This window comes from Lactuca saligna, chromosome 3 (genome assembly GCF_052625555.1).
Source record: "Lactuca saligna cultivar CGN05327 chromosome 3, ASM5262555v1, whole genome shotgun sequence".
Taxonomy (NCBI): Eukaryota; Viridiplantae; Streptophyta; class Magnoliopsida; order Asterales; family Asteraceae; genus Lactuca; species Lactuca saligna.
In genome coordinates, this window is record NC_136419.1 from 78,896,208 (window position 1) to 78,968,296 (window position 72,089).

The following is a 72,089-nucleotide window of genomic DNA, read 5'->3' on the forward strand; positions in this document are numbered from 1 at the left end:
ATCATTGCATGTCTTTCATTGTCATTGTCTATATCCATAGAGGTCTTGAAGGCAGATTCACTAATCAACTTTGCTTTTCTATTACGCCAAACCATTGTTGATTCAACAGCAATAAGCATGTAGGTGAGATCTATGAGTGTCACGTCGTGGTTCATCATATAGTACTTTCTTACGAACTCACTATACGAGTTAGGAAGTGACTGAAGAACCCAATCAACAGCCATCGCTTCACCGACAACGGATCCTATCATTCTTAATCTATCAATGTGTGACTTCATCCCTAAGACGTGTGCACACACCGACTTGCCCTCTTTATGTTCACTTGCCAAAAGGGCTTGAGTGATATTGAACCTTTCAATTTTACAATCTTGTGGGTTAGGGAGAATAATTGGAGGAGGAGGAGGAAGTGAAACATGATTTCTTGTTCCTCGATCTAATCGTGGAATATCATCTTCATGTGGAATGCTTGTTCCACGGGACTTGAGAAGACCATAGTTGTCGAACTTTGACATCGGGAGAAAAACGAATTCAAGTTAGTTGATTGATTGAGTACTTGGTAAATCACCCAAATGAAATTCCAAGGCTAGGACCCAACACAATATCCTACAACTCGGGAGAGGGATGCCGTAACCCAAATCGCAGAACATTTGAAGGTAAGTGAATGACGATTCACTAATTTCCACCATGAAAAATGAAAAAGAAATTTAAGTTTTAAATCTATGAAAACTCCTAGATCCTTTGAGATTCATTGAACATTTCAATGGCATGTTTAAATCTCGATATGCCCCTCTTGTTTGTGACTGGGATGCCGAGGATCACAAAGCGGGTGTGAATAACCATGCAAACTACATGGTGCCCTCACATGTTACAATCACCTATTCGATGTGCTGGTAAACCACACACGCTCCACCGAACTATGAAAAACATTGAGTCACCCTTTGCTACCTTTGCTTAGAACCATTTAGTGTGCCGGTAAACCACACACGCTCCACTAACGTCTTCGCAAGGGCACAAAGTGTAATTTCATGGAATTGCATCTATTCACTTTTGCCTAAGTAACTAAGATTGGGAATTTGAAAATTATTTAGTTACTTGGTATTTCATTATACTTATAATGGAAGGTTTCGTCCTATCCTACCCGTTCGGCTAACGACCCTCCACTAGTCAAGAGTGCGGTGGGTAAGAGTGGATACCCATTCAATCGCCATTTTATAGGCAATTTCCTTAAACACCCCTTATAGACCAGTTTCGTGAATGAGGCCTACTAACGGTAAGACTGACTTTTACTCATACATATATATAATGTTAGACTTTTAATGTTATATATAGTATAGAGTGTATTTTATACTTTTAAAATACTATATGGTTAACTTTAACAATTACACTTTTAATTCAATTAAAAGGTTAACCTAAACTTTTATGGATTTATTAAACCTCTTTTAATTATACTCCTTAATTAATTAATAAAACCATAAGGGTGTGATTTGAACTTTTCAAAACATTACTAGAGTTTTAGAATTTAACATTTCTAATTAAACCTTTAATCAACTTTTAAATTCCAAAACTTGAGGGAAAGTTTTGAAACCTTTTTCAAAACATTAGGGTTTTTAACTATTTAAATTTCAAAACTCCAAAACTTTTGGGTTCAAATTTAAACTATAAAACCTAAAGGGGAAAATATGAAACTTTTCATAACAACAAGGATCAAATAACAAATAATCTAAACTAACATTTAGTTACATAATTATCCATATTTGATTTGTTTAATGATTTCTTGCAAAACAATTTATCAATTTACTCAAAATAATTAATCAATTATCTTATAAGGAAACAATTATCTTGTTAATTGATAATTATCTTTAATTAGATCAAGAATATAGTCATATATCTCATAAAATCGGATTTATATTGATCTAACATGATAAGGTAACTATCCATATGCAAAAACAGCAAGAAATCCCGAGATAAGCATTATCTGACGCTCGAACTCGCCGAGTACTGCACTGTACTTGCCGAGTTGAGGTCTACTCGCCGAGTACCTCAGCTATAAAGCCCAAAAAACGATTTTCCAGTTATACAATGCATCAATACAATTGAAACCAAGCTAGGCTCTGATACCACTGATGGGTTTTGGTCATAAGACATCCTATGTGCTCATACAAACCCTAATGCTTGGATCTTGGTTTCTCTATTGTACATGCTTTGAATCCAAGACTATAAACCCTAATTCTAACATATGGAAATTGAAATTAACATATAATTAGGTTTAAGAACATACCTTGATTGTTATGTAGCAATAAAAATCCTAAATCTCCTTGTATTGACTTTAGAATGCTTAGAGTCACAAGTGTCACTCCTCTAATGGCTCACAAACACCATAAGCAAGAGGATGAAGAGGAGAGAGGATGGAGGCTGCCAAAAACGTGTGTAAACCCTTACAAGAAGCTTAGCCACGTTTTTGAGCCTTAAGGGGTCTTTATATAGTTGGGCTATTAGGGTTATCTAACAAGGAAACCCTAATTTGGATGCTTAAGCCCTAAGCAACCCATAGACTCCTTTAATTAAGCCCATGGACGATTTCCTTATGGGTTTCCCATTAGAATTCGTCCATCCCTTAATACAAGGCAATCCATGGCCCAAATTGCAATTATCTTATAATTACAATTCCAGTCCCTTAAGTTTAATTAATCTCTTTTAGTCACAAAACTAATTACCAATTAATTATTGACTAATATTAATTAAACAATATGATTTCTCCTTTAATATATTATTCCCATAATATATTAATAAATCATATTTAATCCTTTCTCTCCATAATTCATCCTATCAAGTTGCTTTGGTGAAGGCAACCCAAAAGGACCATGCACCATCGGGTCAAGTACATACCAAAATAGTTATGAACTTAGACACTAATCCAACAGAAAGACCTAGAGGTTTTCAGATCTGGAACCATATCCTCATGACAAGTCTAAATCCGAGTATGACACCATTTTTGCACCAAATGTGACCATATTCTTCCATAAGATGAGATCTAAGCAAATAGAGAGCAAGTTAGAAACCTTTTACCTCCAAATGGATGCTAACAACATGTAGATGCCAGATCCAAAGCCCTCTTCTCGCTTCAATCTATTCAACCTTCAAGTTTCCTTTTAAAAAGTACAAGATCCACTCCCTAAGGTTCACATACACTCAGGAAAGCACCAAAACGTGGCTAGGGTTTCTCTCTCGATAGATAGGACGATGAGGGAGGCCATAAATGATCCATAAGTTCCTTAAATATGGTACAAATCTCTGAAAATTATGGTTTTCCTTTACCGTGTCTACTCGTCGAGTAGGTTCTAAGTCCCGCATCCTCAGAAATGATCTCTTCTCGAAGATTTGGAGCTCCCCAACTCATCGAGTTCTAGTCTAAAACCCTAAATTACTTAGAAATTAAATGCTATCTGGAACAAGCGTTACACGTACTAGTTACTATTGATAGTTCCTGGATTTCATTCCTTGTTTTGATCACTAATGCTCTGACTTGAGTTTTACCTCTTGGTTCTTTAATTGTGGGAAGTTTCTCTCAGATGCCTAGTTTCACCATTTTATAACAATCTTTTCCTTCACTAGTGCATGTCTAAGCAGTTATCGCGGTCGAAATTTCAATAGCGGTCACATGCTGCTATTTGAAATCGCGGTTATCGCGGTGGTATAGCAGTGGTATAGCGGGCTTTTAATATTATGTATAATTTATATTATATATTTACACAAAATTTATATATTAGATTATTAATACTGTATAAAATTAGTATCATAAAAATCATATAAAAACATAACATAATCTATATATAATATTCTAATATAGTAATATGGAAACTAAAAAGTATCAAATGTCATCGCAACTCAAGTTGTTCGTGGTTTCTAAGTACTGAAATAGATGAGAAAGGGAAGTTTTCGTTTGTGGCTTTGTAGCTTGTAATTAATTATATGTATTATTTGGACTTAGAATGACAAAGAGTGTAGTAAAGTAGTTTAAAAAGTAAAGATATAATATAGAAAAAACACACAATCGTTTTTTCTTTGTCAATGTAGCCCTATATGTATAAAATTGTAAAAGCCATTATAGTGTTGCTATAGCACTGATGAGGTTCGTGGTAAACAGCGATTAATAGCACCGCTAATAGCACCATCGCTAGTTGAAAATGCTATTTCAAAATAGCGGTTCAGTAACACCGCAAAACGCTATAGCACCGCTATAGCGCGCTATTGATTCCATAGATGCCTGTTCTAATTTATGTATATTATCTATTGGTTGTATACTTCTGTAAGCTTCAACTTTAGTGCTTCTCAAGTGTTCTCATAGGCATAATCCATTGCCTATGCTTTTGTATAGTAGTTTCACCATGTAAGGTCTATGTCCTTAAAAGTGTAGGTGGCAAACCTAAACATGACAATTTTCTATAGACGAACAAACATGGAATATTGATTCCATCATTTCAATCCACAGTACCAACCTTATAACTCCTTCATTGTCATAGAAGGAGCTAGGTTGGTGCTTCATGAATTCTCCGTGTGTTCATGTCCTCAGGACATAACTATTATTTGTATGGTTGTTGCTTCCAAGTCTACTTTTCTCATAGGTGTTTTGATTTGTAAGTGGTCCAAAAGCTAGCCAATTGTTGTTTGATCATTATCTCGATCATAGTTACATCGGGCGGTTGTGTTGGTGTTGGAAGATGGATGCTCATATGTTGATCTCTTGTAAGACATTGCTTTGTCTCATTATAATTGGTTCAAGGATGAATAAGTTGCATGAAAATATCTTTATAGATATAAGCGATAGTATAAAATTTATGCCAAACGTGTAGAATTGACGTGAATTTTCCCGAGATTGACTCTATTATTAGTATTATATGTAGCAAACTTTTACATTACTACCAAGGGTGAAATTTTATACTGGTAATGAGTGAAAAGAAACTATCAAGTATTGGGAAAAGTGGTACAAATTCATGAAGAAGATGTTACAAAGAGACTGGACTTCTACTCGACGTTTTGATCCTACCTCAAGTATTGAAGTTCCGATTCATTTGAATCAAGATATTTTGGAATCTAGGCAAGATTCCTAAAAAAAAAAATTATGTTTCATGTTTTTATCATGTATGCTTTATTCTCCTTTAAAAAGGATCACAAAAGATGAAGGGTAGGCATAGGTGTCATTATTTAGAACTTGGATGGTTCAATCATAAGTCGGACGATTCACAACAAAACAAAATGAACTTATTAAATACCTAGGCCAAATTCGAAATGATTCACAAATGTGCGTATATTTTTTAAGGTATTACTACGAGGTCTAACAGATGCATTCGTAGGGTATCATAGTTGAGTAATTAGTATTCAGAGATAAACTTAAGACATGATTTATGTCTATGATACTTATATTTTCATGAGCATTTTAGGTAATTTTTTGCCAAATATTCATAGGTGTTCACTCAAAATTTCAAGAGTTCTTAAGCGTTTTGAACTGTGATTTTCTTTAAATATCATGGATTCAAACAGTTTTAGTCTATAAACAACTAAATCCAAGCTTGATTGTGCATCGGTCTAACCATAATCAAACATAGGTGATCATCTGCGTCTAGTCGTGGTTCGGCCCATGTACAACCAACTTAAGTAAAGTGTTTGACCTAAAATCTTGCATTGTATTAGCATTTGAGGGTTCGAGTTTATATAACTCTATATTTGTGGGTTAAGGAATATATGTAACCTAAGAGAGTAAGCCCAAGTTCGCTATATATATGGTAACAAGACACCTATGTGCTCAATATATAACTAGTATAAGTGAATAAAAACCTTGTATAAACCTAGTATTGATTCTATACGGTAACAAGATAAATCGGATATCTATAATGAGCTCATAACCGAACCACACCAAACACCTATGCACCAGAACAAAAAGGAGCATGCTAAAAGTTCCACACCACTAACATGGGCATGCTAAAAATTCTTCATCAATGCTTTATCAACGGCGTGGAGTAAATAGTGTTGGAGTGTCAAGGCCAAACTCGTCTCATAAGGCGATGGTTGTAGCTAGCAACATGTAAGCAGGATGTCAACCCATATAGATCAGTGTCGTCGATCCATACCTGACGTTCCACATTCCATAGAGATTTATGTTTATAACGAAGAGGACTAGTGATTTTGACGCATAGTCTTAGTATGGTTACAAACATAGCCAATGCATCTTACGAAATGATCCTAACTCATAAAGCTTTTAGAAGAAAATGTCGCTCATATAGAACGTCCCGTAGGTGTGATGGATCTTAATAATATGTCTAGGCATCCTAATCCAAAACCCTTTGATATAAGACTTTTGAATACTTATAATTCTTTGATGCTTAGGAAAGATTTTGATTTAAGTCTTTTAGTATTGAGATACACAAGACATAATATATTTCCAAATTTCTCTTGCCTGTTATAACGAAATTCGACAGCATGACGACTGCTTTTACAAAATTTTGTAGGTTTCAACCAACTTGAAACCAACAATTTTCATAATATTTATAATTTACGTGATTAATAAAATATAATATTTCGTAAATACGACTCAAAAGTTCTGAAATCGATCATGTTATTCATTGCAATAAAAATCCGTAACTTAGTAAATCGAGTTATATTTTTATAATTAATACAAAAATATATTTATAAATTCTCGATTCATTTTTACATTACCTTATGTTTGTTAAAAGTTAAATTTGATAATTTTAACTGATAATTATATAATTTCATAAACTCAGTCTTTCCATCAAATATGACAATATACTTCGTTTTATAAACGAATAATATTTTTGGTCATTTTTATATCTTTACGTTATTCCATGAGATACTTTAACTTATACGTATACAATCATCATTTTTGTGACTTATAATATCAACTTGTGTTATTAAAGCAATCTACTTATAATCTTGTGATTTTTCTTAATAATTATGTTCATATTTCGAGAATTTATAATATATCATATTTTTAACAATCTACTTTAACTTAATATAATTTATGGTGATTTATCAAATTTCTAAATTGCTATTTCATAAACTTCTTAAAAATAATAAAGTATGATGCTATTTTGTATATAAAATTTGAAAATCATCAAACTTACTAGATACACATATATTCTCCCCCAAATATTTAAAACCATAAAAGAGGGGCCATAGTAACTGACATTCGATGCGTGATCTCGATCTACGCTCGACTTTGGTGAAGCTTCATACGAGAAACTGCATCTTGATGTCTTTTCGAGTTACAATGAAGCTTATGACTATTCTTGTAATATTTTAACTAAAGGGATTGTATTTGTTAAAATATCTAAACAATGGCGGTTTTTGATCTATTAATAAAATCGAGGGGTTGTTTTGGTTAAATAATTCAAATAAGGGATGTTTTGATTTAAAAACTACTACTCTAGGGACTGATTTGTAATACTTATCCAAGGACGGGCTAGTTTCTCATATTAACACCATAATCATTTTTTTGGTCGATCAGTAAAGGTGAGGGGCTTGTTTTTCCAAGCCCATCAAATGAACAAAAGTTTCAAGTTTTCTAATAGATTGGGAAAGGGAAAGGATCGAACGTAACCCTAGGGGTGGGTCGATGCTGGCTATAATATAGCGAAGGGTGCGAGAGTCACCATTTTCCAGCAACCCATTTTTGGTTTTTTGCCTATTGCCGACGGCAGCAACCGGAAGGAAAAATAGATGGCAACTAATTTTGTGTTAAAAGGATGGTTTGGATCTGCTACAAATAGAGGAAGGAGAAGAATGAAGCATAACTGGCTGAAAAAAAATCCAACACCTTGAAGAACTAAACAACGTTGATGTAACAATTGCGACTTTTAGCACAGGTCGTTATTAAAGAAAAATGGTCAACGTCAAGTTTAAAAGGCTTAATATGTTATATATATCAACATATGATAAAAATATAAAGTTCTTATTAAGATAAATAGTAAAAATAAACTTAATCATCCTTAAGTCGTAAAAATTAGTGCGCAAAAACATATGTATATTATTATATATTTTGAAAGTACCCGTCTTCATGATCCTGAAAATATAAATTTTGCAAAAATCCTAGTTCATATGAAGGAGATATCAACTTTATAAGATATAAAAACCAGTCAGTTGGGTTTAAAATATGGTTTATACTTTTCTTTTCTAGGCATTTGTAGTTTTCAGTCCAAGCTAAAAACAATCTTGGGTTTATTTGTAACTTGGACCGAAAACTCATGTGTTTTCAATCTAGCCTTTGAATCGTGGGCTTGGGTTTTTGGTCCATTTGTATATATAATCATTAGAGGAGTGTTTAGTGAGTGATACTAGAGTATTAGAGAGAAAGGGTTGTTCTTAGAGGATAATCATTGTCATATCTTGAATTCCTAGAGAGAGAAACTAGAGAGAAGAAGTGGGTGTGTGAATCTTGTGTAACCGGGAACAACATTCAAATCATTGAATACATTGAAGATTCATCTTGTTGTTCTTCTTCTTCTCCATTTGATCTTACATCATCCACTTGATTGAGATTCCGCACCATCAAGTGGATCGGATTGATACGTCAAGCGAATTTAGGGACTTACAGTTGATATTAAAGTTTGGATCATATCAATTAAATTGGAAAGATCTTGAGCGTTTTTGGATTTTTTTTTCTTGAAGGATTTAGAATTTTTGATAAGTTTTTGAAGAAATATTAGGAGTTTGTTCTTCGTGTTCTTCATAAAAATGGTTTTTTGATCGAGTTTCGGAGCTAAAAAGGTGAAAATCGTGTTTTTTGGTTGTAATCAGCGAGTTCGGGCGGCCATTTTCGCACAACAACTTGTTTTTTCAGAGGGTTTGCGGTTAGAAGCTTGTTTACGGTCGAGAGAGAGATTTTGGTGGAGCGTCTCGGATTTTCGGTGGTGCGAGGTTTGCAGTGGAGCGGGCGTCAGATGTTTTCGACCGAGATCGGTTTTAGGGTTCTTAAGCTTTTCGGTCCTCACGAGTGTTCGGTCAGCAACCTTTTTTGGTCAGCGGCTCATTCTCGGTCAGTATCTTGTTTTCAGTCAACAGTGAGTCTTCCAGGTTTGGATCCAAGCGGCTTCGCATTTTCGGATTTTTGACATTTTTGGCCCAAAAATCAAAATTTCGAGTTTTGAAGTTTCGTTTTCTGCCCTAAGCTTTGACTTTTGATTTTTTACTATCATTTTTTACTTTTGACCTTAAAATTTGACTTGACTTTCAATTTTCACATTTGACTTTAAACTTTGACTTTCTCGTTTAACTTTCAAGTTTTCACAATTGGCTTTTCGGTTTGACTTTTCAAGTTTGACTATTAAGTTTGACTTTTAAGGTTGAATTTCAAGGTTTCAAGTCAAAGGGAAATTTTTGATAAACAATGAGTTCTTCAAACACCAAGGTCGATGAAACTCCATGTTCTCAATCTTGTGAAGCTACTATTAAGTTTCTCCGTGATCAAATCGATTTATTAAAAAGAGAAAATGAGGACCTTAAATATGAAGGCTATACCCTTAGTAAATGTTGAAAACCCTTACAAGAACAACTAGAGGCCAATACCAAGGACTTTATAAAACTTCAAGAAGAATATATCAACAAATGTGTGAATTACAAATATGTTAAGGAACAACTTGCTAACTTGATTGCCGAACTTGATGTATTAAAAGCTAAATATAAAGATGATGAATTCTACTTTAAGAAATTTGATGTGTTAAGTGAGGCAGTTGCATCCATGTGTTAAGTGAGGCAGTTGCATCCATGATAGTGTTCCTAATGCTTTCAATGACAACTATAACCCACCTTTTGAAACAAATGAGGAAGAAATACCAGCTCAATATGGCTAAAACTCACGTACCAACTTCAGTTAAGACTGAACAATCAAGGCCAACTAAGGGTGTTGAGATGAAAGATACTAATGATTCTACTTCCTGTACAGGTAAAGCAGTGGAAGATGAGAACAAAGAGAACATAATTAATTCTAGTTTTGTTGACTCTATTGATTGTCAAAAAATAACTCCTTGAACTCTGAATTTGTTGCTTATAATAAACACGTTGTTGGTAAATACAGGCCACCAAAGCAAGCGAAAACAGACTGCTTGTTGTATGTGTGTTTATTGGAACAATCAGAGATAAGGCAGGGGCATGCTTCCAGGGACAGGCAGAAACGACTTCTAAGTGAAAAAAACAAACTTTTCACTATGGAACACCTAGACACATTGCAAAAAATTGTCCAAATCACGCATATGTTCCATAATATGCACAAGGATGGCAGAATACGACAAGAGGGAGATTTTCCAAAGGAAACCCTTCGAGGTCACAATCGCGCAATGGTGACTGGAATGCCAAAAAGGCCAAGAATCAAACTCCGAAGAACAAGAAGGGAATGTCTACCAAAAAGTCCAATTCAAGAGATGCTCGATTGAAACCAATATCGGTTAGGTCAAAGTCATCTCGGGGATCGGTTTCAAATTCAAAAGCAAGTGATAAGGCATCCATCCGATCGAACAAGAAATGGGTTAAACCTGACTATAGATGGGTAGCAAAATTTTATACTCCTAAATCATCAAATGATTATAACATTTCTTCATCTTCTGTTTGTGATAAACAGGATATGTCATGGGAGAGAGAGTACCTTGCGTAAATGATAACGGTCAACCCAGTTTCAAAATGGACTGGGTTCTAAAGTCCAACTAATCCTGCACTTTGTGCTAGAGCAACTTTGGAGTAATATCATTAGCGTTCGGTTTGTTGATAGTGGCTGTTCCAAGCACATGATAAGGGACATCTCTCAACTATACATCACTCAGTTACTTAATTGAGGGTATGTGTTCTTGGCGGGAAAGGAAGATATAAGAGGATCACAAATGGGGATTGTACTTAACGATGCGAATAATTTTCGGATTTGTTCCGAGATTGAAATATACGTGTTGTTCTCAGATCATCTGGATGTAAATTCAATTGGTGAATTACGGTCTGAGTTTTCTTTTCGATACTCTTGAGTCTTCTTAAAATGATTAGTTTCAAAGACAATTTTTTTAATTTTGCGCATTTATTTTATTTCTTCCTTATGCCCAATTAAGGGGGAGAAATCAAATAAAAATTAAGAAAAATCAAAAATTAAATATATGTCTTTCTTTGGTAGGTGTTATTGGGAAGTGATATGAAGCTTAGTGTTAAAGGGTAATCTAAAAGTCGTGTAATTCACTAAAGTTGAATTGTTTAGACTCTGTGTTCAATGTGCTGGTAGGCACGAAGGATTCAAAAGGACTAGACATAGTTGACAATGAAAGGACTTGACAGTATGGACTTAGATAGTTTTATTTGGACTGACAGTACGATGCTTGGATAGATTGAGCAATGAGATAAACATGGGAACCTGCGGGGTACATTAAAGTCATATGTATCTTGAATTGTGGTTCAACATTTCCTTGATGTACAGACTTATGTGCTTTATTTCGGTTCTGATAGGGCGACCGGGGGGGGGGGGGGGGGGGTCTGATAAAGTAGGTCTATGGGAAATTATTTTCTTGCTTTCTATACGCCAGTCATATGTTGCCTCCTTTATGCGATTGGAACATATCTAGCCTCGAATGCAACATATGCAACTCTATATCTATGCATCTCCTTATATATGAAATTCTTTCTATCTGTTAGTCATATGTTGTCCCCTCTATGTGATCGGAAGATCCGAACTGGGACACAATATATGCACGCTGCTATCTCTCTAACCCTCTATCTATGTTAGTCATATGTTGTTCCCTCTACGTGATTGGAAAACATTCGACCTGGGATACAACATATGCATTTCTATTTCTGACTTCTTTCTTAATGATTAAATACTCACCTAAAGTAAGGTATTCTTTGGAAGTTCTTGATTACCGGCGTATGTCGAGAAGTGGGGAACATGTTCTAGTACATATAAAATTGAATCGTTTAATAGCTTGTGTGTAGATCTCACTGCTGAATTTATATGGACAACAATATCCTTGGTCTTCATCAACTAAATGGTCCATTTAGGAATATAGGCGCAATGTTTGGTCACTTATAATCTGTCAAATTTGTCCATATCCTTTATGTTTAACTGGACCCCAATACATGTGATTGACCAGATCTAAACATACATGTGTGTGCTGATAAACGATATTGAATTGTTCGACAACTTTGATCCCAAATGTCTGAAATTTAGACATTATTTTCGTTTTTTTGTTAAATTTGTTCATAGCTTTCCTCTATACACAAATTTAAGGGGGAGAATTAAAAAAAATCAAAAAAATCAAAAAAATCAAAAAAATCAAAAAATTAAAAATACAAAAATAGTGTTATTTCTATTTTATTTCTTTTTCAGAAAAATCAAAATTGCAAAAATATTTTTGTTACTGTTTTATTTTTTTTTTTCAGAAAATATGAAAAATTCAAAAATATTTTGTGCTAAGTTTGTTTTTAGTTTTTTTTATCTCAAAATTTTCCTTCTCTTGAAAAGTGAATTCAGATGTACATGAGAGTCATGGAGACTGTATCGAGATTTTCTAAGCCAAGGCTTCAACCGTGATTGTCGAAGAATATTCATTCGAAGAAACAAGAAATGAAGATTATTCTTTCAACATACAATCTTTCAACCCCATATGCAAGGTGAAGTTGTACTTGAAGATTATGTGACAGATTGCATTAAAGCATCCTCAATCAATTTGTTGCTATCTATGAACCTGCTGATGTGATCTAGAAGAATTGGTCTCTCTATCGTTCTCTCTGAATATTCTAAACTAAAAGTGCTAATTTTCAAGAATCTTTACAAGAAGCCTCCTCATTCAATGTGCATTCAGAGTCAGATATTGAAGAAAAGCCCAACTATTAAAGAAGAAGTCAGTTATTGAAGATTCATATGTTCATCATGATGTTGTAAAGAAAATCGAAGATAAACGCTGGAGCCAAGCTCAAAGCGAAGATTGAAAAGAAAATCAAGCTACAAACCTAGGGGGAGTTTGTTAGATCAAAAGAAAATAAAGTTATAAACCAAGGGGGAGATTGTTGGGTCTAAAATATAGTTTATACTTTGCATTTCTAGCCATTTGTAGTTTTTGGTCTAGGGCTGAAAACAATCTTGGGTTTATTTGTAGCTTGGAACAAAAACTCACGTGTTTTCGGTCTAGCCTTTGAGTTGTGGGCTTAAGTTTTCAGTCCATATGTATAGATAATCATTAAGAGAGTGTTTAGTGAGTGACACTAGAGTATTAGAGAGAAAAGGGTGTTCTTAGAGGATAATCATCACCATATCTTGAAGTCCTAGAGAGAGAAACTAGAGAGAAGATTCATCTTGTTCTTGTTCTTGTTCTTGTTCTTGTTCTTGTTCTTGTTCTTCTTGTTCTTGTTCTTGTTCTTCATCTTCTTCTTATTCTTATTCTTCTTCTTCTCCATTTGATCTTCCATCATCCACTTGATTGAGATTCCGCACCATCAAGTGGATCAAATTGATACGTCAAGCGAATTCATGGACTTACATAGTCATATAGTTGAAATTAATTACATCAAAATGGTACTTATAGATTGGCTGAGTATTGACGAAAAGTGCAAAAAGAAGTTGCATAGTATACCTCGAGATATAAACTTTAGGAAAAATTTGGTCGAAAACGGGATCCATATGAGTAAGTTATCATTTTTATAAAATCATTAATTCTTACCCCTGTTGGGCTCGAAAATGAAAGTCAAAATTGGCCAAAAAACCAAAAGGAAAGTTGTAGTACCCTTTGAGAGCTACACATGGATATAAAAACGTCGAAAACTAAACTTGTATGTAGGAGATGTGGATTTTTGAAGTTTTTGTGACAAGCACCCAGAGTAAAAGGTACGATGTACCAGCAACATTCAGACACATGTCTAAATGTGGATGGAGCCCCGAGGCCCTCCAGTATAAAATGAAGTCTGTTGCCCCTCATTTCGTCCAACACATTCAAATTCTCTTTTCTCTCCTCCTTACTATGAAAAATTCTCATATGAAGCCTAGGACACTTCATCAGTTATACATTTTAGCTATTAGTAAGTATACTCTCAAGTATGGTCAATCCCAATGCGATCATCAAGTCCTGAGTCCCGATTCTACCCTACTTCAATAGTTTCACACTTTACAAGTGCGTTCATGACCCCTTTTTCTACAATTTTATAAAGTATATGGGAAATACATGCTTATCAAATGGTTTTATAAAAATATTTATGTTATAAATATCAAATCATTTTATAAAGCTAGATGTCTTAGGATAACGTAGCTATAAATACTATACCTAGTTGCAACCTATGATATTGTGCCTAAGAATTATAATAGTGTAAGAATATATAATACCTAGATGCTATAAGTAAAATTCTTTAAGATAGTATAACTGTAGATACTATGCCTAGATTTAAGTTATGAGTTGTGTCTAAGAGATATGATGTCCAATAATCTAAGAGTAGGTAACACCTAGATGTTATAATGGCCAAATCCCTAGGAAACTTTAAGTATCTAAGAGTTATACTAGACAAGATTTAGGATATACATTGTCCTTAATTGTTGCGTTACCCAAATATCCTATTAAAATAACTATAAGGGAATATGACTTATCAAGGTAATTAACTTTTCGGTATGTTCACATCTGGGTAACTATCTTTTTTTTTGTACATATGTAAGTAACAAACTTTTTGGAAGTGTTCACATATGACCATTATGACCTGCTATAGCAGGTTAAATCCTAGATGTGAACGCTTTCAACAAGTTTGTTACCTAGATGTGTACAAAAAAAAATAGTTACCCAAATATGAACAAAACTAAAATTAAAATCTAAATTACATGAATGGTCCCTGTGGTTTGGGGGAATTGATGGTTTTGGTCGCTAACTTATTTTTTTTTACTTAAATGGTCTCTATTGTTTATTTTTGTTGCGCGTTTGGTCTCCGTCTTACCTAAAAATACTATTGTACCGTTATTAATTAATTTTTTTAATTAATTTTCTTATCTATGTATTTCTTTTTTGCATATTTAAAAAAATTAATAGAACACACATATTTGTATCTCCTCGGATGAACTCTACTGTTTTTTTAATTAATTTATTTTTTTTAACTCAGATGATCCCTACTATTTATTTTTGTTACGTGTTTGGTCTCTGTCTTATCTAAAAATACTATTTTTTCCTTATTAATTTTTTTTAATTAATTTTCTTATTTATGTATTTGTTTTTTATAAAAAAAATTAATATACCCCACATATATGTATCTTATCACCGTAAACCTGAAACCACATTTGAGAAATTTAATTTGAGTCTTACAATTCACCATCTCATCTCTAATCTTTCCCATCTTCTATTTCTTTTTTATCTTTAGTAACATCGACGTCTTCACCGTCCTTCTTTTTTTTGGTACTTCAACTCTGGCGAACCAACACCATAACCTACTGTCTCTTCATCTTTAGTGGGTTGTGGTGTTGATTCGACGGAGTTGAAGGACCGAAAAAAAAGATGTGATGATGAAAACGTCGATATCACTAAAGATGAAAAATAAATAGAAGTTGAGAATGATGAAAGATGGGATGGTGATGAGATACAAATATGTGAGGTCTATTAATTTTTCTTAAATATATAATGCATAAGTACATAAACAAGAAAATTAATTAAAAAAATTAATAAGGGCACAATAGTCTTTTTAGGTAAGACAGAGACCAAGTTTGTAACAAAATTAAATAGTAGGGACCATCCGAGTTAAAACATTAAATTAATTAAAAAATAAATAGTAGTGATCATCCGAGATACAAATATATATGGTCTATTAATTTTTTTTAATATGTAAAAAATAAATATATAGATAAGAAAATTAATTAAAAAAATAAATTAATAAGGGCACAATAGTATTTTTAGGTAAGACGGGGACCAAAAGCGCTACAAAAATAAAGAGTAGGGACCATTTAAGTTAAAAAAATAAGTTAGCGACCAAAACCACAAATTCCTCCAAACCACAGGGACCATTCATGTAATTTAATTTTTACTTTTCATTTTGTTCATATTTGGGTAACTATTTTTTTTGTACACATCTAGGTAACAAACTTGTTGAAAGTGTTCACATCTAGGATTTAACCTGCTATAGCAGGTCATAATGGTCATATGTGAACAATTCCAAAAAGTTTGTTACCTACATATATACAAAAAAAAGATAGTTACCCAGATGTGAACATACCGAAAAGTTAATTACCTTGATAAGTCATATTCCCTAACTATAATTAGAGTGTGTATAAATATATATATATATATATATATATATATATATATATATATATATATATATATATATATATATATATATATATATATATATACATACCTAGTTGCAACCTATGATATTGTGCCTAAGAATTATAATAGTGTAAGAATATATAATACCTAGATACTATAAGTAAATTTCTTTAAGATAGTATAACTGTAGATACTATGCCTAGATTTAAGCTATGAGTTGTGTCTAAGAGATATGATGTTCAATAATCTAAGAGTAGGTAACACCTAAATGTTATAATGACCAAATCCCTAGGAAACTTTAAGTATCTAAGAGTTATACTAGACAAGATTTAGGATATACACTGTCCTTAATTGTTGCGTTACCCAAATATCCTATTAAAATAACTATAATTAGAGTGTGTATAATATATATATATATATATATATATATATATATATATATATATATATATATATATATATACACACACACACACACACATACAGACAAACACATATGGGATAGTTCAAATAAAAATTGTAAATAGTGTGAGAACATAAAAACATTATTTTTATATTATTATTTGGCAATGAATTTTGTATCTACAACTTTATGTCATTATTCAGCAAAGAATAAATGAATAGATACATGTTAAAACTAAAGTTAGAATTTACTATAAAATGCACATACATATAATAGAATAATAAAATTTTAATAAATATATAAATAATCAAACGTTAATAGTCATATTAGAATTACTTTAACAATACACATATACAATATTCATTACAGAATAATAATATAAATATAGTGTTTTTAAGTTATCATATTATTTACTATTTTTATTTGAACTGATTTTTTTTTCTCTCTCTCTCTCTCTCTCTCTCTCTCTCTCTCTATATATATATATATATATATATATATATATATATATATATATATATATATATATATATATAACATGTTCTACTTTATTATAGTTAACTAAAAAGATTGTATTATTTTTAATGTTTAAAAATATAATAACTAGATAAAATATATCTTTTCGGTTGCTCCAACAAATGTAGAGAGCGTTTTTTTGGAATGAAATATGTCACACAACAAATGTAGAGAGCGTTTTTTTGGAATGAAATATGTCACAAATAAGTTGTGGAATAATAAGTAGCATCAAATTTTAAGTAATTGATTAGTCATTTCATTGAAAATAATATTTTTCTACAATTTCTTTTGCGATATTATTAATTGATTTGAAGACATGACTTCTTAAATTATATATAGATTTTTTTCAATTTACGACTTCAAGTATTATGAAATTCTTTCGTTGCTATTTTGAATATTAACAATCTTTGTAACTCTTAAAATACTTTTAGACTTGGCCATTGGCCCATGAGGGAGGGCAACTTGGGCGATCGCCCCGGGCCTCGCCAAATCTTGAGGCCCCCAATAACTATTGTTTATATATATATATATATATGGTTTTAGTATGTATGAAATATAAGTTGCAAAATGTAAAGAAAAGGCACCTGTAGATGATATGGCTGAGGCGCATTAATAGAAGAAGAGGATGCATGATTGCGTGAGTTCGAACTTCTTCAACTACGTTAAATTTTTTATCACTTATCTTTTTATATAAAAAAAAAACCAAGGCCTCATTGCGTGAGTTTGAAACTCTTCAACTATATGTATTTTTTTATCACTTATTTTTTTATATCTGAAACATTCATATGGATATTTTTTTATTACTTTTTTTTCACGCATGATTTATGTTTGTTGAACTTTTTCTCTTTCATAGAGGATATTTATTTTATCTTATGTTCTTATATCCAAAAAGATACTCATCCGTATTTTTTATTTAACATAATGATTGTTAACTAATTGATCTGTTTTAGTTTTCTTATGACAGAAAATAGGATTAGGGTTATATCACTGATATCAAATATTTATTTCTTTTTTAATTTAAGGATTGCTAACTTAACGACTGATCTATGTTTATTCATATGTTTTGGTATAACATTGAATCGGTGGAAATTTCTAACGTTATTTTACAATTAGCCTGATAGTCCTTTAGTAGTAGTTGTTTGATATCTTGATGAAAAATGTCAAAGTGGAATTTCCTTTTGAGACAGTGGAAAAAGGTTGTTGTTATTGTTTGCTTATATATGGAGCTAATATTCACAAAATAGTATTGTTCACAAAGACTTTAATATTTTCTATCAAATGGGCTTGAATTATGTCTCTTTCCAAGATTAAATTTTTCATTGCCACTGTGTTTTGGATTGCATTATTTCATTTTAGGCTATTGTTGCTTAATGTGTTTTTTTTTCTTCAGGATCTGATAATAAGATTTAAAGCCTAAAGTTTATAGAAAGTTATGATGTTTTTTCTAATAATTTGCCTTCAATCCTAGGAGAACATTCTTATTTTTTTAATTTGTATTTGCGAACTTCCTGCCTGTCGTTTAATATAAAAAATATCTTGCCGTTCAAAAACAATAATTATCTAAATTTTAAAGGGCCTCAACTTTTGCTTTTGCCCGGGGCCATAAATCTAATTGATTTGAAGACATGACTTCTTAAATTATAGACAAAATTGCAAAAATGGTCCCTGTGGTATGCAAATTTTTTGAGTTTTAGTCAAAACCTCGAGTTTTTTGGATTCATGGTCCTTTTGAAGTGGTTTGTATGTGAAAATAGTCCCTCTGAAAATTGAAATGACTATAATACCCTTGGGGTATTTATTTTTCATTTTTCTTTCATTTTTTTTAAATTTATTATTTATTTATTCATTTTAACAATTAAAAAATAACACATGACCCACCTCCCTCCCCCCCCCCCCTCTCTCTCTTTCTCTCTCTCTCTCTCTCTCTCTTTCTATCTCTCTCTCTCTCTCTCTCTCTCTCTCTCTCTCTCTCTCCACATGGTAATACACTCACACACACCTATTCTCAATCTCTCCAGATTTTTTTGGTTTTTAAATCTAAACACACATTGCTAAGAACAAGTGCTCAAGAACACACAGTGCTCAAGTATAAACACAATGCTCAAAAATCGATTTGTATGTGTATGTTTTCATTTTCAAATCGATATATGTGTGTTTGAATCTGAAATCCACCATTGTCTCTTTCCTCCTCTCTATCTACTCCAATTACTTAACATCCGCCCACCGCCTCAGGTGGATTACGTTCTCAGAGATAACCCTATATGGGAGGCTGCATTAGGGTTTTTGCAAAGAATGTCGTCGGAGAAGGAAGGAGAGGAAGTCGTCGTGGGTGTTATGTGGTGGTTCAATGATGACGATTTTGCTCACGGAGGTTCCATATGCTCCCACTACCCCAACACAAACAACATCGACCCTCCTCTACCGCTGCCATCTTCATTGTGGTCTTCAGCCTCCTCTACTGCTACCATCTTCAATGTCTAAAAAGCCCCTTCGATACCCCCCAAGCATCTTCCATTGATAGAGATTTAGATTAAGTGAATGCTGGAAGTGATCGATCTGAAAATTGGGTCTACTTCAGCGGGTTTTGTAAGTTGAATCAAATCGATTCAGCCAACTGGAGGATAACTGTAAACCTATGGTGATTACTTACACACTTTTGATCGAGGCCACCATTTTTAACGGTGGGATTACTGAAGCAATGAATGTGATTTAGGGATTTTTTATATGAATGTGATTTAAGGATTTTTTGAATGTGATTTAGGAATTTTGATCGAGGTCACGATCTTCAACCCGATATAAATGTGATTTAGGGATTTTTGAAGTGATTTGGCTATGAAGGCGATATGAAGGCGATAGGATTCTTGGTCGTAAATGAAGAAGGATGAGGGGGTGGAGTTTAGAGAGAGAGAGAGAGAGAGGTGGGCCCTCTTATTTTTTTAATAATTAAAATGAATAAATAATTATTAAATTAGAAAAAAATGAATTTAAAAATGGAAAATAAATACCCCAAGGGTATTATAGTCATTTCACTATTTACAGGGACTAAAAACGTAACGAAACTAGCTCAAAAGAACCACCAATCCAAAAAAATCGTGGTTTGGACTAAAACCCCAAAAAAATGCATACCACAGGGACCATTTTTGCAGTTTTGTCTAAATTATATATAGATTTTTTTAAATTTACGACTTCAAGTATTATGAAATTCTTTCGTTGCCATTTTGAATATTAACAATCTTTGTAACTCTTAAAATACTTTTAGACTTGACCATTGCCATTGGTTGTGATGTTCTTTGTGTTTATCACCAAAGGGCATGATCCATCAATTTTTTTCCTTCTCTTTTCCTGTCTATTTTTCTTCATTCCTTTCTCTTGGTTACACGTACGACATAGAAGAAAATGGTAGTAAGATGTGGAGAAACTTGCTTGTCCTCATAACCATGGCCTAATGCTATGGTATAAACCTTGATTTTTATCTTAACATTAATTGGTATGTTGCTCCATTTATGAAGTTTGTACGGAAACGTGAATTGTTATCATTTATTTCTGAAATCACAATAATCCGTATGACTTGACATCATATCCATTCAAATACTGACACTACACGACATGTCTCTTAACTCTATTAATTTCAAAAGTTATTTTTTTTAAAACAATTAATTTATGATTTTCCTGTTTTCAAAAACATAACTTAGAAATAAACTTGAGTATTACCAAGCATACTAGTTATGAACCTTCGCCAAGTTTTAAGTAGAAAGCAGACATGATTTGATAAGTTATAAGTCGAACGACTTCTATCTTTTTTTTTTTAATTCCCTTTGATCAGCTTTTAATATCTTTATTAATTTTTTTCTATCGAATATTATATTATTAAAATAAATGGACACAACAGTAAAGCTACATACGCTTTCGATTATTACAGTTTGATTAAGTTGAATCAAACCATTTAAAATAAATGCATTAAATGATATTCATGGAGGGAAAATTCACCACACTCCGACCAACATTCAAATAGTTGTCACCGGGTCCACCCTTATAAAAACAAGCCCTCTTGCCATTTCAAGAACATTAACACCTTCGTTTCTTTTCTCCCATGGCAATGGAAACTCAATCTTCTTTAAATTCTCAAACAAAACAAGATCAAAACTTCAAAGAAGTAGGTGTCAAAGCCCGAATGATAAGCCGTGACAACACAATCTCCAGACGCTTCTCGTCTTCACGGATCACAAGCTTCAGGGAGGATGCATGCAAGTCGTTCCGTTCCAATTTCACCATCTCCAGCACTGCATCCTCCCCTGGCTACACCCTCAAAGGTATAACCTGATCAATCTTTTAACTTGAATCAACATCCGGTAGTAATTTTAATTACAACCGCTTGTTGATTCAATCTACCTGGCTGTAACAGACATTGTTACAGCCAGGTAGGATATTTATCATATTTTTTTTACTAAACGAGTGAATTATTATCCACAGAGGAGATAGACCCGTCTACTTACTCGTTCACTAATGCGCTCAAAGGTGAATGTTTTACCATTTTTCATTTAAAATTACTCGGTTTCTTGAAATAAAATTGGACTAATTTGTTTTAAAAACTTGTAGCATTACAATTGAGGTCAATAAACACATGGGAGTACTTATCACCAGAAGGGTTTGCTCTAAACTCGAAATGGAATGAAGCAGAAAGATATATATGTAATCCGCTTTCTGGTGAAGTCCCGGTTGAGTGTTTATCTTCAAAAACACTCATGAATGGACGATCTTTTAGAAACATAGCTAATAGAATGACCATGTCTGCACCTTTAATCCACCATTCTTCAAGAATCTTGCCTCATAAACTTGCAAATATTCACCCGATTCAAGGTTCTACAACATCCGTTTTGTTAACTTTATTTGTTTCTTTTATTTCTTTTTGTTGATAACATTTTAATGATTAAAAACAGACGAAAATGAGGCTAAAGACAATAAGATCGAAGAGAGGTTGATGATGTTGATGAAACGTGATGTTGGAATTCAAAGTAATCTAATTGAGAGTAGTACTGTGAGCCCGACTTCTACTCTATCGATTCAAGAGAGGTCGATGAAATTTAATTTGAACTTAGATTCGTCGAATTCAAGCTCAAAGTCAGAATCAGAATCCAAATCCAATTCAAATTCCAATTTCAAATTCAAGGTAAATTTCTTATCTACATACTTTGTTTATTTGTGTATATAAATATAAATGCTAGTTTACAATAATGTGTTTTGATTTTCAAAAATTTGAAAGTTGGCGATATTTTTATGAAAATTATGGCTGTCTTTTTAAACATATATGGGTTTGATAGGAACGTATAGTATTTCAAATTTTGTATCGGGTTGTTTTTTAGATATTTTTAGAATCTTTTCAAGATATGGACAATATAAAAGTTTTAACCGATTGAGATAGCTGTAAGTGTTAGGTCTATATGCTGATCAAAGATTTGTTATTTTGTTTCTTTTTTTGGATGGTGGAATCTTCATTTAATTATTTGGATATTATCCTTTCAAAATAGATAAAATGATATTATTATTATGATAATCGTGAAAATGAAATCAGAATTGGAAGAAAATAACCCATGAGGATTGAAATTACAAATTATGTACAATATTTTGAAAATAAAATCTTAAAAAAAGATGAAATAACCAGAGAAAACAAAATAAAAATTTCGTGGGACCATTTTATTTGAAAGGAAGAGGGTAAACAGAAGGAAGTCGTGCATAGTAGGGTACTTTACCCATTCACATTCTGCAGAGCCAGCTTTCACCTGGGGTATATTCAACACTTGCTAAACTCAAATGTGTATTCAAGTACAATCATTACATGCATATCCAACGATTAAAACAAACATAATCTTTTCTAATGTTTTTTCTTTTGTATAAACACTAGGGTATGTTATATTAAAAGAAATTGTTAGTTTATTTGTGTTTCTTGATCTATATGATGAAAAATTTAAAGATCGTTTTAATACCATAAAACTACATCATTTTAATGAATTATCAAGTTTGTTTTCTTTGCTAATAATTAAAAAATTGGTGATCCATATACAAGAGTTTATCTCTAAACATGTGTTTTAAAATGTTTTATATTTTGTGTATGGGCCACTTCCCATTAGACAAAAATACCTAAAAGACGAGATGAAGTTTCACAAATTAGTTATAATAGTTTTTTTTTATTTTTTTTTTTTATTTTTTATTTTTATATAATAAAATCTTTTAAGAATTCTATCAAATAAATATTGGTGGGATAAAAAATAGTTGGGTTCGTCCATGCTAGTTGGCATACTCCTACTAATTCCACGATCCACACTCTTAAACAATATATTAACCTATGCACATAAGTTATAAGTTATGAACTTATTTAAAAATTATCAACCAAGTTGAATGTTTTTATTAACCTATGCACATAAGTTATAAGTTATGAACTTATATAACAACATACAAACATTTTATCATATTACATAATAATTTGAACAGTTTTATCAATTTATGGGTGACTAATTAAATCTGTAACAAAAACAAGATATGTAACTACATACATTAATAAAAATATATGGTTGGTTACATATACTAGTCAAGACAATATAAGTTTGTTTCATAAACGTTTATCTTAGAAACAGAATAAAAGAAGAAGATTGCTTTATTATAAAGATGAAAGCAGCTTTTCCAAAACGACACCTAGACATGACATATTTTTGGGAAGAAGAACCAACATATGAAACAAAAAGGGTTCAATCAACAACCAGAAGATATTTGAAAATAATGGCATCTTTTCTTCCCTCTTTTCACCATCGTTTATCGATTTCCAGTTTTATGTCTTCTCTTAATCATTGCCCTTTTTCTCCTTATATATCAAATTTACCATTTTCTTCGTATTTCTTATACATATGCACACACAAACATACACACGTACGCATTTTTTTTATAATATATTACAATATTTATGTACATTTTTTTACATACATTACAATCACATGAGTTTATCACGAAAATGGTGCATTGCTCCACTATCCACATCTTTTTACATTGAAAAGATACACATTATTACAAGAAAAGTCAAAAAAATGTTAAAAGTTATATGATTCAATATTCTTTAAATGGCAAAAAATATAATTTTAACTATTTGTATATAAAGACAAAAAGAACACTTAAAATGATCATAAAAAGTTAATTCAACATCTTGGTAGAAACAAATATTATCCATTTTTACTGATCACATGGCATGACTTAGACAAGTCATAGAGACTTTTTGTTGAAGAAAGCCTCTGTTACTGATAAAAAGAGTCGTAATTTTAGAAATTTTAAAATAAACATTACGTAATATTGGTGTAATAAGTTGTTCTTTAGATATTAGATATTCAAATTTTGGTGAAATGAAAAGCATGCATGTGACAATAACGTGAGTTGTAACTATCATGCACAGGAGGAAGATGTGGGGGGAAAAGAAGAAACAAAAGAGGATGATGAGGATGAAGTGAAGAGATATGGTTGCATGTGCAAGCGAACGAGTGGGTGTTTCTCCTTCAAGAATGTGTGGCCAACAAGAAAACAATTAAATTAATTTATTACTGTAGTAATTACAAGAGTAATTAGTAGTTTAAATTAAAAATAAAAATGATTAATGTATGAAATATGGTATGGATTAAGGTTTGATCCAAGTCTTTCGATTTTGCAAGGATGAAATCAATATAAGTAATTAGTTTAAAGGCCTTTTTTTAATGTTTGTGTGGGTGTATTACTTGCATATTTGTTTTTATTTCGTGAAGTTTGTAATATTCATTAAATATTTACTAGTTCTAATAATTATTTATTTATATTATGCAAATGTGATAATTCAGTCCAGGTTAATATCCATATAAAGTACTAGCCGTCTACCCGCGCAAAGCGGCGGGGCACGTGAGTTCTTTCGGTGATATGTTTCCATTACAAAATTGTTATGTTAAAAAAAAGTACATGTTGAAGACAATATAATCAAACTATGGTGTTATTTGTTACATCATGCATCAAATAACCAATAAAAAGCAACCAGTCAAGACAATACAAAATATTAATCGTGCAATACTTCTTTATACACCACATTTGCTGTATAAACCCCATCACCTTTTGAATTTTCGTTAGGCTGTACTAATACTTTTGTATTGCAACGTGAAACCCCTCTGGACAATGCAACATAAAGTTGTCCATGCGAGAATACTGGTTCTGGAAGATAGATACCTACATATGGAATTGTTTGTCCCTGAGCTTTATTGATTGTCATTGCAAAGCACAATCGAATAGGAAACTGTTTCCTCTTTAGCTTGAATGGGAACATATCATCATCAGATGGACATAAAGGAATCTTAGGCAAAAATATCCTTGTTCCTGCATGTTGACCAACAGCTATTTCTGCATCAATAACATTTTGCTGAAAGCTTCTACATATCAATCGGGTGCCATTACACAACCCATTTGCTGGGTCAATATTCCGTAACAGTATTATCGGACATCCAACTTTTAATCGAAGGTAATGCGGAGGTAAACCACTAACACTGATCGAGTTTAAGAATTCCAACGGATAGAAGCCATTTTTATCATCTATGGCTTCATCGACACTATAGTAAATTCTCTCTTCTCCTTGAAATCGATCGATCATGTAATCGTTAATCGCATCGACACTATCATTTTTTGTAGATAATATTGCCCGCGATATGATATAATCTGATTCAGACCTATTAAATTCCAATGAGGGAAACACTGCATCAATCAAAGAATCTAATGATTTTTCTTTATCAGTGTATGGAATGACCATATCATCAGGGATGTGAATAAAACTTCCGTCCACTGTTTCTTCAACTCCATCACCAACCCGTAATAGAAAGTTTGAGAACCATGGATCAGTAAGTGCTCTCATATTTATTGTTAACCGCAACTTTATAATCGAAGACCAAAGAGGCGACATTCGTAGGCTAGAGTCTACAATTTGTGCTCGTGTCCCACGTCTTACGACTGGCAATACTTGTCTAAAATCGCCTCCCAGAACCATTATCTTTCCACCAAAAGGGAGTGCCACCCCAGTGATATCTTGCATTGTCCGATCAAACGCCTCCACCACCTGTCGCTTTGCCATCGATGCCTCATCCCATATGATTATTTTTGCAAGCCGAAGTAGTTGAGCGGTACCGCTTTGTTTTTGGATTCTACAGAATGAGTTATTATCTGGAGTTAGAGGAAGTTTGAAACGCGAGTGAGCTGTTCTCCCCCCAGGCATGTTATTAGCCGCAACACCCGATGAAGCTGTGGCGAGTGCAATATGACCAAGTTTGCGTATATTAGCAAGTAAAGCTTTGTACAGATATGTTTTTCCTGTTCCGCCAGGACCATCTATGAAGAACACTCCTGTACAATCAGTACACACATGCCTCATGATCTCATCATATGCATATTTTTGTTCAGGATTGAGAAACTCTTTGGCACGCAAATGGTCATCTTCCACAATTATAGAGCATTCTTCTTGTACCTCTCGAAAAACTCCAGACTGAAAATTCAAATCGGTGTTTACAGTCGGGAGATCAAAGTTATCAAGCTTGTTACCCATAGACTGTAGGAATACGCTTATGTCTGTAAGGACCATATTTTGTACTCGATTGACATTATCGTATTGTCTACTATAATCTTCGGAGAGAGAATTGTAGTGGGAATTCCATATCTTGCGAACATCTCCAGGATCACAAAAAACTAATATCGTTGCAAACAACCTTCTGAGAGCATTTGGAAACTGAAACAAGGAGGCCTCTACAAGACACTGCGATAAACTATCATCTGTCTCTATTAACCCTCTTTCAAGAGCCGCTTTTCGAAATGTGGGATGTCTTACGTTATTGACTGTGTACAGATCTTCAAAACATGTAGGACCCCTAACATGACATAATAACACACGTAGATAGTATCGCTCACCTTCAGCAGGATTTGCAGAAACCAAACGACCAACTGCTCGTGATACTTTTCGAGGATTCCATAGACGCGATTCTTTATTCCATGTGAAGTGTTTGGGAAAATCTTTGTATAAATATTCTCTTGCATTAACGTTATCTTTATTCATCTTGAAAAATGCAGTCAACATTGATCTCTTATCTTTCTCCCTCTCAACAACTGATTTCATTGCATCATCATCAGTGAACCTAACCAACTGTTGGTTTGGAAGATGCAATTGCAAAGTGATCACATTAGGGTGGATTTGATTAAGAGAAAAGCTAAAAATTCGCCATACTGCTTCTGGAGCGGAGACGTATCGTGCATCCTGAAAACATTTTATCTCATTGATAACAACAGGTTGTGCATCTGGATCAATATGGATAACTTGCTTGTCATGACCCTTGTAAATATACTTAAAGATGTATTTCACTGATGTTATACTCGAGCAAACCTCAACATTTAGATGGCAGTTGAACATCATCAACAACTTTGGGTTATATGGGACAACCCATCTATTATCCATCATAATACCTTGTTTATTCACAGCAATTCCATTATCTCTCCTTCGATAAACCGGATATGTGTCCTTTCCTTGTGTTGTGGCTTCGTTGAATTGTCGAGGGTATCTAAAACGACAGGTTGGTGGATCACCTTGCATACAAGAACATTTTTTGTTTAATGTACCACAAGGACCATGTATCATGTGTGATTTGACCAGATCGTGTAGTATAGGATACTTTGTCGGGTTTGGAATTTTGGCACACACATACTTGTCATAATGGTCTGTATTGGTGAGCTTCCATTCAGGTTTCATTATTAAGAGAAAATGAGCATGTGGTAAACCACGTTTTTGGAACTCTATTACATAAACATATGCACTCACCACACCAAGGACGTGCCTCTTCAAGAGTTGTTCCTTAAGGTCATGTAACTTAGCACGAAAAACTCTTGCAACCAGATCTGGTCTATCTTGTGCTGTTTGAAAATGAAGTAACTCATTTTGGATTTCAGGCCAATTCGGATTGCACGTTATTGTAAGGAATATATCAGGTTTCCCTCCATCTTGAACTAAAGCCATAGCATCGAGAAATCGTCGTCGCATGTCACGAGGACCTCCGATGAAACTTGCTGGCAAAACAACACGTTGCCCAATCATACTTGCTTGTACCTCACCGGCATTGACACAATCCACAACACCTTGGTATAACTCCGCTCTTATTGTAGATTGGTTTTTTCTACAAAATTCCAAACGCGAAGTCTCAATCTTGATGTAGATATCTACCACAAATTGTTGTAATAATCTCCCTCCTAACATAATTACGTTCAAGTTTGATCGAATCTGCAACTTGTAACAGTAGTACTCCCGCATAGTTACAGTTTTCCTACCCGTTCTTATATCAGTCTCTACATAATGATTAAATTGAATAAATTATATCAATTTTTACATTTGTAAAATTTAACAATATTAAAATTGTGGCTATGCGTACCTTCTAGATCTTCATCGAAGATTTGGTCGTCATTAACCATCTCATTGAATGAAACCCCTTGCCTTAGTATGTTAGAATGCCATCCAGGCTCACCATTTGGAAAGAATAAAGGATAACACAATGGGTCATAACATCCCCAATAAGATTGAATTGTTTTTGGTTTGTCGGACCTTCCATATACTATAATACTTCTTTTATATGCGGTTATGTTGTCATTGCCTTCAATCCAAATACCAGCAACCTGTGAAATTATACAATAGAAAAAATATGATTAAAACTGGTACGTAATTTGCATAGTTATATTTAATACATGAAACATCTTTTTTCTCAAAAACATATGTACATAATTAATTTCAAACCTCGGATGTGGTTGGCCGGTTGTACACCCTTTGGTCTAGTTCTACTGATGCATTTAAAGTGACTCTGTAATTGTCGAGCGGTCCTAGATCAGCAAGGCTACGAAATATTGCAACGTATGGGTTTGTAGCAAGAACGCGAGTCAAAATTTCAACAATTGGTTTAGCAAGATTCTTCCATTCGAGTCTATTTGACATCTCAGCTTCAACATCGTAAAAATACAATTGTAAGAACTTAGGTTCATCCTTTTTCCTTGGAACTAACTGATCGATTCTATGGTATATCCCTCCATTCACACAAAAAGTGTATACCCCAGATGTCATATTGGCCATCGATTCATCCACTTCTACGCCCATTGATGCAAATGAATAGTTGGTGTTGTATGCACGTATATTCTTTCTAAACAATTTGCCTAATTTTGTTTCTGAGGTGAAAAGATTGTGTAATTCGTCAGGAATAGATGAGTCTGCCAACTTTGTCTTTCCACTCATGCAACAAAAGCCAGCAGATTCAAATTGTAGTCGTTTTGCCCCACAATAACTACATATATCATTGAACTTCACCACACGATGTTTTTTACGGATACCGGCGAAAACAAAACTATATGGATCATCCGAGATGCTACCATTTTGTACTGATGGAGTGACATTGCCATGGATACAACCTTGTGGATCTGTAGACATTTTATTCATTAGTTAAATGTAATATAAATAAAATTAAAATAATTACACATAATTATTAGCCAATATATATGATATTTTTCGGTAAAAATCAAATACTGACCTATTGATGTTGAAATTTGAGTTATCAATTCATCGCGTGGAGGTAGTATTACGTCAGGCTGACTTTGAATACCTACGTATAAACAAAAATTTCTCATTAAGAATGTAAATTATGAAAGATTATGGTTAAATGTAATGTTGTACTACTTAGATTGTAATATGATAACTTCAGACATAGTTACCTGGTTTTGTTATGGTTGGTTCCGTCTGACGTTGATAAGGGTTTCTATTATAAATCAACTTTTTTTGACCAAAATCCATTACACATGTAGGAGATGCATTGGTAATATCCACCAGATTCCTATTTACTGTTGGCACATTTGACAAAAATGTTGCGTTTTGACTATTTCCTTCCCCATTAGCTATTCGTCTCATTTTGTTTTTCTCCTTTCGTCGTTCGTAACATGCCTTATTATATGCTTTTCGTTTTTCTGCAATATTTTTTTAAATGAATAATGTATAACGATGATATACTAATAATGATTGTAAATATGTGATATACCTTTTGTATTTTCTGCATCAATTTGGATAACATTATTATGTTTATTTTCTTTACCGTCAAACCTCATTGCAAACTGTAAAACACACAAAAAAATGTATACTTTATTTTATACATAACAAATCAAAAAGTATGATTATTCAAATACGAAATTTATTACCATTTGTTTTTGTTATAATAGTTTAGATCAAAACCAGATTTTATTTATGTGTTTCTGGTAATGTGAATGGTCTATAAGGAGATGATGCTTGAGTTGCCGACATATATTGGTTTGATGATACTTCTTTTCTTAGGTGAAGCTAGTTACTTTGAAACACGTTGCATCTAACTAAAAAAATACTATAAATAGTAGACTTTTTCATCATATAGTACTTGAATAAGAGATAATTTAAAGTTAAATACACATACCTGTTTGATTTTGATGAATCCGATAGAGCAGATGGTTTTTGTGAAGCCGATAGAATATATGTAGTTTATGCATGTACAAAGGAACACAAAGTGAGTGTGAATGGTGTATAATCGAGAAAGTAAAAATCGTAAATAGTAAACATACGCAGTAGCAGACTGTAGAACCGATGAAGCCTTCTTATATGTTAAATTATAATTATAGAATATGTTTGCAATTGGCGCCTATGGTTCATCTACTACGCAAATATCTCTCTCTCTCTCTCTCTCTCTATATATATATATATATATATATATATATATATATATAGGTTAAAAGTTTGTTATGAAAGGATTACATATAGTTCATACTTATGTGTATATTTATAATAAAATTTGAAAATTCGTAATCCATTTTGATTTACTTTTATCTTATTAGTTGAAAAGTATTCAAAATTATACCGGGAAACAAAATAAGATTTTTTGTTTTGAATTGGTTTTACATGTAATTCAATTTTAATTATTATTTTTGTAGATTCTTATAAAAAAAAAATAGGAATTGCATGAATTGAGTTCGCATTTGGTTTTGTGGGTCAAAACAGTTCGCATAAGAAGTTCACGATTTGTTTGAGGTTAATTGATTTTGATTTCGCAAGCTTGGAGTCGGAGATCTGGATTGTGTTCGCATCTATGGAATGCGAGGAGAATTTAATGGTGATATTCAGTTCGCATTTGGTGACACAAGTACGTGGTTGATGATTTTTGGTTGGTTCGCATTTGAAATCAGTGGGTTTCGCATTTGGGTTCGTATCTGGGTTTCTCAAACAACTGAAATGCGAATATGAGACAACTGATTAATTTCTCAGTTAATGCGATGAAATGCGAATGAACTCAAAGACGGATGGATGCAAGATGCGAAGAACTTGAATGAAAATGCGAAGTTTTTAATGTATAAATGCGAATTGGGAAAGAAAGCTAAGAGTTTCGCATTTGGCCCCTGATCTTTTCAAGAAATAATATAAGTGGTCCAACTACAGGGATGCGAAATGAAAATTCTGCACTTGTCTTTTTATGACCCCATTTTGCGAAGTTGGACCACTTATATTATTTCTTGAAAAGATCAGGTGCCAAATGCGAAACTCTAACTTTCTTCCCCAATTCGCATTTATACATTAAAAACTTCGCATTTTCATTCAAATTCTTCGCATCTTGCATCCATCCGTCTTTGAGTTCATTCGCATTTCATCGCATTAACTGAGAAATTAATCAGTTGTCTCATATTCGCATTTCAGTTGTTTGAGAAACCCAGATACGAACCCAAATGCGAAACCCACTGATTTCAAATGCGAACCAACCAAAAATCATCAACCACATACTTGTGTCACCAAATGCGAACTGAATATCACCATTAAATTCTCCTCGCATTCCATAGATGCGAACACAATCCAGATCTCCGACTCCAAGCTTGCGAAATCAAAATCAATTAACCTCAAACAAATCGTGAACTTCTTATGCGAACTGTTTTGACCCACAAAACCAAATGCGAACTCAATTGATGTCATATGCGAACTGATTTCATATATGCGAACACAATTGATTTCATATGCGAATCCACATCCATCGATATGAAACCAATACCAGTTACAAGCAATTATATATATATATATATATATATATATATATATATATATATATATATATATATAGTAAGTCAAAAAGAAAATAAAAACACCACATTCACGAATGAAAAGTTAACAAATTAACAAAACCAATAATAAAACTTAAAACTGATAAAAGATATAATGTGGTAAAACCATATGTGTTAAAAGTTCCACAACTGAATTGAAAACACGGGAATTAAAAAAGTTTTCAAGAAAATCTTTTTCTAATACTCTCATCAATATCTAGCTCTAATCCTATCAGCTTCATACATTTGTGGTTCAACATCAAAGTCGGTTAAAACAGTAGAAACCAATAAATTACCTGCAAAAACATGAAACATGTGGCATAAAATTTAATAATATGTATTTACAATTTGGAATATGTTGATATTAATATAAATTATATACTGATCATATTTTTTAACTGACCCAAATTGTTGTGGACCAGCTTCATGCAAGAAACATAGAGTATGGATTTGTTGTATGTTGCAACAATAACCTTAATCATAAGGTTTGCTGGTACGTTATACAACAATAACTTTGTTACGTTCCCCCTATTAAAAGGTAATGCTGTTTAAACTCTTATAATGAATGATAATAAATTTAATAAAAAACTATGTTGTTTTAAGTGTTTTTTGAATACATATATACTTACGTCTCATCTTGGAGAATTAACTCAAATGATCGCAGCTATCTGATTCGATTTCCCCATACTATTCTTCCAACCACATCTAAAAAACATATTTTCTTGTTAAATTTATAGTAGATGATATAAATATACCAACAAGCCTTCTTTTATTTGTATGATCTTGTGCAACAGTTGTGACAGTAGACACAATTGGATAAAGTGGATATCCACTGGCAAAATCGCTTGCTAACCGAGTAAAAGTTGTGGCATGGTTTATCATTATCGCCTTATCACTGGTGCAGATTTTGTACTGTTGGTACATTGGATTGTCCAAATGGTATTCATCAACTTGGAAATGTTGCATAGAGAATACATTTCCTTTCAGATTCATGTTTCGATATCCGGGCACTAAATGGCGAGGTATGATTGCTAATATTTTTTCTCTCTGGTGTAAATAACAAAATGGTAATGGTATTATTTACAAAATTAAACTTTTAATAGAAGTTGAATATTTTAATTGGAAAAAAACCTTACCTGGCGATCTATCATCCACAAGAGCATCCTGTTGTTTTCCATGTCCTCCCAAACATACAATACTCTAACACTTGTAATGTTCCACCATTCATATATTTGCCCCAAAGCAGAAAATTCATTAACAGTAGTATGATAAATATCCATTTCAACTGAAAAACACTTCAGTTAATAATTGCTATATTTGATGGTTTTTCTAATACATATTGCTTGTACTATGAAATAAAGTAAAAGTTCAATACCTGTTTGATTCTGATATAGCATATAGAACAGATGGTTTTATGAAATCAATGGAACAAATGGTTTGATGGTAAAGTATGGAAGCAAGATTCGTAATCTTAAATACGTATATATGTACAGATTACAAAACATGTTTGTTATTAATGGATGAGATAGATTTAATGTATATCATCAGTTTTTTTTTTTAAATGACAATTTAAAAAATCCTAATCAGTTTGGATAGAATTTGAAGTGCTTATCTGATAAGCACTATGATAATTTCGAAGTTAGTGTTATCTTTTTCTAATTAATAATGATATAAACTGTAAAGATAATTTCGAAATTAATATGTTGACTAACATTGATCCTTAAAATTTGGGATATGAATGGTTTTGAGCGGGAAAATATTGACACCTGGGTAACCCTCTACAATAAATACCTATGTTTGCTTCTCTGAAATTCGATAATGACTTGATTCTTCCACCTGGGAAGAAGGTATGTTCACATATTTTTTGTTTTCTCTTTTGATTTAATTGTTACGTTGTAACTAATACTACTTTTGACATAGAAAAACGGCCATAATGTCGAACTCAAGTAGCATTGTAAATAAGCAGGAATGTGATCAAATCATCCTTCAACTTTGTATGCATGAGAAACATGAGAAAGAAAAGAAAAGGGAATGGGCATTGCTAAATTGGAATTGGGATGAGGTTATTGATATTCTAAGTTCTGAAGATGAAAAGCTGGATGATGAAGCTGTGGAAAAGTCTGACACATTAGATTCAACAAAACCAAAAACTTTGTCACCACCACTGAAGAGACCCCGTGTCAAAGTTCAAAGCCGAAACAGATGTTATAGGCTTCGTGATGAAGAAGATGGTGAATTTCCTGTTGATGTCGGGTAAGATCATTTGTACTTTGTTTTACAAACGATCATGAAAAACTGTTTTATTTTATATATTTCAAGGATCAAGAAACTTATGAATGCCTTAAATTTTATTTTTTTGTCAGGAGTGGTTTGATTACTGTTGCAGCTGAAAACCAGCCATCTCAGGATGATGAAGATGCAGTTGTTAACACCTAAGTTTTTTTAGTAGATTTATTTGATGTTGGAATTTTTATGGTTGTCTTTTTTTTGGATTGTTTCAAATAAGTAACATGTTTTTATGGTGTTGTTTTTCCTTTGCTATTACATTATTATTTTCTGGGGTATAAATGCATGCCTTGTTTTTATGTCTTTTAAAAGGCAACCAATGTCACACAATCCATAGGTATTTATTGTAGAGGGTTACCCAGGTGTCAATATTTTCCCGCTCAAAACCATTCATATCCCAAATTTTAAGGATCAATGTTAGTCAACATATTAATTTCGAAATTATCTTTACAGTTTATATCATTATTAATTAGAAAAAGATAACACTAACTTCGAAATTATCATAGTGCTTATCAGATAAGCACTTCAAATTCTATCCAAACTGATTAGGATTTTTTAAATTGTCATTTAAAAAAAAAACTGATGATATACATTAAATCTATCTCATCCATTAATAACAAACATGTTTTGTAATCTGATTAAATGTCACACATATGACATTTAATCAGAAAATCGATCATTCTTCAAATATGACATTTAATCAGAAAATCGATCTAAAAATGAGACATTTGGTGTTTATCGATTTTTCAGGGTCGACGGGTTGTATGAAAAGCGAAGGCTGAGTAATTGAAAATTAGAGGATCGATGGTTGCTACTAATTGCTTGTAACTGGTATTGGTTTCATATCGATGGATGTGGATTCGCATATGAAATCAATTGTGTTCGCATATATGAAATCAGTTCACATATGACATCAATTGAGTTCGCATTTGGTTTTGTGGGTCAAAACAGTTCGCATAAGAAGTTCACGATTTGTTTGAGGTTAATTGATTTTGATTTCGCAAGCTTGGAGTCGGAGATCTGGATTGTGTTCGCATCTATAGAATGCGAGGAGAATTTAATGGTGATATTCAGTTCGCATTTGGTGACACAAGTACGTGGTTGATGATTTTTGGTTGGTTCGCATTTGAAATCAGTGGGTTTCGCATTTGGGTTCGTATCTGGGTTTCTCAAACAACTGAAATGCGAATATGAGACAACTGATTAATTTCTCAGTTAATGCGATGAAATGCGAATGAACTCAAAGACGGATGGATGCAAGATGCGAAGAATTTGAATGAAAATGCGAAGTTTTTAATGTATAAATGCGAATGAACTCAAAGACGGAAGAAAGTTTTTAATCTTAAATGAAATCATAGTTTCCTAATAAATTAATTAACAAAATACTTAACCCGAAAACAAAATCGAAAACCAAAATATAACCACATAACGTGAACCCACCAAACCAATTACGAATGTCAAAGAAAGACACATGAGAATTAACAAAAAAAAAAAAAAAAAACTTTCATTCACAAATGGTATAATGCATAAATAAAGCTTATTTTTTTCATTTACATAGAAAATATTAAGAACAAAACACTCCCATGTTCTTGTACATGATACATACAAAACAAAGAAGAAACTATTATTCATATGGTACCTTCAAATATAAGAATGATACAATAGTCAAATATGTATATGATAAAATTTGAAACAAATCAATCCAAATTCACAAAATTTTGTCAGTTAAATTTTTTTTGTTGTCTGACAATAAATGAAACCAAAAACTTATGCATTGCAATTTTCAAAAACAAAACTTACAAATGGGTTTACCCCAAACAATAACAAAAACTTACATATTGCAACTTTAAAGAAAAAACTAAACATTCAACTACAAGAGCTCTAAAAACCCAACAAGAAGATCATATTCAGATCTTAAGAAGCTTACCCACGATTTCTTTGAGATGTTGGTTTATATCAATCCATTTCAAGTCCTGTAAAACACACATAAACACAAAGTTAGACATACGCATAGATACAGGACGATGGTCAGCAGCACCGGAATTTTAGAAGGATGCATAGAGGAAACTAATATGTGGAAGCTATGAGGTAGCTTTTTGATAGAGAGACAGAAAGGGGAAGTGCAAAGAACGATAACAAAGGTGGTGGGTTTAGCAAGCAAAGATAGCCATGGAAGGAGAAAAAAGGTAGTGTCTCGCAACAACAATGATCTAGGAATTTTTATAAACAACTAATTGACTCTTGGTGATTTGCAAGATAAACATAGACTCATACAAACACACACAACCAAATTGAGAAACGATAAGGAAAGAAAGTAATACCTTGAACTAAACAAATTAACAAGCTCTCTAGTTGCTTATTTCTTTAAGAACATCAAACTAACTATGAAATTTTCAAATATAATAAGAACCTCTATTATCAATTGCAAAGAATACAATATAAAAAAACGATGATATAGTCATAAAGAGAGTAACAACTATCTGACATTTGTGTTAATTTTCTAGTTCTAATGCAATTTCATCTACCGGAAGGACTTAAATGAGAGAACTTGAAACCAACATTTCATGATCAGCTACAATGAGATCAAAATCTACAAAACTAACATCTGACCTGCAAATCCCACACCAATATCCGATATTCAAATGATGGAGTAAAAACCCCAAACCCAATCCCCAAGAAAAAACAAACAATATCTTACCTTCAAACACAGATTCAGATTAACCCATCTGCAATTTTTTGGGTTTAATTAAGAATCAGTTCTAAATGAAAACTAAAATCGGAAACTATTAAAGAAAACCAACAGCTAGGGTTTTTCCATTGAATGAAGGAGATAATGTATAAAGAGATTGAAAAGCCGGTTATGGTTGTTGACCGATTAAACTGGCTGAAAGAAGGCCAGATCGGCGTCCTTGAGATAAATAAGGATTTTAACTTGGGGATTAAATAGCTTAGTCAAAATTCATGCATAGGTGATTGTACACTAAGTTTAAAAATTTAGACGATTTCAAATTTAATATTATTTTATTAATGGTTGTTTGTAATATTAGCTTAATCGTTTGTACGTCTTAAAAAAATAATATTATTATATTCAATCTATTTATAGAAATAGTTAGATTTCTTTTATAAGTAGTAAAGATAACAACCCTCACACCGACTATTTTAAATAACCCATTTTAAAATATTCATTTTAAATTTGTGAGATAATTCAAAAAGCGGAGTAAAACTAAGGAGATAACATCTTGTCATTTCAGCTTTTTAAGTGTTACTTCATTATTCTCTCTTTAACACCTAAACTTAATATTTGATAGGGAGTGGTGACGCTCTTATCATTCCATTTTTTTTTTCTAATTTAATTTAATTACTTTAATTTAATAAACAAATATTTTTTACTTAATACTATATAAAATGTATTTTTTGTATTTTCTTTTTTGTAATTTAATTTAACTATTTTATTTTAATAAACAAACTTTTTTTATTTAATATTAAATAATATATATTTTTTTAATGATACACAAACATTTTTTTGATTTAATTAATTTGACATAATTTTTTGAACGACAACACTTCATATTAAATAAAAACGATTACAATATGTCATTGAACTCCATCGCGACTCGGTTGGCGATCCTCCACTTTGAATAAAGTGACTCTGGGTTGCGGTACTTCTTAGTCAAGTAGTTGCAAAAGTTATTCCAAACTTTTTGTTTGAAGGTTGTTGAGTCTTGGTCTTTCCCGTGGATCGGGTCCTCCGACACATCTAGCCATGATTGAGCTAATGTCATTTCGTCATCATCCGTCCACCCTCTACATGGAGTCCTACATTTTCCTTTTATTTGGGTGTGTGGTATCCGTCCACCCTCTACATGGAGTCCTACATTTTCCTTTTATTTGGGTGTGTGGTTCCACTTCAGGCTATTGAAATGATTCTTGAACTGGATCTTCAATAGGGCCTTCATCAGACAGATGAATCGTCGAGTAGGCAACGTGGCTAAGATTGAAAGTTAGTTTGCGACTGGGGTTGAGAAAAGAATTGAGTTTCTTAAACAATTTCAAACGGATCAAGATCCATATCCGGACGAGGTGTTGGTTGAGATTGGTTGTGGTAAAATCCCATTGGTTGAGAAGAGAACAGAGTAAATGGAAACATTTGCAGAGCCATTGTAGGAAAGTAGAAGTTAGCAAAAGAGTGAATTGATTGATCAAATGATGGTCGATAACATGGTGGTGATGGAAAGTTTGGGGATGGAAGGTTTGATGATTGAGTATTTGGAGGTGGAAGGTGTAGTGATGGAATGTTTGAGAATTTCTTTTTGTTGGTTCTTAGGATTTTTTTTGTTTGGGATAAAGACATTTTTCTTTGAATTGAGAGTTTGTGAAAAAGATATGATATTTTACGTGTATAAATTGGTGAGAGTGTGGTTTAATTTATATTAGTTGAATATTAATTTATTTTTATATTAAAAATATTTATTTTTAATTAAATCACAAGTTAGTTGTTGAGGTTGTTGAGATATTTAATTTTATGCTTAAGTTAATTTGGATGGAGTTGAATACTCATGTTGAAATAAATATACAATCACAAAAAAACCATTTCAACCAATCAAAGCCCATCAATGGTTTCTCTATCTTCTCGCTTTATGCATGGCGAATTAGCTTCAGTCAGCCCTTTAGCGAGAGCTAGGGGATGGTGTTCTAGATTAATGGTGAGCAAAGTGAGTGGCTTTGGCGAGTGTCATTCCGCTTAGCCTAAGGTAAAAAACAAACAGATAATTTTGTGTATGTATTTTTTAAACTTCAAATATCAAATTTATCCAACTTTAAATCTAAATATCATATATTTTTTTCACGTTTAAAATATCATATTTGTCCAAATTTTTTTTTTATATTTATTATAATCTTTTAAATATTTTTCATATTTTATAATATTTTAATTTAAAACTAAAAGAGTAATTGACCAAATTGCTTTTAATGATAAAACCCTTTTACCTTACCTCAAAAGGGCTCTAAAAGATGATGCCTTTCCAGATCTACGAGCTCCATCCACCCCACTCCTTCTTTGACAACGTCCTCTTTCTTCTTCTTGGCTCTCCTTTGCCAAAACAAGCTTTCCAAGGTCAAACACACCCAACAATGGAGGTGGGACGACTATCTAGGGTTTTCTGAGGGTAAGAGAGTGTTTATGGAGGCTAGGGTTGGAACCATAATGTTCCTTATATAGTGGATGGTCCAAAACTTAGGGTTTCTGGATGATAGACGTACGCTGGGCATACGTCTAGAGACCTCCGCGTTCATTTACTCCATTATGCTGGGCGTACATCCAGCTTATGCTGGGCGTACCCAACCAAACACGTGCATGCATGCTTGGCATGCATGGAACCCTTTTGCTAAACTTCCCCTTTAGGGACTATTGTTGCCAAAATCCTTAATTTACAACATCTCCTCCATCCTAAGTTCGTTCCCAGTGAACTTTATATCCACATAAAGGTGGCGAGAAGACCTACGCTTCTAGCAACACACCCCGACCTGAAAACCCTTTCGAATAAAACCTAATACCCATAAAAGACCGAAACGCCCTTACTCTTGATCTAGGGAACCCATAAATAGATATTTTAGGAACAGGGCGTTACAATTCCCCCCCCCCCCCCCCCACTTAAATTAGGCTTCATCATCGAAGCCTACTACAACATACACTTCAGAACAACCCCTGCGTTACAGACTCCGAACACTCAATCAACTCATGTTCTTGCGACCTACTACTGAACCTTCTCTATCACGGTCTCTAGGTCCTTGGCCTCCAACCGAAATCTTTTATAACGTCCTCAGCACCGGTCCAAACTACTCCCGAGTTTGTTAACCTGCCGTCTCACCTTTCTCTATTCTAAATCTCCAATCTGGAGCCACTAACCTCCTCCTTTTCCAATGAGACTAAAAATATGCTTGGGCATCACTCAAAATTGCCACTACCTCAACGAGTAGCCAACTTGCAGGTTCTTCCATATATCTGGTACAATCCAGTACCTCCTACTAATGACTGAGGCACGTCGTTCATCCATTTACTCCACTTCCTCCCCTACCGGAGGACCCACGCTCCTCCCGGAGCTATATACCTTTTCCTTTCTAGGAAATCCACTCAACAACTCTTACTCGCCTGTGCGTGCCACTGAACTAAACTCCACTCTACACTATCCATGTAGAGCAACTGCTATTCTCGAACTTTGCCTACTCTGATTCTGTTTGCAAGGACTCTCAGGTCCACGCACTGCCTTCCGCTAACATGATCAATACCTGGGGCCAGACCATATCAATTATAATATCCTGGCGACATATTCTCTCATTCTCCTTATACTGATTCACTAACATACACAGAGTCATCAGCATGATTGGACCGCCTTACCAAGCCTTCACCCTATATGGACCATGTCAGAACCTTCAGCATGTATGGACCGCCCTCCGACCTTCAGCTTGTCTAGACCATTTCCCGATCCTTCGGCCTGATTGGTACGCCTTCCGGTCTTCAGTCTCCCCGAACCGCTCAAACTACCATACGTCATTCCAAACTACCCTTCGAGGGAATCCTTCCCGTACATACTGTTCTAGCCCCCCACCCCCAACCCCAGGGGTTTAGAACTCTCGTTCCGATCCTGAAATCTTTTCCATGACCTAAATCCATGCCTCACATGAACCACTATCTTTCCTGAACTCATGGTCTGCTCCATGCCCCTATTAATTTGACCTACACATACCAGCCCATGCTCTTGGCTAGCTGAAACACTACTGAAACTCAATCAACTAATTGACCTCTCATGCTACTGACCCTCCTGAGAATTTTCCAATTCTCCCCACTTAGAGAACTAACTACGAACCACCGGTGACCCAAACAACATCACTTAAACAATCCTACTCAACAAATTCTATTATACTTAAACTGATTCTAACATGAGCAACCTCCACAAAACCACGTTCCGACATCGCACATCTCAAACTCTAAGCGAGTTTGACCCTCAGCTGAGTATTCCTCAAATTGCAAATGCTATACACGACACCCGGACCAAAAAGCCTAATTCCCCACCAACAATCCCCAAGAATGATAGCCAACTAAGACTCCCAATACCAAAACCCTCGATCATACGATAACCCAATGAAAGGACAAACGAATACAATGCCATGAATCATGCGAACGAGACTAGCAGATCTATAATATTCCATAACAACCACAAGATAACAAGATATCAAGAAGGAAACATACCCGCAGCCGTATCCTGACCTCCTCTGCTATCAGCTGAAAAGCACGTCCCTGAGCCCTCGGTGGCTTTGCTCCACCCTGACCTCCACCCGTTATCCTCAAAGTGGCTGGTGCTAGAGCCTGCACCGGTCCTGCAGTAAGCTGTGGATAGTTGGCCCTCATGTGATCAACCTAATGACACTGATAACAAATCCTCATATCCTGAATTGGGGCTGACTGACGACAATCCCTCGCATAATGCCCTCACTCCCACACTTGCGGCACGCACCACCGGACCTACAAACTCTGGTGTGACCCTTCCCGCATTTCCCACAAGTGCGGCTTCCTGTTCCCCCAACCTAGAATCAACGATCATGGACCGTTTTGGCGCAGGCTGCGACTGCACCAGGGCTTGCCTCTTCTCTCTCAACTGCAACTCAATCTCCAACTCACGCCGCCGAGTGGCCTCCTGCAACTCTAACAAGGTATCACATCTATGCGTGGACACAAACTGCCTGATGTCCCTCTTAAGCATACTCAGGTATCGGGACATCTGAGCCTGCTCCAAAGCAAACTCAGGGCAAAACATCGCCCTCTCAGTAAACATCCTGATGATCTCCATTACCGACTCTATATCATGCTTTAGCTCCAGGAACTCCTGATCCAACCTCTCTCTCTCAACCCGTGGAACATAACGAGTGCTGAACATCTCCCGAAACTGATCCCAAGAAACTGCAGCCCGCTGCGCATCCGAATATGATCCCGTGGTCAATCTCCACCAATCCTTCGCCCTGAGCCTCAACAGGTTCAGAGCATACCTCACCCTCTGATCAGCAGGGCATGAACATATGAAGAAACATCCCTCTACATCTGACAACCATCGTATAGCAACAATTGGATCCTGAACCCCATCAAAAGTAGGGGGCTTCGTATTATGGAAGTCCCAATACTGAAAACCTCTACCGGGTCCTCTTCCTGCCGCTGCTACAGCCGTTGTAGCCGTCGCGGAAGCCGTCTCTGTAAGAGCTGCATAGCGCTCATCAAAGTATTCAACCATGGCAGTCTTGATCGACCCAAATAGTTCCGGCATCTCAGCCCGGAACATAGCAGCAACCTCATCATGCAGGATCACACGAATCCTGGCATCCAACTCGTCCGTACTCATCTGGCCAACAACCTCGGGTGGTGCTGACCCCTCCTGAGCACCCTCCCCTACTGTAGATCCCAAACCGGATCTTGCCTCACAACGTCTCGTAATCGCCATTCTGCAATACACTAACAGATCCTCAGTACCTTTTATTGTTTTTATTTATATTGATTCAAGTAATGAAAAATAGAAAACAAAAACTCAAACACCAAATTCTAATATACTCTAATATATTAATACATTTTACATTTTCATATTTTTTTTGGTTTTTTTGTATTTTTTTAATTTTTTAGTATTATATTTTTTTTCATATTATTTTTTAATTATTTCCTATTTTTATTTTTTTTCGTTGTTTCGTTTTACTTTTCATCAACTTGATAACTTTTTTATGACCTTTTCCAAAAAGCGTAAAATGTATGAATATATTAGAGTATATTACAATTTTGGTGTTTGAGTTTTTTTGTGTGTTTTTATTTTTATTTTATAATAGTGGTTATTTATGGTTTTTTTTTTTTTTTTTTTTTTTTAAAATTTTTTTTTTAAACTTTTTTATTTATATTCGTGTAGATAAAATAGCTATATTTACAAATATAAATAAAGAAAATAAACATAACTTTTTTATTTACACAAAGAAAAAGTTACGAAAACCATAAATAACCAAAATTTAAAAAAAAATGTGAAAAAAGCAAAAAGTATGAAAAATGTAAAATGTATTAATATATTAGGGTATTTTACAAATTTGGTGTTTGAGTTTTTGTTTTTTTGTTTTCCTATTTTTCATTAAATGAATAAAAATAAATAAAAACAATAGAAGAATATATATATATATATATATATATATATATATATATATATATATATATATATATATATATAAACAAAATGTGAACTAATGATAATGATAAATACAATATAAAGTTGCTAAAGATATTATCTATGGAGGATCAAAAAAAAAAAAAAAAAAAAAACATTAACATTTCATAATTAAGAAAAAAAACGTTTCGATATTGTTTATTGAATTTAAGTTTTTTTACTTGAATCAAAATAAATAAAAACATTAAAACCATTAATAAATAAAATTATAAAATAAAAATAGAAAACAAAATGTCCAAAATATAAAAAAAAAAAATTATTAAGTTGTTGAATATATATATATACACACACACGTAATTTATATTTATAATTTATACATATACAAAGTTTCAAATTTATAAAATTACAAAAATGGTCCTTGAAGTTTGTAGTATATTGCAATATTGGTACAAGGGTAAAATAGTATTTTCCATTAAAATCTAACAGCTGGAAAGTTAGATTTAATGGGTGGAAGACCTTTAATGTAATTTTACAAAGCATAGGGACCAGTCACATGATTTTTTGCTAAGTCCTCAAAGTGCAATATTCTGTTAACCACATTGACCAATTGTGAAATTTTGAGATTATAAAGTTATAATAGATGTATTTATTATTATATAATTGAAAATAATCAATATATTATATCAATTTAGTATACGAATTATTATATCAAATTTAACAACGATCTTATATATATATATATATATATATATATATATATATATATATATATATATATATATATATTATAAAGACTTCAACTATATAAGTGTTTCTGCGCATTACAATGTCGACTTACATATAAATATCTATTCCACTTAGAACACCAAAGAATATTTTGTAAGTTAAAAGTGATAAATTGTAGTGATGAATGTAAAAACTAAATTGTAATATCAATTTACATAAAATATTTCCTAAAAATATTTATATAATCGTTAAAAGATTTTAAATATGTAGCTTAAAATAACTTACAATAACAATAGTTAAAAAATAACTCTATATAAATGATTATATTGTTATATTTAAAATCAAAAGTAATGTTTGTTGTGTTAAGTAACTATAATGATAGAAATTAAACATTAAGCAAATAAATTTTAAAAATTTAATTAACAATAACAACAATTATAAATAACATTAAACCATATATTAAATTTAATTTTATTAATGTATAATCGCGAGTAGAAGTCATTCTAATGATTAAGATTATAAAGTTATAATAGATGTATATATTATTATACAATTCAAAATAATCAATATATTATATCAATTTAGTATAGAGAAACCTCATAAAAATCCAACGTATTTTCATCAAATGCTTAAAAAAACCACTATATTATTTTTTAGTGCACAAAAATCATTATATTTTCTGAAATTCTTATTTAAAGTTTTCTATACTTAGAAAAACCTAATATATTTTCATGAGAGGATTAAAAAAACCATTATATAATTTTTGTAGTGCATTTAAACGCTTATATTTTTTTGAAATTTTTTAATCTAATGAGTTGTAACAATCAAAACGTTGTGAATCAATTATATAATATTTTTAACAATCTAGGATTTACCGAACTCAATATCTTAAATGATACATTTTAAAAAATATAAGAGTTTTAACATATATTTCAAAAAATAGAAGGGTTTTAACGTACAAAAACACTATATAGTAGTTTTTTTAAGACTTTGATAAAAATATTTTGGGTTTTAATAAGGTTTTTCCTGTAATATACAAATTATTATATCAAATTTAACAACATCGGTATTATTATATTTAAAATACATATATTTGTAAATAATTAAATTATATAGGTATTTCTGCGCAATGCGCGAACATTCATCTAATATTTATATATGATAAATATAACAGAAATGATTATTTATATTTGAATATGGTGGAGATGAGTGATAGCAAGGATAATAGATAACGTTTCGATTTTATTGAAATAATCGACACTAATACTAAATTGGACATAAATAAATTATCCAATTATCTTAATGGTTATATCTTTATTATCCAATCGTAAAGTTCGATTTTATTGTGATAATAAATAACATTCCAATTTTGTTCATCTATTTACATAACACTTATACTAAATTGGCAAATTATGCAATCAAACATTGCGTTGATATGTAATATATTTAGTCCTTTTCTTAAATCAAAATAATATCTTGCAATCAACCATTACATAAAACAAGTACTTGTGATCCTCGTTCGTTCCCCCCAAAATTGGCATAATTTGCCAAAAGATCCCCTCGTCACGTTTCTCTCTCGCACTGTTCTCCTTAATCAGCATACGCATGTGATAATGACCAACTTATATTTGAGAATATGTTACATGGACCATTTGCCATATATGTGGGGTCTACGTGGCCCCTATTGATTGGTCCCGGGTACTATTGATGTATAGTTGGAATATATTGATTAATCATGGCCATTACTTTAAATTGGATCATAAAAACATATGATGCGTATGTGCACCCTCATCCATACAAGATTTCATGCTATTAAGACGTTGATGTAACATATATTTTGAGCATGACTCTTATTCATATCCCCCACTTTAAACAAGTGAACAACTATTTTCACTTTAAATTAATGTACTTTTAATTTTAATATATATTGTTTTAAGAGTCGGATATTTTAAAATCTAATGTTAAACAAAAAATTTCAATAATATATATAAACAAACCAAAAAATAATAGTTAAATGACACTCTAAATTGTCGGTTATCACTCCTAAACACAAGTTCGGGTTACGTGCGACACATCAACAATTATAAGATACCAAGAAAATAAAAAATGCACAAAAATTTACATAGTTTATACAATAAATATCGTATTATTGTTTTGATTGTAGTTACTTAGTATTACCTTAAACATTTTTGAGTGCTGGTCAATCAAAATCATATATTACACATCAAAATGGAACTTATTTTCACTTGATTTGACTGTCTCCTTCCCACTTCCAATATCATCATTTAAGAAGCATTATAAATCATCAACAAGTATAATTTTCTATGGGTAAATTACACAAATGATCCTATGGTTTGGGGTAATTTGTGTGTTTGGTCCCTAACTTATTTGTTTAACTCGGAAAGTCCTTACTGTTTGTTTTTGTTATGCACATGATCCATACTATTTGTTTTTGTTACGCGTTTGGTCCCTCTCTTACCTAAAAAACTATTATTTAAATATGAAAAAATGATGGGGTAAGTAAGGTAAAGTGAGGGGGTGAGGTTAAGGATGTTTTTATTTAAATAAATTAAAATGTCAAGGGAAAAATAGTTTTTTTTAGGTAAGACAGGAACCAAGCGCGTAACAAAAACAAAAGTATGGACCTTCTGAGTTAAAAAAATATGTTAGGGATCAAACACGTAAATTACCCTAAACCATAGGGACCATTTGTGTAATTTACTCATTTTCTATTTTGTTGTTTTTTTTTACTAACTGCATTAACATATGACACCTCACCTTGAAGGAGAATATAGACTTAATAACCATTTAGTCTCCAATAAACCCTATCCCCATTGGCAGAGGGACACAAGTGTTCAAATATTTATCTTGTCCAAATCAAAATCGAAAGCATTATCGTTAACTTTGCAAGGTTTCTTAGCAATTATAACTGCTTTATGTTTTGATCAATTTCTTCTAGGGGTGAACAATGAAAATCTCAGGGTATCAATTTATTTTTATCCCAATAGTTGGTACAAAAAAAAAGTTCTATAGTTTCAAGTATATTTAGATACCAATAAGGTTTGTTGATACAAATAGATAATGGTATATTATCAAATTCTTTTTAATTTTCAATATTAACAGTTAATTATTAGCAAAGCAACAACATGAGACGGTTTTACTATCTATTAAAAAATAATAAAACAATTATTTTAGTTTAATAAATTATTTCATTAAGTAACTTTTTTTTAATACGGTAATAACTATTGCCACAGCTAAATGCAAGATCGGTCCAAGCTAATCTGAGACCGAGGGTAAAAATAAAAAAATAGGCCCTAATTGCATACGATGATATAATGATATATGTGGAGACTAGTACACTATTGTTAAATTAAAATTATATGTATTACTAAAAATTTTACCGTGTTTAAAAGGTGTGAGTTAAATATTAAAACCAATAGAATTGTTAAGTTGTACAAAAAAACTAATGAAAAATCAAAACCAAAAAACAAACAACCAAACCATATTGAAAAACCAATTGTTTGGTTTTTTGTTTAGAGTGACTGTTCTTTTAGGTTCGGCGTGATCTTTGTTTATATAAAAACCATAAAATCATAACCAAACTCGAATATCCCAACGACATTCTTTCATACATAAATTTAATTATTAAGAATATCATAAATTAAAATAAATAGTATGTCTTATAATGTTCATTGTTATAATGTTCATTGACAAGTACGATAATAAGGATGCGTTTATGTTGTATATTAAACTAATATATGACTTTGTTTGATTTAAAATTAAAAAAATATTAAATTAAAACTTATTAGTATTGTCTATATTTTTTTAAAATAAGATTTGTTTAAAAAAACGAAAATAAAAAACATACTTGATATTTTGAAACCAGATGGGTAAGTCTATTGTTTGAAAGGAAGAGTCGATGTAACAACGATGTAACAAACGTAGTAGTATTATAAATACTCTTAAATAATATTTGTTAAAGAAAAGAAAACAAAACAAAAACTGATACCTTATAACTTAATGGGATGTCTATTGACATTGTGAAGCGGCAGATATGGGCCATATGGCTCATCTTTAAAAGAAAATCGTTCAAGACTTTTGTATGTTAAAAATGAAAATAATGGGAATACAACTCGGATTGCACGATAGAATCAAACTCTTCTTAACCAACCCAGCCACATGCATGGTTAATAGATATGTTTACAGAAGTTATATATATATAGGTTAAACATGTCACATAAATTATTTTGTGGTTCAAACTGTGGTGAGGCCCGATGCAATCGCTCAGCTTGCTCACGTTATTGGGTCAGGCCTGACTAAATGTGTAATATCATTCTCATAAAAATGTAAACATTAAGCACACTTGACAACTGAAGTATACGGTTTGTAATGTGCGTCTCTCTCTCTCTCTCTCTCTCTATATATATATATATATATATATATATATATATATATATATATATATATATATATATATATGTGTGTGTGTGTGTGTGTGTGTGTGAATTTACTGAATTTAAAACTATGATCATTTAGTTGATACGGTACTACCAATCAAAGATGTTGGCTACCAAACATATTTATAGCCAACTTTTATAGTTCGGTTGGTAGCATGTTGATCAGTTTTTTGTGATGCATATTTAACCGCCCTAATTACCAATGCTAAAATCAGTTTCCTTGTGATGGACCACATCAACTTTTTTTTTTCTTTTTTTTATTAATTATATCAATTTAGAGTAACATTTTAAAACATGTTTATTTTCATTTCCATCTTGAATGACCTTCAAGCATTTTGTTTCACTTTTTTTAGAGTAAAGCATCTTTATTTTCATTTCCATCTTGAATGTCCTTCAAGCATTTTTTGTTTTGTTTTGTTTCTTCTCAATATGAGGCTGGATTGAAAGAGGGCAATGTTTGAAGCTATACTACCAACATATACAATTTCCTTCCTTGGTTCCTTTGGTGAAATAATCATCTTTAGTTGTTTCAAAAAGGCACACAAAAATATAATATATCTTTAAAATAATTGATAATGTAAACATTCTTTATGTAAAATTTCAATTACGCCTCTTTTGGAGTAAGTTGATTTCTTGGTAAAGTCCTATTTTCCTTGTATTCTTGTATTGACCAACATGTTCAGCATGTTTGACTTGGATTAATTCTGAAAGAGAAGAAAACCCATCGGCCTTTTCCATTTGCACAAGCATCCTAATGAGGTGGTAATTGTGTTTGTTCATGTAAATTAAGAAACTTTAAGATTTTATACAAATAATAAATACTTTCACTAGATAATAACAAAAAGAGAATTAATTTGCATGGAGAATTTACAATTGTATATATCTCTATATTTAGGGAAACTCTAATTCTCTAAATTTGCAAGATCTTTTACTTTTTCTCGACCTAAACAAGAGCATATGAGATACTACCCTTCTAGATCATATAACTTTTGTATACAAAATAGTCAACTTGCTCATGAGGCGTGTATAACAAACTTTTGTATACAAAATAGTTATGGCAGTCAATTGAGAAGTACATTGTCTTTTCACAACATTTGATAGAATTATGAAAAGTTAAGATTTAATAGGTAATAAAAGTATAATGGAAATGATAAGGAAATAACAAACTTTTCTAACATATAAGATGCACAAAAATCTATTCCTAATATATTCATGACTTTATAGGCTCATTCCTATTACCTCTACAAGCGAAGTGGGAAAGGACCAACATAAAGCTTGGTGCAAAAATCTACAAACAAAGGACAAACTTAGCACAAAGTTGTAAAATCTTCAAAAAAAAAAAAAAAAAAAAAAAAGGTAAATATTGAAGCTTGGTGAGGATATCCACTAATTGGAGGTATCAAGGAACAAATTGGTGTGAAGGTCCCCGATTGGACAAATCATACAAAATGATAGTTAATGTCAATATGTTTAGCACACTTATAACTTGGGAGGAACATGATTTTGACTGAGGAACAAAGCACTTTTTTATTGCATATGATAATTGGTCAAGAATGGGCTAAAACATGGAGCTCCCGAAGCTAGGCATGTAAACTGGTCCGGAACCTGACTAGAAACGAAAAAACTTGAAACCAAATAAATTGTAAACTAAGAACTGAAGATCAAACCGAATACTACTAACCGATTCCAACAAGTTCCAATTATACTATTAAATATGTTATCTAAGACGGTGTTCGGAATCCAAATCAGCCCAAAACGGGCAGAAACCAAAAAACTGAAAACCAAATAAGCCGTAAACAAAGAACTGAATACCAATAGCTACTTTGGGTTAGGTTTCGAATCTGATTTTGGTTTTTGGTTAAAAAGTTCATCCCTACCCAAAGCATATGAGTAATCCATATGATTTTAGCATAGATATTGGCCAAGGTTTTATATTCTGATTTATAGCAAGAACAGTTGATTTTAGAGGATATGGAACAAGTTCCCACGTGGCATTATTCTAGAAAACAAACATTTCAGCACGCATAGGTGAGTATCAAATTGTATTTTTGTTGTAGACTTTAATCATTATGATTATTTGGAGGCAAACATGACATGATAAAGAGCTGAGCTCAATAGATGAGAGTGATCGATGATTTTTTGGTCTTGAAAATACCAACTTTTAATTTAGTCATCACTGGATGACTAGTAGTGCATGAAGACGAAGCAGACAATATGGGCATAGGCTGCTCGAAAGACGGTGAAGTTGGTGGCTGATCGGCAACATGGGGTGTCGTAATTGGACCAAAATTAAAGAAGATTCAAAAAAAGGAAATTATATGACTCATCAAACTGATCATGAAAAGTAGTGTAGAGCCGCTATACAACCAAATTTATGCAGATATAGCCTTTGTATTAGGTGATATAGCTAACAAAAATGCACAAAGAACTTCAAGGTGCAAGTTAGTGCAAAGCATAATCCGCAAGATAGGAACAAACTCAGCTGTCAAACACATTAAAATTCCCATAATTTGGAGTTGTTGAAAATAGCAACTCGTAAGGAGATTGGATATCCAAAAGTGGGGTGGGTAACCAATTTTTGATATATGTAGTAGAACTAAATACATAAGTCCATTAAGAATTCGAAACTTGAGCACCAGACATCATTTCCAAAAACAATCTCTATAATATGATAATTATTTTTTTCATCACGTGAATTCTGAGAAGGTGTGTATGGGTAAGATATATAACATGTGATGATTGTTATTTAAAAAAAAGAGAGAACATGATCATAAACAAATTCTTTGCCACCATTAAATTCGAAACCATTGAGTCTGCATGAGAATTGGGTTTGTACAAATGTGAAACAAATCATTGAGGACACTATAGAGACTATACTTTATTTAAAGGGTAAAACCATGTAAACCTAGAAAATTCATCAACAAAAATAGCATAGTCCCGAAACCCATGTGTAGAACTAACCGGATAGGGACCCGACATGTTACACTCTACCAATTCTAAAACATGAGATGAATGTTTTAAATTAAGATTAAAGGGAAAAAATTTGCTCTTGGATAATTGATATGACAAGAAAGCACTATGATTTGGCAAAAGAGAAATTATACACAAGCAACCAAAATACTTTTAGACTAGAAGAGTGACAAGAGTCCTAATCCACTAAGGTTCCATTGTGTATACAAATATCTCATATTTATTAACGAGAGACAACTCAAAAAAAAGGTTCTTAAAATACTTTTAGACTAGTAGATCATAGAACAATTGGGCTATGCAATTTTTGTCACTTGAGCCTTTGAATTGCGGCCCATTACACTTTTGAAATAGTCGTCAATCGTCACCTATAAAACTTCCGATTCGTTTTCATATGACTTCCGAAGTTCTAATTTTGATTCTTATCAAACTAAATAAAGCATTTATAATAGGGGAGTTTTTCCTTTAATATCATTATATGTATTCCTTCGTAATAAAAAAAGCTTTCTTAATTTGATAATTTATGTTTTGTATGTATTTTGTCTATTTGTAATTGGTTGAAAAACTATAAATTACATTATTGAAAAAGCTCAACTCTCAACGGAAAACTTTGTTAATTAACAAACTCTTTCACAAAACCTTAGATTAAAAAAGCTTATCTAATAGCTTTTTAAAATTTTTTGAAAGATTTTTAGGAAGAAAAAACTTATAATTTTTTTTTATTGCGATGCTTTTGAGTTAACGGTGTGTCAATGACATGTATTAAAACCAGTGTGAAACTCTAGCTTTTGTAATTATTGTATGAGTCTTATATGTTCTGAAGATAATATAAATTAACAACCATAAAAAACAAATGAAAAAGTTCCCATATTATTAAGATATTAACTAGGGAAGGATCCTCGTTTTACGGAGTTAGAAAGTGTTCGGTTGTAAAACATAGTAGTTATGGAGTTGTAGACTCTTGTCAACCACCCATCAATTATAGAACTCATGCTAGGTTCATTTCCATCACAAATCTTTTGCTTCAAGGGAAAATTGTTTATACTTTAAGGAGCCACCGCGGTTTCACTTTGAACGGAAGCTTGGATTTTGATTCTGGGTAGATATCGAAAGCAAGAAAGTCAACCATATCTGGAAAATAACTAAGAAGACCGTTAGTTTCGATTCAATGAAGAAGCAAATTCAAGTGAAACATACGAAAAAAAAAAATCATACAGGATTAGTGTTTTTTCTATCTAGTTACTGGAGAAGAAACAAACAAACAAACAAAACATTATTATTGTTGGATGTTAGAGTAATCTTCAAATTCCCTTCCTTCTCCAAAAAAAACATGGACATTTACCTGAGGATAAAGCACATCAACATGGAAGATAAGCATAATCAAATCCAAATCCCAACTTACTTTACCTGGTCCAATACAGGCTCCAAACAGAATCAATCTATGCACGAATAGACAACTCTGCTTTCAGGTTGTTTAAAGCCACAATCTGGAATATAAGATAGGAGTTACAATTTCATCATTTAGACATCCTTTAAAAGAAAAACTTCAAATATGTACTTCAGAAACTGAAAATAGAAAAACTCAAACAACTTTTTTACTTACAATTCAATGTAATATAATTATGAACAATTTTATAGGATACATTTGTAAATATAAGCATGTTTCATGGTGAATGGCAATTTACCTTAATTATACATATATAACAATTGAAAACAAACAAAAAATCAAATGCATTACCCACATGAAACAAACAGATACCTTGAAAGAAATCCCAAACATGCGATATAATGGATTGGTAATTTCCCAAATGTTTCTTCCCTTAAATACCTTACAAAATAAATATGAAACCATGTTCCTATAGCCCTAAGAAACCATTCAGTCATTATTCATCAACATCGTCTGACCAATTAGTTAGTTTGATATCCTAACAAAAGTCACTATAGTCTAAAATTATAGAAAAATAAGACTCGCCCCCTTCTACAACAGGGCAACCAACAATTCTTTGGTGATAGTAAGATTTCAAAATAATAGGAGCTTCCTACAGCTAAAGAAAAAAGAAAAAAATGAGATGACACCTTCACCAACACTTCTGATATTGGGCTTTCATGATACCTTTATAGAGTAGAGTATCCCCAAATGCCAAAATAGGTAATTCATAAACTAAATTTCATGTATATGTTGCAAAGTGCTAAAACTACTTCTTAGATACCTGGCATTCAAAGCAGTATCCAGTATCCCTAGAATAAACATAAATCTTTATGTGTTAGACATTATATATTTATGATATTAGGGATAGGTAACAAAAAGCTATAGCATGAGTAAAGAATTGCACTTTTTTACTCAATAACATTACTTAGAGTACAAATTGCATTCCATGACTTCCAATTGGGACATGTACAAAATTGGTTCATTGGTTAAACCAATTGAGCTCCAATTTCAGAAGAAAAAAAATGCAAAATTTTTACTCAATTGCATCACTCAGACTACGAATTGCAATAAAATAGTTAAAATTACGTACATCAATAATGTCTTATTCAATCAACAGTTCCTTCTTAGTTGTACGCTAATGCAGAACACCAAGTGCACATGTAAGTAAGATGTTCAATGGGAAATGGCTTATGCATGTAACAGAACAAAATCCCTAATAAGAGATAAAATTAAATCCGCAAATTGAAATCCATTGTCCAGATCATACCGTAGAACCCTAATCCAGTATCAGATGGTTCAGATTGACCATAAAGATCTTGATATTTGCGAAATTAACTGAGAATCTATAGAGAATATTGTGTTGTAAAACAATTGAAGGGTATCTGCGATAAATCACCGGCTGCTCAATCTCGAGGTAATCGACCATCTAAAAACCTACTTCGGTATAAATCAAGTCGAACATACTGTAAAAAGTTAAAAAAAACAAAGACAATCAATAACATAAGAGATATAGTAAAGGAATTGTGATCCATACTTTAGGAATGTTTACTTGGAACCATTAACAACAATCAGCCAATTAATATATCCCATGAAGATGAAGCAATCTGAGGTCAATCGTGGATATACTTGTCTGAAATTTGCAAGTTAGTTTGTTGAGTCCAAATTTTGGATTTAGAGCTGATGTTTGGAGTGGTTCAGAGCAAGTGGCATGGGTAGCGTCGACATGATCGGTTGATTTGACCAATGCATCCACAATCGGCGGTGAGGAGGTGGGGCGATGAATCGGAGCACCAGTGGGAGGAGGGAGGTGTCGCTCATCGTAGGGAAGTTAGCGTAAGGATTAATCCAGTTGGATGAGGCGGTGGAGGAAAGAAGTCGTATTGTGGGGTTGGTATACATTTGTTGTCGGTTTGTAGTGGGAGGTGGGAGCACAACATAACACATAGCAATATGTATAGCAGAACATAACATGTAGCATGGTGGGTCAACACATTTATTAAAAAAAATTGATTTTGGTTCGATAGGAACAATCTATTGAACAATCTTTTTGTTCATAAGGGAACACAAAATTAATATGTATATAAATGAGTTTATTTATTTATTTATAATGTGCGGCCTTTTGACAAAAAGAACTCTAATAAATAACTTTTATTTTATTGTGGATCATAAATTAATATATTTAAGACAATATTTTGTTTTAATGATTCAAACATTATCTGGTCCATGTGGTTTATATATATATATATATATATATATATATATATATATATATATATATATATATATATATAAGCTTAGGTACCTAATCACATCATATAAGACTATTTTTTTTTTTTTTTTTTTTTTTTTTATCATATTTGCATTGTAGAACATGTGGAAATGCATAATCATAGAATCATAGATAGGAAGAGGTCGATGCTACAATCGAGAAAGGTGTATATAGGGTTGAGTTGAGATAGAGGAGGAGATGGATGATGTTTGAGAGAGCATATGCTTATTGAAACATAGAGAAAGAGAAATTATATAGGGGAATATATAGGTATGGGATCTAGTTGGTTGTTGCGACTGCTAATATAGAGGCGACTTCTCTTTTCAAAATGGTGACCTTGAAGAGGGTTTGATAATATTTTAGGTTATAAGTAGACATATCAATGAAGCAAGTTTGGAGCGAATCACCCTTATCCAAACCCGTTTAAAAAAAATAAAAACATGATCCGTCCCGATCCAATAACCCTCAGTGCCTTGAATAGTCGAATCCATACCTGTATCCACCAGATCAACGAATACCCGACCCATTTTCCCGACCCTTTTATAATATTAAATTTTCATAATTTTATATGTTCCACAAAGTAATATTTCTCAAAAATATAAAATGCTTACTTAAACAACATGTACATTAACTAATAATCAAAGTACAATACAATAAAAATCACATTTTACTTGGACATCGAGTTGTATATTTATATGGGGAAATCTTCGGAAAAGTCATAATATTTCACCATAATTTACGAAAAAGTCTCAAACTAAAATTGGTTTATGAAAAAGTCGCGATTACTAGAAAAAATAACGATTTGATCATTTTTTTTGATTTATCGATTTCAATACTTACTCGGTTTCATTAAAGTCCCATTATTTTACCATAATTTTCATTAAAGTCCCATTATTTTACCATAATTTGGGATTTATTCGTAAATTATGGTAAAATAATGAGACTTTATTAAAACTAGGTAAGTAATAAAACATGCAAACCGGAAAAATATTGTCAAATCGTCATTTTTACCGGTAATTAAGATTTTTTCGTAAATAGATTTTAATTTGGGATTTTTTCATAAATTATGGTAAAATATTGAGACTTTTCCGAAGATTTCAGTATATATATATATATATATATATATATATATATATATATATATATATATATATATATATATATATATATATATATATATATAATGGGGCGGGTTATAAGTGGAGCGAATCGACAATAACCCATACCCAACCCATTTATTAAAAGGGTAAACGGGTATGGATCGTAAACAGGTAAACGAATCGAAAATTAAAATCCAAACCCGTAAAAATCTTATGCGTTTGGAGCGAATCAGGGTAAAAACCGGACCCATTGACATGTCTAGTTATAAGTTTTTAACAAATTATACTTTTTGATAGAAATGTAAAGAAATGGCAAAATTTGACTTATAGTGAACAAGTTTTATTAATTTGATCTGAGGGCAACCTGGTCATTTTAAACTCATTATATGGTAAGGAAGGGCAACAACAATTTTTAAAAAATTTGGACTCAAAGTACTAATTAGTGTAAACTACAAAAAACTGTATAAATAAGTTTCGCTTGTCCACTAATCACCTCACAGGAAACAATATATTAGTGTTATTCATAAGTTTCAATAATCTACTATTCGCATTAGAAGGAAAGATACATTTCCATTTGTGTTATTCATGTATTATAATACTAAACATCTTATTGATAACGTATCTAAACTCAGTATAACTTATTCATATTAAAAAAACAATTTCAATACAAAAAAATAATAATAAAAGAGTGGCTCAGTTGTGTGCCACAACTACAACTTGTTTTCCAACATTTCTGCCAGAAAACAAGCCAATTAGAGCAGCCGGGCCATTCTCAATGCCTTGAGCAGTGTCCTCGAGATACTCAATCTTTCCTTCTCGAATGAGAGGAAAGATAAAATCATAAAACTTAGGATACAAATGAAGAAAATCATAAAATGTAAACCCTAGAATTTGAAGACGTTTGAAAATGATATGTTGAAGGTTGTACACGCCTTCGGTTTGATCAAGTTTGTTATATTGCGATATCATCCCACAAGAAGCAATACGCCCGTGAAGCCTCATGTTTGGAAGTACCGCATCGAGCATCTTTCCCCCAACATTGTCAAAGTAAATATCAATACCATTTGGAAAATACCTACAAATTACAACAATTAAAAACGTTAGTATAATTGATTTCATTTTATTACTTGACAAAGGTTTGAATCTTAAAAATTGCAATTAGTCTTTTTAATAGAATGCACGAAAACCAAACCTTTTCAATGTTGCTTTGAGGTTCTCTTCTTCTTTGTAGTTGAAAGCCTCATCGAATCCAAATTTGTTCTTAAGTAAATCAACCTAGTCATACATGAAATTTAAAACGTATAACAAGAGAAAAGGAAAAAAGAGATAGAATATTATATTTTGACAAATTCTTACAAATTTAACTAGCATCGAGATCGAATATCGTTTTGTGACACTTTCTTTTTCAAAAAAATCTTAAGAAAATTAATTTTTTTTGTCTTTATTAATAATATCTACATGAATTTAAAACCTTTTACACAATTTATGAGCAATTAATCTTACAAATTTAACTAGCATCGAGATCAAACACCGTTTTGTGACACTTTCTTTTTCAAAAAAATCTTAAGAAAATTAATATTTTTGTCTTTATTAATAATATCTACATGAATTTAAAACCTTTTGTACAATTTATCAGCAATTAATCTTACAAATTTAACTAGCATCAAGATGGAATATCGTTTTTGACACTATCTTTTTCAAAAAAATATTTATTTATTTATTTATTTTTTGTCTTTATTAATAATATCTACGTGAATTTAAAACCTTTTTGCTATTAATAGGCAACCTTTTCTTTAGATCCAGCACTTCCGACAACATAACAGCCAGCAAGTTTCGCGAACTGCCCGACGATATGCCCGACGGCTCCCGAAGCTGCTGACACGAAGAAATACTCTCCTTTCTTCGCAGAACAAAACTCGTAAAATCCGACATATGCAGTCATTCCCACCATACCTAAACATCCCCAGATTCACAATTCGTAAGAAATTCGAACAGAAACATCAAATATTATGCAGATTGATGCTTCGATCGACATACCCAGGAGTCCTGTATAGTATGAAAGAGGAAAATCCGTGTTATGGATCTTTGTTAGGAACTGTGGATCCCGAATCACGCTGTATTCTTCCCAGTTTATGTGTCCGGTGATGTAGTCGCCTTTTTTGAAGTCAGGGTGAGTCGAATCCACGATCTTCGATACTCCGACTCCGACTAGAGGCTAAGAAACGAATTGGGTTTATCGATACATCAGATCATAATCAAATCAAATGATTATATGATTGATTGAATCGGAATTCGAAGTCTATCAATCAATCAATCACAGAGCTCGAACTCATATACTTTACTAATCATTATCAAACTAGATATCAAACTGGATCATTGGGTTACGAATCGAAGTAAGAGTCTGTTTCTTCTTAATTTACGGATTGAGAAAACGAATTAAAAAGGGGACATACCGAACCGGGAGTGAAGGAATCCATGTAGGCTCCTTCGTATGTCTCTGTCATGCGATTCCTCATCATCGGATCGCAGGAGAGGTATAGATTCTTTGTTAAAATTGAGCCGGGTTCATTCTTGGGTAGCTCCAGATTGATGGTGGCATCGGAAGTCACCAACATGTCGGATTCTTTGGGGAATCCATCGACGTAGTTTTTCAGTAGCACCTGCTTGTTTCTCACCACTTCGGCCATTTTTATGATTCAGAGGGTTTTACTTTTACATTTTCGTGAAGATGATGGTGATTGTATTTATGACAACTTTGGTCTTCTTTGGACTGTTTGACTTTTCTATTTGTTTTCAAAAGTTTGCTACCGTGAAAAGTCGTAGTGGATCATAAAAAATGAGTTATCTACTGATATCATATTAAAAAAATGCAGTGTGTCATTTTTTTAATATATCAAAATTCCAAAGGATCAATTAAATCGTAAAAATCAATAACTAAATCGTAAAAATCAATGGGCTTCTAGCCAAGCAGTATTTATTTTGTTTTTTCTTCTTACAGTTGAGGGTTCAAGTATCGTCATGGATATAATTGGATTTAATGAATAATTTAGGAGTAGATTAATTTTTCCGTTTAAAGAAAATCGCAAAAATACATTATGTTAAAAGTTTAAATAACCTTATAATTTGTTAGAACCATTTATGAGTGATACAACCGGCAACAAAAATCTACAACAAAATTTGAAAAATATAAGGTTAAAAGGAGTAGTATCATGATTGTCACACTAAAATTCATAGCACGTAGATGAGTTGGGATCCATGTGGTTTGTTGGGTATAATCTTGATGCTGGAAGATTAAGATTAATAAAGTATTTATGAGTTTATATTTTATGCTATATTTAATAGTTTATTATTTATAAATGGTATCATAATTTGACTAATTCTGTAGAGTTAGAAGAATGAATCACTAGATGTAACGAGTATTTAAGTGTAGCCGTAGTTTAATGCATACTTTCTAGCTTGCATTTTATTTGCAAAGGCTATATTTAATCTTTCTTTATATGAATAAAGTGTGTGCACATATTTTGTACTTACCTCTTCTTTTCGGTTCTTATTTAATTCGAAAGGTCTCTTTTCTTTTATCTTCATATTTGTGCAGTAGACAAAGCGGCTGTAAGTTAAGCTTTATACTCTACATTTGGTATTAGAGCAACCATGTTCATATCTGGTTCGAAGCAAGAAAGTGAGGATGAAAGCAAGAAGTTTGGTGCTATGAAGATCAATCGATCGTGTAACGACCCAAAAACAGTACTAAAAATTTTTCATTTAAAAATCATTAATTTTCATTCATTGATTGTACCAAAAGTCATCATTCATTACAGTATTTCAAAACATCAGAGTACAAATACATCAAGTGCGAAAATCATACGCAGAGAATGTTGTGTCATCATGTCAGACCTTTCCCTTTTGAACTGAAATTACCTAAAACCATAAACATAAACTGTAAGTATAAAACTTAGTGAGCTTCCCAAATTACCAGATACATCATACATATAATATAACAACACGTGACTATGTCAGCTCCATATCAACCCTTAGGTCCGTATCAATCCAAAATAACAACAAGTAGCTGCGACGGGTCCGAATTAACCCCCGGGTCCATATCAACCTCGAGTCTGTAATGATTCTAAGCCCAATTAACTTAATACATAAATCATACAAGCACATCATACAAAATCATACGATAACATACAATTTCTACTCATACAATACAGTGAGTCGGCCTTCGTGCCTTCAACTCACTTAAGGTGGTAAGAACGACTCATCTAACAGACAGACGAAAAGCTGAACTGACACACTGCTCTGAAACCCACACTACTGGTCACCTTTATGAATAACAGTAACCAAAAGTCAGACTACCATTCTAATACCTAAAATACCCCTTGGTCAAACCCTAGTCAAAATCCAGGTCAAAAATAACTGAGTCAACCAGGTTAACTCAATCAGTACGCAGGGCGTACTTTGTAGTTTACCGAGGATCGGGGATCTGACCTCGTACGCACAACGTACCCCTTGGTACACCCAACATAAGCGGCTGCTCACCATCCCTCTTACTAAGTGCTTAATCCTTTAAGCACTTATGTTCAAACTTTAGATCTAGGTAACAAAAGATGTTCTTAACCATAAAGTTTCTAACTTTATGGTCTAGCATGGTTATTAAGTCCTTAACTCCATAAACCCTAGTCTCTTAACCTATTAAGACCATATAACACATGCATGGAGAGAAACTACTTACCAAGCATCCAACTTTAAGGACGTTGGCCATGCAAGACCATAAAGTTGGAAACTTTATGGTAAAGGACAACATCTGGGACTTGGATCTGTAATTTAGACGTAAGGGCTTAAGTATTAAGAACTTTATGATTTGGGAAAGCATTCAGCTGCGTATGTTGCATGTACGCTGTCAAGTCCCCGTTTCTGGTTATCGAGTGAGTACGCCCCGCGTACGCGGCTGGGTCGACCCATTTGGTTTAGTAAGTTTGACCAATTTTGACCAAAAGGTATTTTGGGTAATTTGATATTAATTTTAAGTTGGGAAATAATTTGAATAATAGGTGTCGAGTAGAGCCGATATTCGGAGCAGAGATTTATTCAGCTTTTGTTCGGACTAAGAGATGAGTTTTCCTCATGGTACCCGTGGGTCGAAGGCACCAATACCGGTTGCGACATCCCTGATTTCACGGTCAGAAAAGACTGATTTGTTTATGCTTATTTAAAAATCAGAGGAGCCTTTTTGAAAAATAGTATTGCGGAATTTGTTCCCAGAAAACATGATAAAGATGTTATCAAAGCATTTTCGGAGAAATGTATTTTATTTAAAATATTAGGATGCCATCGTCAATACAGAAACATAAGCATAACGAAATATTACAAGCCTTACAGTAATTAAACTACTCATTGAATATCTCAACAGAATGTATCTTTCATATAGCCACCTGTGATACAATAAACTGAGTGGGTCAGGTTGGGAAACCTATTAAGTACATAGAGTTTTCAACCCACAATAATATAGTTCATTCATTTCTTCACATACTTTATTTCAAACAATTAACCTGACTACCCATCCCCATTTTCTTTATCTATACTTCCCTAAAGATTTACCCTAAGGGTCATCTCCTACATCGTATTTACCTCTCATCGTCTTACATCGTATTTCCTTATATGCTTGTTCCTAAGGATCATTGCCTACATCACATAGACAATACTGAATCGGGGATTACTCCCCCAATATGTTTCCAATAAGGGTTAGAGTATCATCGCATGAATACATAGTTACTACATCGCCTGAACTCGTAATTCATTACCTACAGGTTATGAGCCTGCCGGTGCTTCCACATGACTTGTTTAGATTAGTCAGTGGTCGCAATCTATAGTCTGGTAGATGACTACATCGCAACATTGCAGGTCAAGGTTATGGCATCTCATAATTATCTCTTATCTTACATCACCTATTCATCATCACACATCTATTATCACCTAGTTATCATCAACTATCTCTCATCATTCATCTACCCATCTTTACCCAGTATATATATATATAGATAGAGAGAGAGAGAGAGAGACAGTTTAATCACGTAAAACATGTATAAATCGTTCATCTAACATAGATATCAGGAACACAGATAATAAGCACGTATAAAATGTATTAATATTAAATACTTCATATTTATGTGTAAGATGAAAGTAACTATGAACTCACTTGTTAAAGTGATGACTCGAAATTCGGGCTATGCTTCGCTTCTAACAATTGTCTTTTCCGTTGATGAAACCTAGTATTATTATCACTAAGTTTTAGTCTACTATTTATTGCGACTCATTATTAGTCTAGATTCATCATTAACTCAAAGTCGACTTACATGATCTATCAAGTAAGGAACAACTAGGTAGGATCATATCAGAGGTAGGGTCCATTTGGTATACGAAGTATACTGTTTGAAAATCCTACTTTAAACACCTCACCAAATCACAACCTAGACTTCATCCTCGTAAGTAGATCAATCAGTATAACGACTTGTAATCACTGATAAATCTTGTTTATAGGTTCATAGTAATGATAATGAACTTAAACATAAGGTATACTTAAAGTATGGTAAGAATAACTCACTTACAAGGGGGTTTAGCAAAGAACTGGGCTCTATGCAGGTAGAACTTCTGAGCTGAAAGCTCTTCTTCTCGTGGCATTCTGGCGCTTCGGGGCTTGCTACTAACACATAGGTGGTTATAGGGAAAGGTTTAGAGGGTTTGGGGGTGTTTGGGAGAGAATTGGATGAAAAGATGTGAGGAAATGTAGGGAAACACCATCTATCTATAGGCTAGGAAATATGCGTACGCGGGACATACATAATGGGTACACTAAGCGTAATCAGTATGTTGGGCATACTGCCTATTACACTGGGCGTAACCCTTCCAGTTGTCACGATCGCATGCAAAGCCGTAAGGGAATAAGTAGTGGGTTAGATTGTGTCACATGTCACTTCCGGAGCTTAACCCAAAAATTAATTATCTTCTAAATTCCGTAACTTTTGCATACGAGCTCCATTTTGACGTTCTTTCTATCCACGTGTAGGTAGCAACGTGATCTACAACTTTCTTTTAGACTCTATCAGCTAATTTTGACTTTATTTTTAAAGTTATATTTTAACACACTTAGATAGTTAAAGTCCATTAAAAATTCATAACTTTGTCATCCGTCATCCGTTTTCGACTGTATTTATATCGTTGAGATCATATTAACGAGATCTTAAATTATCGTTTAGTTTGTATTGGATAAAAATCGATCGATCTAAATTCGATTTCCGGGTTGTGTACTGTTACACTGAATCTTAGAAAAATAACAACTTCGTTAAACAAAGTCAGATTTGGGCGTTCTCTATATATACACTATCGGTTTAACGTTTAATACGACCTTCGTTTAGATTCCTAAGGCTAAAAAGTACTCAAAAATTCACTTTTTACTATACGCAGTGTTGTCTTAGTTTAGTCTCAAAACTTCGACGGTTCATAATTTCTTCGTTATAAGTCGGATTTTAGCGTTCTTTATATGTACGGAATCCTTGTGACATATAATATAACTTTGTTTAAGATTATTTTTGCTAAATAATATTCTATCAAACAATCATTTTTAACACTTATTATCTCTAAATTGACTCGCTCGAATCTGCAGGCATTACACCGGCTCACTAGACTATGTATCCTGGTTATAGGATAGTACTATGCTAGTATATGACTAATTAGTAGATCTATATGATTATCTATATTTGTTGGTTCTGTGTTTATGTTTATCTGTTACATATGTCGACTTATTGTGGTTGGGTTGAGGTGGCCCTGCTTTGTGCTGAAGGCCAAGACACACGACATGATTTGGATAGGTTGTAGGCCCTATGAGGCGGTCCAGACAGACCGAAGGCACGTAGAGCAGTCCAGATAGGGTGTAGTCCCTGTGAGGCCGTCCAGTCGGGCTGAAGGCTCATATTTGCATGCTTTGTTTGTTATGTTGTGTAATGGTACTTTAGGAGAACTCACTAAGCTTTGGCTTACAACTTTAATTTTTTGTTTTAGGTACTTCAGAGGATCATGGGAAAGTGAAGGCCTGACCATGAACATCCTCCTATTTTTCATGATATTGACTTTTGGGATACTCTGACATGATTTTACTTTCGAAACAATGGTTTTTTATAAACAATGATGGTTAATGGTTGTTTTTGAAAAGTTTTAATTTTTATGATTTTTTGTATGTTACCAGTTGGTATTAGAGCCTTGGTTTGAAAGAATTAGATGAAAATTCGTGTGAATCTAGACTCAAACTAGGTAACTGCAAATTTTTTTTTAATGGTTTTCAAAAACTGTTTTCAAAAGTACCTAAGTAAGGATGCAACATGTATGATCAACCAGAGCAAGAAAGGATACCCCAAGTTACCCACAATGTTATTTGATGTTATGTTTATGGTAGAATATCATAATAGTTGTAGGATAGGGATCTTTAGGAATTGCATGATAGAATTGCCGGATATATGATGCCTGATAGCCTAGGGTTATTTCTTGTATGGATTTGACATCATTATTGTAATTGCTTAATGTATGCATCATAATTGTACATAACTAAGATTTTATATCCCAAGAATGTTTGGTTTAGAATTATTTCATGTTCTTGTTTGATGATAGGCTTAGGGTTGAATCAAGTATTTGAATGTCTATAGGATCTAGACTTGGCAATCCGTGTCTGCGTGTTGTGTATTCGTGTCAGACACGAATTTACACGATACGAATTTGGTAAACACGAACACGACACGAATTATAAAACATGTTTGGGATATCAAACACGAACACGACACATAAAAAATTCGTGTGACACGTGACACGACACGAATATACACGTTTTTAACCGTGTTACACGAAAACACGAATAGACACGAATAAACACGCTTTTAATGCATTTTTAAGCTAGGATGACAAATTGACAATAACATGCAATAATCTTAATCCAAAGTACAAAGTACAAAGTTCAAACTCAAAATTACAATCCCAAAATATTTTAAAACAAGTAAATTACTAAATTACTAACTATTAACCGTGCAAGAGGTTGAACTTTTAACCGAGTTAGGCTCCTCATTATCATCCAAACTGACCACTTCGTTCACCACATCACCAACATTATAATTAGCTTCTCCAAATAACCAATTTTTGGTACAAATAATTGCTTCCGTAACATCGGATTTAAGGGAGCTTCGATATTGATCAAGAACTTTACCTCCAACACTAAATGCAGACTCGGAAGCTACAGTGGAAACAGGAATAGTCAATATATCTCGTGCCATAGCAGTAAGATCGGTATATCGAACCTGATGTCCTCTCCAATATTCCGAAGTATTTATCTCTGTTGTTCTTGGCATTCGGGGCTCCTCCAAATATAAATCAAGTTCGGACTTTTTAGTTGAAACAACGTACTCGTAATCAAACGAGTCGAACTCCTATTAGTAAAATGAGAACATTAAAAATCTTGAATAAATATGATAAAAAATAAAAAAAAAACAGTTTTCATTTTTCATAATAAAAAAAACATTTTTCATTTTTCATAATAAAAAATAGTTTTCATTTTTCATAAAGAAAAAACAGTTTTTATTTTTCATAATATAAAAAACAGTTTTTATTTTTCATAATAAAAAAACAGTTTTTATTTTTCTTACAAAAAACAAAACAGTTTTCATTTTTCAGATTTCAGCTTTTCGGTTTTCATTTGACGAATAAATTATTGAATGTAAAATAAATATTAAACAAAAAGTTGTACCTTCCAAGCTTCATTGACATTTATACCGCTACCAATTTCATCCAAGCTTTCGTTAGGCTCATTTACATCATTTAAAGTTGAGCCATTATTTTTTCTCATTGCAGAATTACTACAATAAATATCAAAAAGAGACGATAAAGTATCTTTCACTTCATCAAATTGACTTGATTTCTCTCCATAAATCTTAGTGTAGCCCCATTCCACAGTTTGCAACTTGTATCGAGGATCAAAAACCACAGCTAGAGCCAAAATCAAGGTAAACTCGAACCAATATTTCTCAAACTTTGCAAACATCAAATCAGCCATTTTTTTTAAGTCTTGCATCATTGCTGTCCCTATGTTTCTCCAAGGTCAAACGGGCCATTAAAACAGAAGGAAAATACAAGTTAGATGTAGGATATTTTGACCCAGAAAATACACAAGTAATGTCATAGAAACTACATAAAAATTTGCTAAGGACTTCAATCCTATCCCACTCGTCATTAGTTGGACAAAATCTATAATTTGAATCACTTGCTTCCAAATGAGTAAAGGCCGTACGAAAGTAAAGTGCACTTCGAAGCATGAGATATGTGGAATTCCACCTTGTTGGAACATCTTATCTTAACCCCCGTTTTGGATCCAAACTAACTAACTTCACACAATCCACAAATTGTCGTTTGCGAGCTTGAGATGCTTTGACATACTTCACACTTTCTCTTACTTTAGAAACACAACCATCAATCTCTTTCAACCCATCTTGAACTATCAAATTTAGAATGTGAGCACAACATCTTATATGAAAAAATTGACCATCTTTAATAAGTGCTTTCCTAACATTCAATTGCAATTTCAAGATATTAACGAAAGTGTCATTCGCAGAAGCATTGTCTAATGTTATGGAAAACAACTTACCTTCTATTCCCCAATCCGCAAGCATAGAGTAAAGTTTTTCACTCAATGAAATTCCATTGTGGGGAGGTGGCATATCAGAAAAATTCAACAATCTTTTCTGCAAAATCCAATTTTCATCAATGAAATGAGCTGTAAGGCTAATGTATCCATCAGTAGTAATAGAAGTCCACAAATCAGAAGTTAAGCAAATACGACCCGATGCTTCCTTTAGAAACGATTTTAACTTGTTTGTTTCTTTCTTGTGCATATTTACAATATCAGATCTCACAGTGTTTCTACATATTAAATTCAAATCTTCCGACACATATTCAAACAAGTCTTTAATACCACTATAGTCCACAAATGATAATGGTAAGTTGTGCATGACAATTGCTCTTACTAACTTCTCACGAAATATATCTTTGCGGAATTTTGAGGACTTCAACATCAAAGAATCTTTTTCCTTCCCCAATAACATTTGACCTACAACAAGCCTATCCGGCCTATAACATTTATTTATATGTCGTTGTAAGTTCCCGGTTCCATATCTACTGTCATAGTTCTTCACCTCATCACACCATCTGCATTTTTCTCTATTAACTCCATCTTTTGTGACAACATCATTTAATAACTCGAATACACGCCATACCGCTGTTGTTTGTTTCTTCTCCCTCTTACGGGTTCCTTTCATTTTCCGATTGTCTTCTCCCTCCTTCTTTACCTCCACACAATCATCATTTGAATCATCCTTAGTATCATTGTTAGTATTGTCATCCATCTAAAAAAAACAAGAATTAGACAAACTGATAAAGGAAACAAAACAGCCAACCATGCCTAAAAGAGTTACAAACAGATTTATTGGGGCTTTGTCTTCCAATTTGAGTCAACTAGAAACAAAATCCTACAAAGGAAAAGATTATATAACATCCTATGGTCTTAACAGTTAACAGTTAACATCCTATGGTCTTAACAGTTTAAATAGTCAATACGTGATCAAAGGAGACAAAACAATAAGTAGAAAAATCGCAGGCTGAATCTGTGATTAAAGATTCAAAGGAAACAAAAAATAAACAGAAAATAACAAAGGAAAAGATTATATACCATGTTTGTGTTAGAATCCATAAGCTCAGAAGAAGCTATGGTGACAGAATTGAGAGACCGGTGAATCACGAGAAGTCGAGAATCAGTGAGCACTGAGCAGCTTCGATTTCACTTTAGAAGCACCGATGGCGACTTGGCAAGCGACGGTGACTCGGTGAAACGCTAAAGGACCGGCGATTGGAGAAGCTGTGAAGGCTGTGAAGCACGAAGATGTGGGACGACTCGGCCGACGATCGTGATATATGGCGAGCGACGATGAAGAACTCAGATAGTGATTCACATGAGATGAAGAACTCAGTCCTTAGCTAAACGAAATTGAGATAGATTGATAGAGCATGTCGGTGATTTTGGAAACGAACGATTCAATTTAGGATTCAATTTAGGGTTATAAACTATTTATTAACTTTTAAGCAATCGGTCCTTAGTATTTTATAAATATAAAATTTAACCCTAAAAATCTAAAATATATATATGTGTATATATATGTGTTTATACGTGTCACGTGTCAACACGAATTTGTATCGTGTCTTATACGTGTCTAAACAGGTAAATTCGTGTTTGACATGTGTAAGACACGAAACACGAATTTAAAATACGTGTCAGGCCCGAATAAACACGAAACACGAATTTCTAAAACACATACACGGAAAACTCGTATTGTGTTCGTGTCGTGTAAATCGTGTCGTGTATCAAATTGCCAGGTCTAATAGAATCCAATATTATGTATGATTAGCATACACGAGTACTATAGGGTTGGTGGAAGTTTCATAGATGAGTTTTGTGTGATTAATCAGCCAGTGGAGGAATATATAGCCATTCTCTAGGGAGCGAGGATGGGATGTATACTGTCCTAGTGTGTTCTGTTAAAGTTGTTGTGATGATCCTATGAGATAAATATCGGTAGGTGTGGAAGGTAGTATGGGCCCGTACTACAGGAAGCACATGACCCGTATGCGTAACAAGGAAGTCACGACCTCTACGGTTTCGCTTATTAGGATAGATTGTATGGTGTGAAATGAATATTGTATGATATATTATGATTTATTTTCAGTATGGTGCTCACAACTAGATCAGGTTCAGGAGCCGGAGCGAGCAGGCAGGACAGGCCAAGGTTGATCGAAGATCAGATTCAGGAGATGATTTCTGCTGTCTGGGGATCGATTATGATGTTTTTTGGGTTTATAAATACCACCATGATTGAGCTTTTTAATGATATTTATGCTGCATTTTTGTGGCTGTTATTGTTGCAGCTACCACGGTTGTTGCAACCGTTAGGGTTTGTGGAGAGAGAACCTTCCGGTACCGGGGCTTTGATAATACGAAGCCTCTGTTGTTTGATGGAGTTCAGGATCCGATCATTATGATGAGGTGATTATCTGATGTTGAGGGGTATTTCCTTACATGCTCCTACCCTGCTCACTAGAAGGTCAAGTGTGCCCTGAACCTTCTCCAGTTAGGGGAAAGGGACTGGTGGAGATTGGTGACTAGCTCGTCCACTCCTGAATAGAGGGTTGCTATGACATGGGAGCATTTCTCTAAGATGTTCCACATGTGATATGTTCCATTGGTGGAGAGGGAGAGGCTCGCTTAGGAGTATTTGGATCTGAGGCAGGGGACTGAGTCCATGACTGAGATCACCAATAAGTTTACATGAGAGGGCTTTATTCTATCCTGAGTTTGCTACTTTTGAGAAAGCTCAGATGACCTGGTACTTGAGCATGCTTAAGAGAGATATACGTTATTTTGTGTCCACTCAATGTTATGGTACCCTTATGGAGCTATAGGAGGCCACGAGGAGGCGGGAGATTGATTTGGAGCTCCATGCAAGGGAGAGGAGGCAGGCTACAGTGTAGATGCAGGCTGCGGCAGAGCAATTCAAAGCTGCTGATTTGAGATTGGGAGGTCAAGGGGGCTGAACTTGTGAAAAGTGCAACAAGGTTCATGATGGTGCTTTCCGATATTCTTTTGGATGCCACAAATGTGGCAAGGATGGACATTATGCCAAGGACTATCACCAGTAGGTGCCAGTACCAAGCACCAAGATTTGTTATCACTATGAGTAGGTTGGCCGTATTAAGGCCAACTGTCCCTTACTTACTGCATGACTGGTGCAGGCTCCAGCACCAACCACATTGAGGATCACAGATGGGCGCCAGGGTAGGGCAAAGCCCCCGAGGGCTTGAGATCGTGCTTTCCATCTCACAGTGAAGTAGGCTAGGGCGGCCCTGGACGTTGTTACTGGTATGTTCCCATTTATTATTCTGTCAATTATTTAATGGCGTGCTTATGTTTATGTAACATCCCAAAGTTTATGACCAAAAATTTCATTTTTAATTACGTAATTATAAAAACTAGTAGTCTAAAAACATCAATAGTGTCATCCCATATCAAAATCAAAACAATTATCTCAATTACCAAAACATGCCTTAATGAAACATCATCAGAGTACAAATCCCAAAGAACTCATGTGCGGAAAATCATAGTGTGATGTGCTGCGATCATGTCGCCTCCTTTCCTTTCGAAGAATAAGTACCTGAAACCAAAACTAAAACCGTAAGCACAAATCCTAGTGAGTTCGCCCATCATACCACATAATCATATACTGCTAGGGATATCTGGGTGCCCGGCCTATCCTTTTAGGCATTTATGGGTGCTCGACCTACCCTGTCATGCGTATTTAGGTGCCCGACCTACCCTGTCAAACATATGTGGGTGCTCGACCTACACTGTTAGGCATATCTGGATGCCCAACCTACCTTCCGGTTTATTTCAACCAGTTACAGGGTCTATTTCACCCCTACCACTACCACATAATAACATAGCATAAACATACTGTTAGACATATCTGGGTGCCCGACCTACCCTCCGGTTTATTTCAACCAGTTACGGGGTCTATTTCACCCCTACCACTACCACATAATAACATAGCATACAAGCATATAAATCTCTATAGATAGTGGCATACCAGACAGTTATCACAAAGACAATAATCTATACTATAAACAACTACTAGTGGGCCAACATTTGTGCCTTCGACCCACTCATATAGGGAAGGTAACTAACCTCTCACTACTGAAGCTCGCTGTCAGAAATCCGTAGTTGTTGCCCTGATAACTCCCCGAGCTAACAACACCAAAATATCACCTAATTAGCAATTGGGTCGCAAACCATGATTCATAGTCCATACCTGGGGTAAAATAACCATTTTACCCCTGGCCCAACAAGATTCATAACTAAGGCCCAAGCCCAATAATATATAAAACCACAAAATCCATGAAAGCCTACTAATAGCCCAAATTTCCAAATTAGGCCCAAACCCTTACATGTGCCTTAACCTAAAGCCCAATAACTTATTCCCAACCCAAACATACATCCTTAGCTAGTCCAACAAAAATCCATGCACTTACATGCCCATAAGAAAGCCCGAACCCGAAATAGACCACAAGGCCCAATAAGGCCAAAATCCATCATGGACCTAACCCAAGAAGGCCCAATATCCAAAAAGGCCTAAAACATTAAATGGTCCAAGGTCCAAATCCAGAAAAGCCAACAATCCAAGAAAGTCCAATATGGTCGAGTAC

The 72,089-nt window shown here is 33.3% G+C and overlaps 4 protein-coding genes and 3 long non-coding RNA genes across 10 annotated transcripts; 2 read left to right on the top strand and 5 right to left on the bottom strand.

Annotated features, from left to right (window-relative positions):
• The first annotated feature begins 21,234 nt into the window (after positions 1 to 21,234).
• Positions 21,235 to 24,909, top strand: LOC145036935 (mental retardation GTPase activating protein). Its single transcript, XM_078985464.1, has 5 exons — positions 21,235 to 21,491; positions 21,652 to 21,696; positions 21,778 to 22,038; positions 22,119 to 22,348; positions 24,614 to 24,909. The coding sequence occupies exons 1-5, from the start codon at positions 21,272 to 21,274 to the stop codon at positions 24,749 to 24,751; spliced, it is 894 nt and encodes a 297-aa protein (XP_078841590.1). The 5' UTR covers positions 21,235 to 21,271; the 3' UTR covers positions 24,752 to 24,909.
• Positions 24,910 to 24,943: 34 nt separating this feature from the next.
• LOC145035710 (uncharacterized) lies at positions 24,944 to 30,429 on the bottom strand. The gene is made up of 8 exons (XM_078984218.1): positions 30,415 to 30,429; positions 30,270 to 30,342; positions 29,950 to 30,198; positions 29,769 to 29,840; positions 28,988 to 29,658; positions 28,629 to 28,869; positions 25,473 to 28,545; positions 24,944 to 24,986 (listed from the first exon to the last, which is right to left on the bottom strand). The coding sequence occupies exons 1-8, from the start codon at positions 30,427 to 30,429 to the stop codon at positions 24,944 to 24,946; spliced, it is 4,437 nt and encodes a 1,478-aa protein (XP_078840344.1).
• A 2,015-nt stretch (positions 30,430 to 32,444) lies between these two features.
• Positions 32,445 to 32,999, bottom strand: LOC145033800 (uncharacterized). Its single transcript, XR_013677711.1, has 3 exons — positions 32,967 to 32,999; positions 32,741 to 32,865; positions 32,445 to 32,633 (listed from the first exon to the last, which is right to left on the bottom strand). It is a non-coding gene; the product is annotated as an uncharacterized LOC145033800 (long non-coding RNA).
• Positions 33,000 to 33,665: 666 nt separating this feature from the next.
• Positions 33,666 to 35,027, top strand: LOC145033801 (uncharacterized). Of its 2 annotated transcripts, none has more exons than XM_078982330.1 (3): positions 33,666 to 34,184; positions 34,304 to 34,590; positions 34,701 to 35,027. In XM_078982330.1, exons 1-3 carry the CDS (start codon positions 34,131 to 34,133, stop codon positions 34,771 to 34,773), a joined length of 414 nt encoding a protein of 137 aa, XP_078838456.1. In that variant the 5' UTR covers positions 33,666 to 34,130; the 3' UTR covers positions 34,774 to 35,027. The 2 variants fall into 2 exon arrangements, with proteins under 2 accessions (XP_078838456.1, XP_078838457.1); XM_078982331.1 differs by having other exon boundaries at positions 34,258 to 34,590; positions 34,701 to 35,024.
• A 1,350-nt stretch (positions 35,028 to 36,377) lies between these two features.
• On the bottom strand, positions 36,378 to 37,414 carry LOC145033802 (uncharacterized). Its single transcript, XR_013677712.1, has 2 exons — positions 37,234 to 37,414; positions 36,378 to 36,596 (listed from the first exon to the last, which is right to left on the bottom strand). It is a non-coding gene; the product is annotated as an uncharacterized LOC145033802 (long non-coding RNA).
• Positions 37,415 to 52,827: 15,413 nt separating this feature from the next.
• LOC145033803 (uncharacterized) lies at positions 52,828 to 55,288 on the bottom strand. Of its 3 annotated transcripts, XR_013677716.1 has the most exons (4): positions 54,919 to 55,288; positions 53,363 to 53,442; positions 53,171 to 53,297; positions 52,828 to 53,086 (listed from the first exon to the last, which is right to left on the bottom strand). It is a non-coding gene; the product is annotated as an uncharacterized LOC145033803 (long non-coding RNA). The 3 variants fall into 3 exon arrangements; XR_013677713.1 differs by having other exon boundaries at positions 53,171 to 53,442; XR_013677715.1 differs by having other exon boundaries at positions 53,363 to 55,288.
• Positions 55,289 to 57,372: 2,084 nt separating this feature from the next.
• LOC145036936 (2-alkenal reductase (NADP(+)-dependent)-like) lies at positions 57,373 to 59,523 on the bottom strand. The gene is made up of 5 exons (XM_078985465.1): positions 59,207 to 59,523; positions 58,791 to 58,968; positions 58,540 to 58,706; positions 57,946 to 58,028; positions 57,373 to 57,828 (listed from the first exon to the last, which is right to left on the bottom strand). The coding sequence occupies exons 1-5, from the start codon at positions 59,438 to 59,440 to the stop codon at positions 57,447 to 57,449; spliced, it is 1,044 nt and encodes a 347-aa protein (XP_078841591.1). The 5' UTR covers positions 59,441 to 59,523; the 3' UTR covers positions 57,373 to 57,446.
• Between the last annotated feature and the right edge of the window lie 12,566 nt (positions 59,524 to 72,089).

What these genes read in the sequence shown, in the direction of transcription:
- LOC145036936 (XM_078985465.1), bottom strand. Translation starts at nt 59,440, where the DNA reads ATGGCCGAAGTGGTGAGAAACAAGCAGGTGCTACTGAAAAACTACGTC. An exon ending in ATACTATACAGGACTCCTGG is followed by an intron (nt 58,707 to 58,790) that starts GTATGTCGATCG and finishes GGGGATGTTTAG; the next exon opens with GTATGGTGGGAATGACTGCA. An exon ending in GTGCTGGATCTAAAGAAAAG is followed by an intron (nt 58,029 to 58,539) that starts GTTGCCTATTAA and finishes ATGTATGACTAG; the next exon opens with GTTGATTTACTTAAGAACAA.
- LOC145036935 (XM_078985464.1), top strand. Translation starts at nt 21,272, where the DNA reads ATGGCAATGGAAACTCAATCTTCTTTAAATTCTCAAACAAAACAAGAT. An exon ending in CCCTGGCTACACCCTCAAAG is followed by an intron (nt 21,492 to 21,651) that starts GTATAACCTGAT and finishes TATTATCCACAG; the next exon opens with AGGAGATAGACCCGTCTACT. An exon ending in AAATATTCACCCGATTCAAG is followed by an intron (nt 22,039 to 22,118) that starts GTTCTACAACAT and finishes GATTAAAAACAG; the next exon opens with ACGAAAATGAGGCTAAAGAC.
- LOC145035710 (XM_078984218.1), bottom strand. An exon ending in ACCAACCATAACAAAACCAG is followed by an intron (nt 29,841 to 29,949) that starts GTAACTATGTCT and finishes GTTTATACGTAG; the next exon opens with GTATTCAAAGTCAGCCTGAC. An exon ending in ACCGGCCAACCACATCCGAG is followed by an intron (nt 28,870 to 28,987) that starts GTTTGAAATTAA and finishes ATAATTTCACAG; the next exon opens with GTTGCTGGTATTTGGATTGA.
- LOC145033801 (XM_078982330.1), top strand. Translation starts at nt 34,131, where the DNA reads ATGTTTGCTTCTCTGAAATTCGATAATGACTTGATTCTTCCACCTGGG. An exon ending in TTCTTCCACCTGGGAAGAAG is followed by an intron (nt 34,185 to 34,303) that starts GTATGTTCACAT and finishes GTAAATAAGCAG; the next exon opens with GAATGTGATCAAATCATCCT. An exon ending in GAATTTCCTGTTGATGTCGG is followed by an intron (nt 34,591 to 34,700) that starts GTAAGATCATTT and finishes TTTTTTTGTCAG; the next exon opens with GAGTGGTTTGATTACTGTTG.